We start from the raw sequence: 72,089 nt of genomic DNA, 5'->3' as shown, positions 1-72,089 counted from the left end.
AGTTGTTTCATAATTTTACTTGGAAGGTACATAATTTGCACCGACTTTATTTGCATTACATGCATTTTTATATTATTCATATGCATGCTACCTTCAAATCCAACTATTCTTATTTTCAGTTATATCTTTTAGCTGAAACATAATTTGCAAATTCAAGCCCAGTTGAATTCATGTAATTATTATTCTTCACCTTGAAACATCCCAATACACCTCCAGGCACTTTTGATAGATATATTAATAATATCATATTATAACATGGGAAGTTATTCTCCAACTGGTCAAAACCTTAAACTTCCATCCTATCAATTATTAGAATTATGAAGGTTCTTTTCCCCAAAAGATTTCCTATTCTAGGGCATTACAGTAGTATTTAGAAATGGAAATGGGCTACGTTTCATTTTTTGAATTTGGTAATGTTAGCTTTGTGTATTATAAGTTATAAGAGTGATGACTACTTTATTGACACCTATTTCCAAGACAAATGATAGAAGAAAAGTGCAAAAGAAAAACTTTTGTGCTAAGATTTGAGCCTGTATTAAGTTTAGAAACTTTGATCTGAGATAATACATTAACAACTCCTCATATGTTGTTGCTAACAATATCTGAGCGAAAAAAAGGTTAAATGATTGCCAACCACCGGAATGTTGGTAGTTGTCTTGATAACCAGTTAGTGATTTGATCAAAGTTCTTTGAGGATAAGATTGGCGCATAATCATGAAGTCTTGGCGACCATTTCTATTGAATGAATGGGAAGTCTGCCCTGGAACGACTCCTCAAAAGGTCATCCCATGGAAGTTTTTTCAGCTGCCTGCCTGGTCTGGTTTTAAAATGAAGTACTTTTAGCATTAGATCTATTATAGATATTTAACCCTCAATCTTTCTGAAGCTGGAAGTGTATATGAACCGTATTCTTCTCAATGCATATGAATTGTTTTTAATTTTATGGAGATAGAATAAAACAACTGCAGAGTGAAGCAAAGCCATAAGCTATTAACTGGCGAAGTAAAGTTGTACCTTCTACCATATAGAAGGTCTATGTAAGAATACAAATGCCATATATAGCAGCAGTAGAAGTATATGAACGTAACCGTTTAGATGCTTATTTATGTAAAAGAAACATTACAGTTGAATATGATTAAGATTCATTGGCTGAAATATGTGGTTAGGATCTGATTCAAGTGCCTCCACCATCTCTGGCCATAAGATTGCCGAGACAGTCCAAGACCCATCCGCGCCAGCACTTTGCCTTTGGTTTATGTAGCCAACTCCAAGTCCCTCTATGGTTGAACTGACTGTTCCGAGCACTGGATTACCAAAACCAAAGTCTAATTCAGCCACAGGAAATCTTCTACCTGATGATATTACAAGGGCAGGTCCACCGAGACCAAGAACATTCTTTGATATCATCAGTCCAGGTCTGTGGCACTCTACCCAATCAATCAGATTCCTGAAATGTGCTTCATTAGTTACTGTTGAGATAGCTTTGTGAATTATATCTGCTATACCTGCGATTGATCCTTTCTTTAGATCCGCCACGTTTGACTCTCCAAAAGCTAGAGATAGCACGTTGCCTATGTAGTTGGACATAGAATTCTGACACTTGGATAATCTTGATCGTCCGTCAACCAACCACCCTATCTTGCAAAACTCATGGTTTTTGTCGATAGCATTTGCCATAACCTTCCAAATATAAGCTGAAAAGGCCTCGATTTTGGTTCTTTTGTTACCGTTGGCGCTTGCAAGTCTTTGCAATCTATTGATGCTGGATTCATCTATGTAATACAGACGTTTGAGCAATATACTAATTGCGGGTATGTTGCATATTTCTTCCATGGTGCAGGAGACAAATTCTTCATCCAATGATGGATCATAAGTCGGAGGGAACCTGGCCCGAAGACTTCTACTATGGTCTGGTGAGCAAGATATTGGTTTTTTCATGGCTATCTCAGACCACGTCACTAGAAACTTGCTGAATGCAGTTGCATCACCTAGTGCATGGTCGAACGTGAATGTCATCGAAATGCCTCCACGGATGTAATTTGTGATTTGAACCTGTACAGGGAACTGGTGGTTGACAGAGATGAGCTTCCCTTGAAGAGACTTGTTGAGGTTGTAAAAGTCGAACTCGTCCAGAGAAATGCTTGCTTGTGCTTCTACCACGAGCGCTCCACTATTGTCGCAGATGATCTCAGGTTCACCTGATTTTGGGTTCTCAGAAATCCTACCTGCGAATGGGTAGAAATGGCTGAGGCACTGAGCGAGTGACTCCTTGAGGCTTCCACGTATCAAGGAGCTGCTATGTGTTCGCCTGTAAAAGTAGATGTATGTGACTGGAAATCGGCCCGACAAGAGATCAAGATTTGAAAGGGAGATAACATGACTCTCGGGCACAGGACCTGCTGCTTTAACAACTGTTTTTCTTACAACCTCCACCTCAAAAATTCCGTGAAAGGCGTCCTGGCTAGCCATTTGAAACACAAATTAGTGCAACAAGTAGAAAGTGTTTTTTCGTAATATATTCAGGTTGGAGATAAGGACGTAGCGTGCAGGGGTTATATAGCCTGCAGAAACGGACGAGATCAATGAGCTGAACTACAGAAGTGAGCCTACTGTTTTTGTCCGCTTCCCTTTCTTGATCTCTCTTCTCCTCCGTGAAATCAAGATCCCACGAGGCAAGAATCTGGGATCCGGTCAGTTCAAGTCAGATATTCCCATAATGACTTGTATGGTGGGATATGTGTGCGTGTTTGGCACTACAAAATGTTGTCCAATTACCTGGGAAAAGAGAGGGCAGGCACTACCCTCTGTCTAATATGTATGATTGCATTAGGTGTATTGTGGGATTGATGTCAGCTGGACCCTGTATTAGAATGGACGTGCTGACTGCTTGCTCACAAGAAGGCCTTTCTTTTCTTTTCCCCTTTACATGGTTCCAGTTTTCTTAATGAAAACCAACAAAAGAAAATAAAAAAGCATTTGTCTATAAAGAAAAATGTATGGGTTAAAATTTTAGACATAATAAAACACCGATTGAATAATTATAAGAAAATGTAAAGGAAACATAAACTATGTATTTATTCATGATATTTTGTATCTATGATAAATAAATATTTTATTTTGTATTAGCACCTCAAAAATATTTATACATGTTTCAAAATTGTAATATCACTATCTCAATAAACATAAATCAATTGAATACTAAAATATATGAAAGATGTGTCATGTTCAAGATAAAATCCCCCTATATTTTGAAAACTGAATCCATTCTAATTTGAAAATGGGCAAAATAGTTATCTGTGTTTTAAAAACTCAGCTCACTCTCCATTTTTTTTGACCAAAGTTATGATAGTGTTAAATTTATTATCGTTTGACCATTATACTCTTTCATTGACTGGCTTATATTATATATAAATAGTTGAAATTATTATAATTATATATAATTCAAACAAAAAAAACCCTAACTCACCCCACCCCACCCATGTTGCTCCACCCCGCCCCAACCCCTCCCTATCCCCTTCCCCACCCCTGCGACGTCGCCGTCGCTCAGAAAAAGGAAAACGGCTGTCGCCCAAAAAACAAAAAGGGTGACGGTGGAAAGAAAAGAAAAAGGGCGACGGCACAACGACCATCGCTGTTGCCCCCAGGTTTTTCTTTTAAAAAATTAATTATTAGATATTTAATTAGTTATTTAGTCTGATATACATATATATCATTAGATTTGTTTTTTGTTTTAAATAATAATTAAATCTAAATATCATTTACAAAAATTAATATAATTAATAAAATATTTAACATAAACAATAATTTCAATTAATTCATAAATTATAATTATTATAATTGCTTAAGATTTATATTCATGTACATGTCTAAATTTAAAAAATAAAATTTAGTATATTATTCTTTTTAGTGTAATTTTTTAATTATTTTGGTATTTAATATGTAATAGAAATATATTGTTCCAAAAATTAGAAATAAAAAAAGTAATAATGTATATTAATATGTATAAAAAAAATATTTTTATTTTTTGTATTGTTAAAAAAATTTGAAATAAAAAATAGTAATGTATAATTTTTATAATGTAATAAATTCAACTATAACTTATTAATATTTTTAATTATATAATATTTAAATTTGTTAATTGTATCATCTCTATAACTAAATGCATATTTGTTGAGATATTTAAATTTTTAATTAGATTAAACATTAAAAAGTTTATATAATTTTTTTGTATATTTAAACAAAATATATTATTTTTTTTAAAATTTTTATAGAGATGAAAATAAAAAAAGAAATACTCAAAATAAGTTAAAAATAATTAAAAAATACCCAAAACTATTATACAGTCATATAGGGGCATTTTAGTCATAACAACAACAAAAAAAATCATGTAAGAAGCCAAAACAGTCCCTAAGTCGCATCACTCGCACGTACTCCGTCAAAATCCTAATAGCAAGGGATTCTTTTATAAGGATTTATAAAATACGAGAGATTTTTTTTACTTATTTTCAAATTATAAGGACTCTTTTTGTTATTTTAATAAAATATAGGGGGATAAAATGAAATTTAGCCAAATATATATTGTGAGGCGCATCTAGCGTATGGGGTTATGGTGGTAATTTAAAATACTAACTAACACCGTCAACTAATCAACTAATGACACGTAATTTTAAGGAGGTGTTTGAAGATTTACACAATATAGGTGTAAATTCATTTTTATCTTATTTTTCAATAGAGTTACCTACACTTAAATTTCCTTTAAAACTGCTAAATTACATTCTCCTTTAAAAGAATTTTAAAATTGCGCTTACACTCCCTCCGAATCTAAATTTCCATCTGACCACCTTTCGCTAGGGTAGGAGGAAAATTATTGATATAAGCAAAAAAATTTATATAAATTTTTAATTTTGCCTCTCATTTAACTTTTTCATGTATACTTTTGAATTTATAAAGAGATAAATATAATATGTATATATATAGAGTGAATTTAACATCTTTACATAATTTTTTAAAAAATACAAAATTATTACATAAAAATATTAAATGAAGGAAAAATTAAAAATTTTCACAATTTATTTTCCTAATCGCAGTATTTTTTGTAATAGAGTCAGGCGAAAATAATAAATTATTGGTGGAGGTATAAGTATATTTTTAAAATTTTGGGGAGGAAATTGAATTTTTTTATTCTTAGAGAGGATTGAAGTGCAATTAATGAGACAAAATCATAAGCAAACTTGGGGCGTAGGATGGTTTGGATTGTGGTGTATCTAAACCGACAAAGAGGTGCATGAAGGACACATGGACGTAGGCGTGGCGCAGTCTCCCACTTGCACAATCTTATAAATAGTAATAATCTTTGGTTTGGGATTCATCAGATATCAAAGAGTGTTGAAGTAGCAAGATGCATTCCGCAAAGCAGAAAGTAAACGACGCGGCGGCGGTGGTGAAGGAGCACGCCGAGATCCTTGAAGCTAAAGCCCAAGAGAAGGCGGAGAAAGCTGTGGCGAGGACCAAAGAAGAGAAGGAGATAGCGCATGAGCGGAGGAAAGTGAAGGAAGCCGAAGCCAAGATGAAGATGCACGCAGCCAAAGCCCAGCACATTGAAGACAAGCTGCGGCACGGAACGCATCACCTCCACCACCAACATCAACCTGTCGGCACAGCCGTTCCTCCCACTGGTGTCGCCGCTCCTACGTATCCTCTCGGCGGATATCCTCCGGGTTGGACCGCCCCGAAGTGAATAACAGCATCAGTTTGATTGGGGGGTGTGTGTGTTGTTTTGGGTTTAGGGTAGTGATGGATGTTGATTTGGTTGTTATGTTGTAGAATGTGATGTGAGTGAAAGAATGGTGTGTTTTGTTTGTTGAGTAGTATTCTTCTTGTCTGCATAACTTGTTTTGATTTGTCGGAAACTTTGAAGAAGAGCGCATAGTTAACTTTGATTTATTTATTATTGTTTTTAATCTGAAAGTAGAGTGCACAAATTGGAAGTGTGTTGGGCAGCTGTTAATGTGCAGCAAGTAGTACTTGATAGCCGACCCATGATATCAGAATAAGTGAGATTATATAGAAGGATTTGTCTGAGCCAAACGGGTGGTTTATGTGAGGCGTTTTGGGCCTCTCACATGAAATAAAAGGTTCAAAAAATTGCACTTTTGAATAAGTATTATTGCAATTTTGATCCTACATGTTACAAAAGGTATTGCACTTTTTGTTCCAATATCCCGTTTAAACCATTAAACATTTTTGGATAGTTAAAGGTGGGTTTTTATGATTTGAAAATCACTAGACTTGGAATTCAAAATTTTCATGCATCTCATGATAAAATGATATTTCTTTTCACTAAATTTTGCCAAAAAATAAGCTGCTTAGAGTTATGCATATATCTCACTTATGTTTCTGCAAAATTTAGTGGGAAAAATTATCATTCTATAAAAATTGAATATAATCCTTCCAAAAGGCCTAGTGATTTTCGATTGTAAAAAACCACTTTTGACCGTTCAAAACTAGTTTTTCATCCCTCATTTAACGGTTTAAATGGGGTGGGAACCAAAAGTATAATTTTTTTTTTTTTTGTTTCTGTGAGATCAAAAGTACTAAGCTTCTAATGTGTGGGATTACAATTGCAATAATATAAAATCAAAAGTGCAATTTTCCCTAATTAAAGTGTTTCTTAAAATTTTTATAGTCAATTATGCAGCTATATTATAGTATTTAATGCAATTTAGCCCCATGTGATATTTCAAATGAGTAAATTATTCCTTTATGAAAAAAAGAAACAGTAGCAATTTATCTCCCTGTGTATTTCTAAAACTACATAAAGGTAAATTGCTATTTTTTATTCCATTAAAAAATAATTTACACATTTACAATATCACAGGGGCTTAAAAATTGCATTTTTTCCAGCTATATCATCGTAGAAAATTCAAGAAAAACACATTAGACCACTTGAGATAATATCATTAATGGACATTATACTGGTAACATTTATATGATGGATGACACGACAGACCCCATAACATCGTACCATAATTCCAAATTTTACCATTGAACATACATACATATATTCAGACAATAATAAGTACATATATATCTAAACATGAAGTAATAATAATTAATTACAGAAAATGTAACTATATCTATCTATCTATATATATGATCTTATTGCATTGTGGTCAGCTGCCCAGAAACAACGTGAGGAACAACAGGAATACCGAAATACGGATCCACCAACACCATCATCTCCTGCCCGCTGCCCCTGCTGTTTAACGCTTTTGCCCTTTTCCATAAGTAGCAGACAGCAGCAGAAAACCTAAGATCAAGACGAGGTTGCTTTTTGTACGTATGTCGTGTTTTCCCACGAAGCATGTAGTCGTGTTTTACTTCCTTGCTTTTTCTTTGTCTAGTAGTTAAGCACCTCATCTTCAGCCCCATGTCGTATAATTTTGCTTGTTATATAATGTATTTTGGAGGGAATTGCAAAAGCGTTAAGAGAAAAAGGAAGGATTACTTAGAATCGCTTACCTTATTAATATAAGTTTCTTCTAAAATCGTGGTTTAGTAGCGTGTGGAGGTAGTTTGCGAGAGGTGGAAGGAACCAGGGGTGAGGACTGAGGAGGGAGAGAGGGCGTGTTTGGGGTTAGTTGGTTTAGGGTTTTTATAGGACAGTGAGGACAGGATTTTGGTATGGATTAATTCCATGAAAACCCCCCATAAATTAATTCTACATTTGCACGTCATGCTGGGGACTACCATTTGTAACTCATGTCATCGTGTTGCCATTCACACACACACACACACACAATTACAATAAATTCTTTTAAAATTTATCATAATTATAAATATTTACTCATTATTTGAAAAATTATAAATATCTTTTTGTAATTAACAAGCGTCTAAAAAACGTATCCTACAATAAACCGTTACGTGTGGGCATTAGTTAGACGATTATTAATATATGCGACATATTTGTAGTTTTTTAAATAATAAAAAAATTAATTATAATTATGACAATTTAAGGAGAACCCGTTGTATTTTATCTCGAATTGAATGATTTGATCGAACTTAAATTAATATTTGGGCCAACCTAAATCCGATCCAACTAGCTAGTTCATTTACCACCCCAATACGTGGCCAATTCATATGTACAAATTAACAACAATATCATGCTATTATTGTTATTAAGTATGTAAGTATTATATTGAAAAGAATGGAAGCAAAGAAAAGGAGGGAATTAGGTGGGTTCCACATACTACAATAGTATTATATATATATATGGTATGCCCTTGAGCTTGAGGTGGAGGGAATTAAAATTAACTTTGGCCGACTTTCATTTGTTGTTCTTGGTTTCCTTTGTTGGACATGACATGACAGCCCACCTCTCCTCTTCCATTGGTTGTCCTAATTTCAAGTTAGAGGGTATCATGATGCGTCATTGTCTCTCCTAGTTGCTCTACGTATTTGTTCACACAAAATTTTGGATTTGATAAATAATTACGAGGTAAGAAAAATATCATTTAGAAAAAATTAAAACAATTTTTGATTTGAAAATAATCCCCTAATTCTTCGCTCTAAATGTGAATTCAAGGGCTTGAAGCTTATTCTTGGATGTTGACACGTAAGCTCCTTCAAATTTGTGGGGAAAAATGTGAATGATCTTTAAATTTGATATCAAGGCTTGAGGATTTGATGCCGAGCAAGATGTGGAACCTTTGCGGTTGCAATACTTTGTTGTGGCGGAAAACTTTTGGATTTGAGTCTCTTTGGATTTATTATGTTGTATGGAGTGATTTGTGTAGACATCTTATCATCCCTTGTCGTGTGGAATTTTGTATCTCTTTGACTTGAGTGGTGAATGATCATTTTTATAGGTATGAGCAGGGTTACAGTGACTTGGACTCACCAACTTGAACACCATAGACTTGGGCTTTCTGATGGGTTGTACTTGAATATGTTTTAACCCAATTAGCCAATCAAAAATAGAATAAAACTTAATATTTATTTGAGCCATGAAACTAAATAAGACCCAAATTTAATATGAACACTTGTGCGAATTTGCTTGAGTCTTGGCCCAACCCATGAACACTTGTACAATTTTTGGTTTTTGTTTTATGAGCATGATTGAGTCTTGGCCCAACCCCAAAGTGCCTTCACATGTACATTAAACCAAGTTTGGTAAGAATATTTATATGCAATTTCCTTGATACACTTGGGATTTTTGAAGATAATTAACATGATACCATGCTTCAATTGGGAGGAAAGCTGGTTTCCTTTGCTGGATCTTTGAATTGGAAATTTCTTTCAAGAAAGCCTATAAAATAAACATATTCATACTAACAACTTACAAGCCCAAACATCAACTTGTTTCGTCTTGCTCCTATGCCTTAGGGAATGGGGAACTACTTCTCGAATTGTTCATTTTCTTCACAAGCACCACCTTGCAGGTCCATATAGACATCCTTCCACTATCCCAACAGAGATGACATTGCCTCCTCTCAAGTCAAGTCCTGGTGGACAGATCTTCTCTTCATTAGCACTTTCAAGCATTGGGGCTCATGCATGGAGGATTCCAAAGTCAAAGTTCCTTGAGGTTTCTTTTCACCAAAGACGGGCCAAAGGCGTCCTCCAAGATTCCCGTAGTCGTTCACACATCTTTTCGTGCATTAACAACAAGAACTCCCTCCATAAATAAAGCACTAGAGCCATCATTCAAACATCTTTCATGAAATCAAAATTAATTTGTTCATTTATAATATCACAAGTATAAATTGCATTAAACCCTATTTCTGCATATAATTAATTATTTCAACGACTTCAATCTAATTTCAAATTTCATCCAACAAAAAGTTACGTTAAAACTTGAATCATCATATTCAAATAATCGTGTTCAGGCAAATTTTTACTATTTAATTTTAAATTTGAATAAATGATTGGTTCCTATACATACATGTCGTCCATATGGTGTGTATGACGGGAAAGAATTATAATAATATAAGTAAAATAAAAAATTATCAAAATGGCGTGGTTTCAAAACTTTTATAATAATTTTTTATTATAAAAGTATAAATATATATTGAAATTTAATTATACATAACATATATTTTTTTAATTTTTATTTATTTGAATTTAAGTCGTTGATTGAATCAGACAAAATCTATATTGTTGATTTCTTAGTTAAATTTAGACCTTAGATCGATCAAGATCTGACTATTATTAAATAAGAATATAAATATTATTTTAAATTTTAAATTAAAAAATCAAATTCAACGTGAGTAATTCACGAAATGCATCAGAAAACTTACTTTGCTATATTTTTAATAATTCAATGGAGTAAATTAATGCTTTATATTTCACAAGTAGATAAATTACTAATTTTTTTTTTAATACGGAAAATAAATTACATTTTCTCTACTGTGACAAGTCCAACCATTAGAATTGTGCAAACAAGGAGATTCTCCTTAATTTTCTTGAAATTATGTCTCATGGAACTGAGTATGTCATAGCAAACAAAAAATGGAAAATTGGAGCAATGCCTTTTTTTAAGGTAAAATTTCAATAAAAATGAACAACATTTGATGCAAACTTAGTTAATCCTATATAAATATATTCTAGGGCAGCATAGTTGGCCCAAAACTTGTCAAAATCAATGTTCAAGGATGGTTTGGCACATGTCTGAATGGGCACATGAAGTCAATTGGGACAGCCCTATCCCCCTCCCATATTCCCAATGGATGTCTTTTTTGTGATAAGAGACCTTCGGGGTGTTTGATTTTATTTTTACAAGTAAATTTTCACTCTTATATTATTTTAAATTCTCAAAGCTTGTTTGTTTAGCTAAATGGAATTTACAGCCTAATTTATTGAAAATACAGTTCTCAAGCTATTCTTTTAGATCTAATCATTGCCTAATAAAACAAAACACGATATGATATGTTGTCATGTCAAGTTGACTTTTTAAGAAATTAGCCGTTGAGTGCATAATAAATAATATTTTATATATTTCAAAATATATTATGAATAAAAAGAATTATATATATAGACCAACGCATTATATTTCTAAAAAAAGAAGAAAAGAAAGAAAGAAACAAAGAGAAAAATAACTAAGGGTATTATTGACATAATGATAAAATTGGTGTTGCGGTGTCATAACCGTCGTTTATGAGATAAAAAGGCATTTTTTTTATATAGTATAGATAAAAATAATATTATACATTAAATTCAAAGACATTTTCATATTTCTCACACTTATAAACCTAGGTTTGAAAACGCACAACCCAAATATATTTTTATTTTTCACACAAAATTTGATAAAGCATTTTCATCTCATTAAAAAAGCACAGCAAACTGGAAATAAAAATAAAATAAAACCAGATGGACCATAATTGATTCTATGCTTGTGAAAAACTATAAGCAATTCATGTGATATTGCAAATAAGGTAAATTATTTTCTATTAAAAAATTAGCAATTTACCCTCCTTGTATTTTTTAAAATGCAGCAATTTACCCTATATATTTTTTAAAATGAAGCAATTTACCTCCCTAGATAGAGGAGCACATTGCTTCATTTTAATTACACAAGGGGGCAAATTGTATTTTTTTTTTATAAAAAATAATTTGCTACATTTACAATAGGGATAATTATATTTACACTCCCTCACTTATTGTTTTTTACACAAACCACCTATGCCTTTTGAAAAATTATAGAAACCACCCCCCGACGGCCTTTTAAACCTAAAAATGCCCCTGGTAACTATGTCAACCTCTATTTAAAACAAAAAATGCCCTTAGGGGTGTTTCTGTAATTATTAAAAGATAGAAGGAGGACAAAGTAATTTTTTTTTAAATGAGTAATATGACCCCATATATTTTTTTTTATTATTTATACCAATTTTTATTTTAAATATAAATTCTTATATTAACTTTTTTTTATTGAATCTCTATATAAAATTTTACATTTTAATAATTAAAGTATTAAATTATTTAATCATATATAAATTATCCCCTTAGTAAAATTATTAAAATTAAAATATTATTTATCCTCTATTTTTATTTATAACTATTTTTTACTAAAATTTAAATTAAAAATAATTTATATACTTTATATAAACCATATTAGTATTAATAAAATAAATAATTTATTTATTAAAAAGATATTTTAAATTATTAAATTATTTATTTTAAAAAAATTATCCCTTCTTCCCCAACTACACCCTCCATACCCACTCTAACCCCCATTTTATTAATTCTAATTAGATTTATATAAAATACATAAATTATTTTCAATTTTTATTTTTTAATAATTTCAAATAATACATACAAGTGTGATAATTTTTTAAATTAAATTTATAATCTATTAATTAATTTTATTTATTTATTAATTGAATAATTGAATATTTTAATTATTAAAAAGTGTAATTTTATATAGAAATTCCAAAAAAAAAAAATTATATTTAAATTAAAAATTAATAATAATTATTAAAAAAAATATATGTGGTCCTATTACTCATCTTCATAAATATTATTTTGACACTCCTTCTATCTTTTAATAATTACAAAAACACCCTAAGGGTATTTTGTCCTTAAAAAATTATTTGAAAGGTTAACTTAATCAATAGAGATAGTTTTTTAATTTTAAAAGCTGTCAGGAGTAATTTCTGTAATTTTTCAAAAGACGAGAGTGATTTACATAAAAAGACAATAAGTGAAGAATATAAATGTAATTATCCCTTTATAATATGAGAAAAAATAAATTACATTAAGCCGTATGTTACTTGCTTTATATATATACTTAGTAATTTGTAGTATATTTTAATGTATGTAAATTTTATAAATCTATTTCAAATAAAAATATATAGTTTTAAAAATAATTATTAAAAAATAATGGAGGAGAGGGAAGTTAGATGAATAAATAAATAAAATTAAATTTAATATTAAAAAAAAGACTAAAAAGAGGAGATATGTACCAAAAAGGTAATAATTCTTAATATATAACTAGTTGGATATGACACATTCGATACATGTGCACAATTTATTTTTTTAAAAAGAGATACATGTAACAAAAAAATTACGATAATTAAATGTTATCTTATGAAAAAGTTTATTATAGGAAAAATAATAATATGAAAATAATTATGATAAAAAAATAAATAATTTTTGCAGTGAATATCTAAAATAAGAAGAAGAAAAGAAATATTAACTAAAAATAATTCGTTATTTTAAAAAATAATTTTTACCACTAGTTGTAGTGGGGAATAATAAATATATTAGTTATCTCTCTCTATATATATCAAATAAATAAATCAATCAAGTAACTCATTAAAATTAAAATTAGAAATAGAAAAGAATTTATTGATGTTAGTTTAAAAACTAAGTAGCGGTATGGAACTTTGGTTACTTTTTATTAAATAATTGGATCGAATAATTTTTCATGACTGTAAATTTTCTTTCATCGTATTGTTTCTTTTTAGTTTTCTTGTGAATATTTTCTTCCTAGTTCTTATTTAGATTTTTAAATAATATATTACAAATGGTATAATAGTGCGTATATATATATATATATATTTTTTTTTAAATCTAGATATTTAAAAAAAAAGTTGATTGAATTTGAGCTCCAGCTCGATACTAGCTTGTTCGCAAGCTCCAACTCACGAGCTCGAGCTTGACTTGTGTTATGGAGCTAGATAGCTCGTTTGTGAGCTCGAGCTCAACTCATTAACACTTCTAATGTGGGCTGAAAAGTTATATAAATAAATAATAAATAAATTAAATATTTTAAAAAAATAAATAAAAAAAGATAAATAGATAGATATTTACCAACCACACGATGCAATTTGAATAATGGACTTATACTCAGAAAAAAGATGATCTTGTTTGTATATATTCGACGGGGATGGAACAAATTGTATCGATCTAACATGAAAGATCATTGATATGTGTGTATATATACATTGAACACAAAATAATAAATACTATTAATTAAAGTTGATGACGTATATGGATTGGGTTAGTAATCGAAGTGACCCGAGTATTTTATTTTATTTTATTTTTTTTGTTATAGTAGGAACTAATCTACAAAATCCATTTTCTTTTTTTTTTCTTTCAAAATCTTATGATCCATATGATGATCTGTATTAAAGTAAAAATAAAATAAAAAATCACTACATATTATGAGCATTATTTGGAGGGGATTTACATTAGTGTTGTCACTTAATTTAGAAAAAGGGGATTTCTCTTCCTCTTTTTTTTTTTTTTATATATATATCTTAATTAACGAAGAAAAATATGAGATATAATTTGGAAAATTAAATAAATTATATTATGGATATATGGAAATATGTTGTTAAAATAAAAGATAAAATATAATAATTTAGAACTGATGCAATATATTCTTTTAAGAGTATTGAAATGCTTTTCCAATATATACATATTTTATTTAAAAAAAATCTTATCTCCTCCCCCCCCCCCAAAAAAAAAAAAACCCTTTATGACACGCGCACATGAGATAATTTTCTAGCTTTTCTACAAAAATATAATAAATAGATATGATATTTTATTACGATTAAATGTAAATAAAAAAAAAAGTGGGGAATATTAATTGACCACGCCAGCGCAACACCTATTTTGTGTTGTTTTTGTTAGTATGTCCAAAATATTTGTCATGATTAATATTTTGACCATAACTAATATCATGATAGATTTTGATTAATCGTGATAAAAATTTAAATTTTTATATTTATTTTATTTATTAATAGATATTATTTATTTACCATACTTTTTAAGTGGTACTAATTTTTAGTATAATATATCAGTTGTTATTTTTTGATATTTTTAAATCCAATATATATATAAATTTAAAGTTATAGATTGAGTTTCATCGGATGTATAGGAATATGTTTCATTTTATGTGAGTTATTGTGTTTAATTTATTAATATATTGGTTGAATCGGGAGTTATTATAATTTGCTACTTATTATTTTTAGTATATTTATGTATTGATTGAAGGGATAATTACACTCTCCTTCCTGAGGTTTGGTGTAATTACACATATACCTCTTGTAGTTTGGAAAATTACATCTAGCAGCCCTGAGGTTTGCTTCCATCTAACAAATAAATCATTTCATTAGTCAAAATTCTCCAAAATTACTGATTTATTACACGTCAAATAAATCTTTTTATGACCAAATTACCCTTGTATGTCTTCAAGCATTAACGCATGTGAGGAAATATATCTTTATCATTATAAGAGTAGTTTAGTCCCAACAAAATTATTTGGCCTGCGTAAATCAACAATCAGTCAATCGAGGTTAAGAATCAATTTCATTCAATTTTTTTTTTTTTGTTAATATTAGAAAATTCATTGAATTTTGACTAATTGAGGAATTTATTTGTTAAATCGAGGCAAACTTTATGAGTGCTAGATATAATTTTTTAAATTATAAAAGGTTTATATATAATTATACTGAATTTTAGGAGAGAAAAGTGTAATTATCCTTGATTGAAAGAGAGCATTATGAAAGAAACAACCATTACAACATTGCAAGTCGCCAATTTTGAAAGTAACACACATGATGTCTTAGTCTAAGATTTAAATGAGATTTTGAAATTATAAATATGCGGTTATAGGGTCAATTTTCATTAGTATTTATCTTATATATATGAATTTTCAATCTTATTATTTGTTATAATTTTTTTATGAATATATTAAATGAATAATTTCATGAAACATGCATTGATCAGTACTGCAATTAATATACTTTTCTTGAAAAAGAAAAATAAATAAAAGGGTGTTTAACTAATTAGCTTATTTAAAATAAGATGTTTTTAAAACTTATAAGATGTTAAATTTTATTTTAAAAATTAGTTAATAAAGTGTTTGGATAAATAAAATTATGGAACTTATAAAATATTAAAAAATAATCTATTTATAATTATTTTAAATAGATTTGTTAAGATTTTAAAAATAAGTTGATAATTTCTTTTTTTTTTTTTTAAAGAGCTTATATAAGCTCCTAACATTTTATTTTTAGAGTTTACAAGATCTTTTTCTGAAAATTTGCCGAACACAACTTGTAGCATCTCAATAAACTCTCCAAACACCCCCCCCCCCCAGTTATCTGTGTAAGATGTTTGTATTTTTTTTTTTTTTGAGGTAAGAGCGATAAACTATTATCAATTGAAATAAATCAATTACAAGTCCAATCATACATATCGACATCAATATCTAATAAAAATTATTACAATAATTATATCATTGCTCAATAACACCTACTATTACAGTAGACAACAACTCATAAAACTATTACAAGAATCATATCATTGCTCAATAACATCTACTACTACAGTAGACAACAACTCATAAAACTATTACAAGAATCATATCCTTGCTCAATAACACCTACTATTACAGCATCCAACAACTCCTACTATGCAGTAAACCAACTCTTGCTATATAACAAACAACATTCTACACACCTGGCGGGGAACCCATAACCTCTAAGATAAATATATTAATTCTCTATACTTTTAGATATTCTAATGTCAAATTTTACATTCGCTAATATTATAAATTTCTCGAGAGCAATATTGAGATTGAAAAATTAAAACTACTTTTTTATTAATAAAATATTAAAAAGTAAAGTATTTTTTTTTTAAATTATCTTTCAAGCCCTTATTTAAATTCTATGAGAATGCAAGATATGAGAAGGATGAAGGAATAATATATCATAAAAAATCAGTGTCAATAATAAGTAAAAGAAGAGATAAACTATATATATATATATGTATGTATATATATATATTTGTCATTTTCAATTAGTGGCATGTTTGGCTTCTGGAATCAACTTTGTAGTTTGTGCTTCAGCCACTTGCCTCTTTTTCTTGACAAAAGAAGAAAATATGGAAAGGTGATTGGGACCCTTTTGCTTACTTAATTTGTTTAGGTTAAACATCTTATTCTCGAAATTGATTTGATCATAGGGATAAGCTTTCTCACATATAATGCTCATCTTTCCTTTGATGTGAAATCTATATTGTCTATGATTGTTTGAGCTTTAAAAGTTCTACTCAACTTTTCCTTTTCTTTTCTTTTGTTATAAAAAAGTTTATATCTTTTTGTTCCAAATGTAAATATAAAGGTATTTTAAAGTGATTCTTTTAATTTTTAAAGATAAAAAAAGTGATTCTTTTAGGTAGATGCTGCTCTAAAAGTAGTGGTCCTCTTCTTAAATGGTTATATTATAAAACAAACACAAAATTATAATTATATTGGGATATTCCTAATGATGACTTTTTGACGTTTAAATCAGTGAATGAAAAAAGATTCTAGAGAGAGTATAGAGAAATGGGATAGTAAGAGTTGTACTTGATTGAGGGAGTAAGCCTAACTGTATGATTGCACGCATGATGTACGGGTTGTAGTGGTTAGCACATATTAGGGTTTGCATAGATCTTGATGGTCAGATCATTGAGATATTGATTTGCGTTAAACCTTTAGGCCTTTACCAATGGTCTAGTGCATTTTCGGGAATGTTTGAGAAGACCTTAATAAGATTCTCCCACATTATATATATATATATACATATATACGATTTCGATTACCACCATAGACTGAGGCGAGTGACATGAACATAGGACCATAGGCTATGACCTAGCTTATTAGTCGTCGTTTAGACTTCCAGACATCAAATAGGTTATAACTTAAAATTACAAAAAAATGGTTGGAGTTGTAGGGGTTCCTCTTTTGAGGAAGCTCTCTTACGATCGAATCCATCTGCAGATTGTTAATGACACAGTATTAAATGCATATTTAATCTGACTTTAAAAAATTAGTGTGATTCAAGCACATGACCATATAGTTATGAGATCTTAACTTGGTCAATTAAATAGATATTGTTGGTGTAAACAAAAACGAACTAATGTATTAGAGACAAATTTCTACCTGCAATGGGAGAATTTAGTATTAAAATGTCTCATTCTTACACGAAAGTGTGGACTCGTGAAAGCCCAAGTTGGTTATAATTAAGGATATAACACGAGTAAATTATAGTACGTAGGACGTCAAACCAATTAAGGATTGGAGACATTGGAATAGTGATGTTTTTTTCCCGATCTGTAAAATACTATATAAAATTAATTAATTAATACTATGATTATGATGTCTAAACTACTACTTTAGTTGATTCTTGTGTTAGAGAGACATGTCGATGGAATGAGAATCTTATGCCATCCGGGGATAAAATATAAATTAATATTACTTATTATATTATTGGGAAAATTTGAATTTTATTGATATATATGATATAATTCATACAATTTGATATTATTCCATTTTATTATATTTTAGATAAAAAAAAAGTCATAATAGTGGATTTAATTACCCAATGTGTATTTTCGTTTTATATGTTTAATTTCATAGAAATTATACTTCACGAAAAAAAAAGATGGAAGGGTATTTTTTTAATAATGTGGCTCTAATCAAATTTGAATATATAATTTAATTACGAATAAAATTATAATATGATTTTATAATTAATTATTGTATTAAAACTCTATATTAAATATATGACTATTCTTCTATGTTTTACTAATTATTATATGATGGAAATGAAATTTGATTAATTAAAATATGTGATAATTACATTCACCCTATGAAATATGGTATGTTTACACAAACTATCCCTATATTTTGGATAATTACACATACACATAAAATATATCAACGTTATTTACACAAATTATCCTTATTTTTTTAAAAATTACACATACACTTCCACAAAACATCGTCGTCATTTCATAAACTACTCATATTTTTTTGTTCTTAATGATAAATTCTATAATTATAGAGAAAATAGAAGTTATTTGTGTAAATACATCATAAATATGGGGCGTAAATATAATTATTCTTTAAAATATTTTCAAGTAATAACATATAGCTGAAATGGATCTTACTAAGATTTGAATAATATACATAGCTCCAAAATTAGGAAAATGAAAAGCGACTTTTGAAGTGCGATTCATACAAATGGGAAAGGACAGTGTGCAGCGCCCACCACAACGCCTTAAACAACCCACCGGCATCAATGCCGCGTTCATCCCATCAATCATTGCAATCATTTATTCCCATGCAAAATTGATGGTGGAGAATGCATCTATCTATCTGTTGATGCAATTCATTTCCAAGTGTAGGGTGTACATGCATTAGATTATTACACACGACTTTGAGAAATTATTGTAAATAGTTAAATTAAATGGTAATTGAGTTCCAATTATAGTATAAAACAATGTTTTCTCTCTTGAATAATTGATTAAGACCGCGTTTGGCTAAATTTATTTAAAATATTTTATGAGTTTATATATCTTATTATACGATATTTTTTAAGATTATAAGATATTCGATTTATTTTAAAAATAAGCTTTTGAAATGTTATGAAATTTATAAAAAATTACTAATATAATTATAATTTATTAATTAATACGACCAGGAATTAATTTATTAAAATGTTAAAAATAAGAGCAACTTTGGGTGTTTTAAAGGAGCTTATAAGTTTCTAACATCTTATTTTTTAATCTTTAAAAAGAAAAATTATCAAATTTTATAAGTTTTCAAATATCTTATAAAATGTATTGAAAACCCGATTGGTAATGTAATACTAAATCTCTTGATATAGTTAAGGCGTTTCGCTCTAATATTAAAATTGAATTATGCAATTAAAAAATTATGAGTTCGAATTTTAGTAATATATGCATTAATATACTTTAATTGTATTTTGTGGTTCTTGTTTATTACTTTTTAAATGTATACTTTAATTGGAATTGTTATTATATATCAAATTAGTTTGATATTTGATTAGTTTATGGGTGCGAGTTCATGAATGCGTGGATATTAATTTAATTTAATAATAATTGTTAGTATATTGTATTAATATTAATTAATAATTTATTATATATGATATTGATAATTAATATTCAAATATAATTGTAATTGGTTTTTACAAAACTGAAAAAGAAAGAAAGAATAAGATATGAATCGAGCTGGTCAATAAAATAGGAAGATAAATTATTTTATTTTCAAAAATATAAAAAGATAAATTATTATTTTTCTATAAGAGGATAATGTATTTGTTTATAATATTATATAGTGATAAATTAAATTAAACAATTAAGATAAACTATGTCGCATTCTCATTGTATTAAGTTGACGTAATAAATAATATAAAACTCACATTTATTGATTGAATCAAGTCCATGAAATCCACTTTAATTGAAAATTAGCCGTGCCGCCCTATACCTACGTCTATATAATAAATATTATCTATGTTTTGAAATTTGATATATATTAAAATAAAATATATAAATTAATGCATCAAACTAAGTGATGTAATTATATTAAAATAATGTAAAATTATTTTTTTAAAAAATTATAATTATAATTAATTTTTTAATGATCTAATTAGGGTTATAATTGTTATACTTAAGAATTAGTATGATGGTGTCATTAGTCGTCGTTTGTGAATGCAAACGTCTTTATTTTTTTTATACTAGCTGTTGCGACACATAATTCCAGCATGCATACAATAAATAATTTATCACGCTTTAAAATATATTATAAATAAGAGTAAAATATATAAACTACATTATATTGAAAAAGAAAAAGGAATTATCAATTCATGTAAAATTTGAAATTGATGTGCATAAAATTAAGTTTGGCTTAAAGAGGCCCAAGTGATCCAAAAAGAAGAAAGAAACGAGAGGCCTATAATATCCTAACAGGCCCAAGGGGACTTGGCAAACGGCCTTGGGGGGTGTTCCTTAGAGAACAGATTGACAAAGGGAGGAGGTCCAGAACATCCCCCAACTCTAACTATGATCAAACCCCACCAAAATATTCGGCCTAAAAAGCCACACACGTGACAGCCCACTCTCCCACGTGGCACCTCATCAGCTCAGAGGTCAGCAACTACCCTAGTTACACATCAACCTTAGCAAGAAAGACATCCCTAACGATTGGGACTCCTTGCGGACGAGGGAGGTTCCCCCCAGCCCTGGATTCCTTGGTGGCTATAACTCCCTAACGGTTAGGAGTCCTCACTGATGAAGGATCTCCCCCAACTCGGAGATAAACATTCAAAAGCACACCTAACAGAAGATAAAGATAGATCATAACGTATTCAAATAGCCCTTATCCATTTCTCTCCGAGAATAAAGAAAACGTGTAGAACCCCATCGCAGGAGGACACCCCCTATAAATACAGGCTAACTCTTCTATACGAAGGACACATTCTGGACACCTTTCTAAGACCTTTCTCACTCTCTAGACGACACCCTTACTCTCTTACTCTCTAAATCATCTCTCTCACTCTCTAAATATTCTCTAAGCACTCTACAAGCATATTGTCACGTGTTTTTGTACTTTTCACCAACTTTATTCACCATATCTCAATTTTCAATCACACTTATTTACTTTTTGGCTTTATTCATTCTCAAATTTAATATTAACTTGAGCATCGGAGTGCTAACGCCTTTTTTGCATGTCTCCCCTTCAGGATTTGCATTCGCTTCGATTCAAGTCTTGAACGATTGTCTAGATCATTGGACCTATGCGTTTTTCATCAGAAATAAATTAATTGTTTTATCATTTGAAGAACATTTTTTACTTCACAAAAAATTAAGGGTAGATTACATTTTGTTATCCGAACTATGTTTGGTTTTTACTCTTTGCCATCAAAACTGTTTTTTGTGATCAATTTACGATATCAACTTTGTGAAATTTGCACTTTGTCATATATGACCGTCTTTTTATTGATTTTTCTGTTGGAAAAATGTCACATGTTGTGCATATATGAAAAATATCACATCTCATAACCCTTAAATTTCACATGTTGGAAAAATGTCACATGTTGCGCATGGGATATTTTTTTGAAAAAAAAACTTGGTTAAAAATCAGTTATAAATGACAAACTAAAGAATTTTACAAAACTGAAATAATAAGTTGACAAAAAAAAATATTTAGATGTCAAAATATAAAAACGATCACAATTTGAATGACAAATTGTGACTAGCCAAAAATTTAATTCGGTAGTCTCATTAATCGTCATATGAGTGTAGTAGAGCTTCCTTTTTCGTATTAATATAGATTATCATAACTCTAGACCAAGAATTCTTGCATATGAATTTTCACGAAATTAAATAGAATAAAAGATAGTAATAAAATTTTTAAAATAAAAAATGAAATCCGACAACATAGCAAATAACCTCACTTCTTCTCAATTACTCTACTTGCCATCCGTCGTCCACCTTGCTTAATCAATGCAGAGCGCGTAGGCCGATAAGATTCGTTAATGTCATTGGCCTCCATGTTATACGGGTCGGGTCTGGGCACTCCAACCCATATAAAGAACCTATATATAAACCCAACAATGAAAACACCAATTCTTGCACAAGAATAAGTGTCGGTAGCCTCTCTTGGATTCTCTACCCATTTTTTAATATTATTACAAACCGCATTTCTTCACAAAGCTGTTATTATAGTTAAACACCCTTTTTATTGTCATTTTTATTTTGTAGTTTGGAGCTTGTTTTAAGCTCCAGATATAGAAATCTTGAACTGGGCTTTGCTTAATTAAAAGATTTTTCCATTCGAGGTACGTGTCTGAAGCATTTAGATTTAGATTTTTGTGTTCTTAAGTTATGCATTCAATGATTTTTAGAGTTATTTTTAGTACTATAATGTCAGAAGAATTAACAGTATTTGTAGTTCTTTTGTCGCATTGATTTGGCATTATAAGTTGCTGACAAAGATCTATACTGAAAGAGAATCGTGTGTAAGAAATAATAATCTTATTACATGAATTTTGTTTCCAAGAAAGGGAAAAAAGTTCCTCTTATTTATGGGTCAAAAAGTTGAAAACTTTCTTTTCGATTCTGTGTTTACAGAACAAGATTTCTAGAACTTGAATTTTGGTTTAATCTGGAGTCCTATGTTGTTTGTGAGTTGAAATGTTTTGTCCGCTTGAGTTTTTCAGTTCATATTCAAGTTGTGATTGTTGGATTTTCAAAATGGACAGAAACATGAATGGAAGATTACAGCAATGGTCTGTATTTGTGGTTTGTCTGATGATTGTGCTGAGAACTGAGAGCTTCTTTGTTGATATTACTTATGTTCAGAGCGCTGTGGCAAAGGGTGCAGGTAAAGATTATTACAGATAACCTTGTGGGATTAGTTGTTTATGTTTTGGTTTATTTATGTTTCTGTGTTGTAATTTTGCAGTTTGTTTGGATGGGAGTCCGCCCGCATATCACATTGATAAGGGATCTGGAGCAGGAATTAACAATTGGTTAGTTCATGTTGAGGTTAGTCCTGTTGTCCCGTTTCAGACCGTTTGCGAGGATAAGGAAGTAGTAATACAATTTTGATCTTAGGACCGATGAGACCTTTTGTCTTGATTTTTCTGAATGTGCAAGAAAATGATTTGGATTGAATTGTTGAAAGTTAAAATTGATGTCTTAGTTTGAGAGCCTTGATAGTGGCTGTTAATAGTTCTTGAATGGAACAATGGCTTCCTATTTTCTGAATAATCCATGAGCTGATTTCTTTCACCACTGTCGGAGAGTAGGGAGGAGGATGGTGTAATAACGTGACGACTTGCCTTGCCCGGACCAAAACCCGACTAGGTTCCTCAAAACTGATGGCTAAACAGATTGCTTTTTCTGGGATTTTTAGCAACAAGCCGCAGTTTAATCCTGGTATGCTTCAGACTTCGTACGTTCATGCCTTCACATGTAGCTGTGTACTCGTGATGATCAATTTAACTAATGACATGGTCTTAACGAGAACTTCCAGATTTCTATAACTGGAATAGGATCAAGGTCAGATACTGTGATGGGGCGTCGTTTACGGGTGACGTAGAAGTAGTTGATCCTGTAAGCCAGTTAGTTGCTTTTATTAAAAGTATAAGCTTTTCGTTGTGAAATACTATATCCATCCGATGTTGTTCTAATACACATGAATTTTTTGATTTGTCTTAGGCAACCAAACTTTACTACAGAGGCGCGAGGGTATTTGTTGCTGTTATTGAAGACTTGTTGGCAAAAGGAATGAAGAATGCTGAAAATGTACTTCTTTTTATTTTCTTGGTTTATTTCTTTGTGATTGTTCCTTCAAATAAGTGCATTAATCAACAACCTTAAGAAACAGAAATGCTTTGCTTGTTCTGGTCAATAACAGCAGTTCTTGACTTCCTATATAGGCGATTCTGTCTGGTTGTTCAGCCGGCGGACTAACATCGATCCTTCACTGTGATAACTTCAAGGCTCTTCTTCCCGTGGGCACGAAAGTAAAGTGCTTTTCAGACGCTGGTTTTTTTATTAATGCGTAAGCTTTCATCAGTCGCCTTATAATCTAAGAAGATATAACAATATACACTGCAAGAACAATCGCTCTCTCATTTTCGGCTGAGCCCAAGTCATTTATCACCGTAACAGGAAGGATGTTTCTGGAGCTCCCCACATTCAAGATTTCTATAACGATGTTGTTACAACACATGTAAGATAGTCGTATATTTTAGGTCGTTTGTCATAAAAAACAATGTTTGAAGCCGAATTTACCTCTGATTGTAACTTCTTCACTGACTTGGGTGCAGGGATCGGCAAAGAATTTACCCCAATCATGCACCTCGAGAATGAAACCGAGTCTGGTAGGAGTCATTTTCATTACACTGTTGTTTTCTGTGTGAATAAAGAACTCATCTCATGTGTATGAATTCTTACAAATTTGCAGTGCTTTTTCCCACAAAACATGGCACAAGGCATTCGAACACCTCTTTTCATTGTAAATGCCGCCTATGATTCTTGGCAGGTCAGCATACATCTATCTTAGGTTATTGCCAATATCTCCAGCTGTTCTCATATTTTATATGAAGTCATGCATATCATAGACACTGTCATGTACTCGATACATAATGTGCAGCAAATACATTGCTCTTTGGTCAGTTGGCTTAAAACAGATTGAACATGGGACAAATGTTTTCATGTTGCCCTTAGATATTCCATTATACATACGACATGATGAATTGATGTTTCTTTTGTTCAGTTTCACTGTCAGTTCTTGACTGATTTTAAAAATTCTCGTACCTCTCCCAGATTAAGAATATCTTGGCACCTGGTGTAGCTGATCCGCATGGACTCTGGCATGACTGCAAGACTGATATAGTTAAATGCTCCACCACTCAACTCCAAACCATGCAAGGTTAAGACAATGCTCACAACTGCTTCATCTCCTCATGCAAAAACCTCGTACATCAAAATTCTACATGTCGATTCTCAAGACAGAAAAAAGGAAGTTATTAGTTTCAAGGAACACTTGGTCCGAACGTTAAACTAGTCTTTGTGTTTTTCAGAATTCAGATTACAGTTTCTGAACGCGTTGAGTGGATTAGGCTCGTCCACATCAAGAGGATACTTCATCAACGGCTGCTACGCGCATTGCCAAACTGAGATGCAGGAAACATGGTTTAGGGGCGATTCTCCCCTGTTATATAACAAGGTTCTCTACTTTTCTCTTCTTCTTTCGACAATCAGAATTCCTTGTTGTGGATGCTAAAAATGTACTTTTTCTACATACAGACAATTGCTAAAGCAGTTGGAGACTGGTTTTACGACAGAAGTCCGTTTCAGAAGATTGATTGCCCATATCCTTGTGACAAAACTTGTCATAACCGCGTTTTTGATCAGCAAGAGTATCCATTGGTATAGATTACAGCAGCAAGGGGAGGGATTCTTTTGGATATATATATACTTGAAAATATATACAACAAAGAGTTCACCATTTATCAAGGTTTCTACAATAATGGAAAATGTACAACCATTGTAGAGAAACTGTGTGCTTGAGGTTATCTATTCTTACTACATTATTAATAAATGAAATCGATTTGCATAAAGGGTTTTTGTCTGAGCCTATATTTGTTAAACATTCAAGTTCTAAGAGCTTGCAAGATGATTTTGTCACCCATAAGATGTGAGATCATGTTTGAGGGGCAGCTTTTCATTCGGGTCAGTATCATAGAAAAGTTTAAATTTTATCAAGTCGGCAAAGCTAGTTTTTCCAACTTAGATTATAAGATTGAGGGATAATTACACCACCCTTCAATGAGATTTTGGCGTGATTTAACGCAACTTTTCTTTGATCTGTAGAATTACATTTGGTACTCGTGAGTTTGTTTCTATTTAACAAGTCTTACCCGTAAGTGAAAATTCAACGAATTTGCCTCTAAGTTGACTAATTCAATAAATTAGAAAAAAATTAAATGAAAATCTATATTTACTCTAAGTTGACTAATTACTTACACATTACAAAAACAATTTCTATCCAAAGTTTCCTCAAACATTTTCACACGCTAATGCATGTGACGATGTATATTATTATCCTTATAAAGGTAGTTTGGTCAAAAATATCTATTTACCTTACTATAAATCATTAATAAATCAATCCGGGTAATATAAATTTTTATTTAAATTTTTGTTAACATCAACAAATTCAGTAAATTATACATAATAGAAGGATCTATTTGTTAAATAAAAATAAACATCAGGATAATTTTCCAATCAACAAAAGATTACGTGTAATTACACGAAATCTCAAAAATTTTCAACATAATTATCCGTAAAATTAATTTTAAAACTTTAAAAAAATGAATTATGGTCTCTCTGATTGTTGAATGCTTTTAGCTCCTAAGTCCTAACTATGAATTCTCGAGTTTCTAAGCTTCCATCTTAATGTTTTTGTCATGTATTCTAAATGATTTTGTAAATTATCTTGATTCAAACTAAGTCGACCAAAAAAAGAGAGTAACGAGTCTCAATAAGTGATGAGGGGGGCATAGTTGACCGAGAAAACAAGGAAAATGATCCAAGGAATGGCGATCAGATCATACAGTCCCAAGTTTCTGATACCGAGACCATGATCCTGAGAAGACGTTGCGCACTGCTTCTGAGATAGGGAGAAAACAATTGCGCGAATAGCCACAAAGAACGCCATTAGCTCCTGTTATTTGTTTTCATGAAACGCGCAGATGAGCTAACAGCTCAACAGCCAATTCTTTTCTACGAAGTGCTTTGTTCTAGGACAATAGATCTATCTCGCTTGGATCTCATTAACTGTATCGTCCAAGAAACCTCGATCCAACAAAATCAGAAGTTTCTTCGACCTAACTGTGCTGCAAATTGATCAAGAGCCACCATTGCACGAGATGCTGATCCAATTGAGCCCTCATATCTGCAAAAGAAAAATCAATGCATGCCACGAGATTCTTGTTTGGTTTCTTTCCTTTTTTTTCTTTTTTTTTTTTTTTGGGGGGGGGGGGGGGGGCAAAACAACTGATAATGTTATAAATGCATCAAAGGTTGGTGGGCACTTTCTAATGTTTCGTTTGCTAAGAATCAGGATGCTTACAGCCCAACCAAGAGGAATGCCGATGTCTGTATCACAATAGCACCTTCACCAGCCTGCATTGAAGTGTTCAGGCACCTTGCGCAAAACCAACTCTCATGAATTGAGGAGACGAGATCTGTTAAGAAAGAATAAAGCACGGCCTTAGAGTTAGCATGCAACTGACATGTTTGAGTACTGCAACTACAATTAGAAATCTTGGTGATATCGCCGTTAATCTTTCTTCCAAGAAACCATAAGCATTTCCAGTTTGACCAACAGAAGTATTATTCCTGTGGGATGTCCCCAGAGATTTTCTCAATTACATTGCTTGCTTCAGAAATTTGATTATATCAAGTGTCTAGGACTAATAGGCAATAGCCACATGATGTCCAAGTGGAAGAAAAAGGCTCAAGGCAAAGTTCTAGAGTGCGGTGAAGCGCTCGAGATAAAAAAAAACAGTATCATTTTTTAACAGAAGATCATTCTTCACTAAAAAGAGTTGATGGTGCGACAACAAATCATCCAACAGCATACTCTCATTCATGGAAGTAATATAACTCACATTCGTTCGGCCCGATAAAGAAGGTCTCCATCTGGAGTTTGTTTCTCTTAACAAAGCTGACAAATTCACTTATTTCAATTGGATCTGCTTTTATGCTCTCTTGCTCTGCACTACATGCAAATAAAGAAGGCTTCAGAACATGTACTCTCAGCAGCAGCAGAAGACTATAGTGACACAAAGATATCGTGTGGTAGGCAATCACATCAACTATGTAAACCAGTATTCGATATTCCAAAACCAAATAAAATAAATGAAGACGAGTATTTGCACGGCAATGAGGTGGCTACTATGCACTGGCATTAAGTGCAAGCCATATACCAATCTCTCAACTTGCTCATCCTAAATCAACTGTAAGCATACTATCACTGGTTTGACTTTAGAGAAATAAAAAGAATCAAGGATTTCCATGCTGTAGTACATTACTAAGAGAACTGCAAGTCCTAGTGTACTATCACCAAACATGAAAATTTAATTCATTCCCACTAAATCCAAAACCCCATAGCAGTCAGAGAATTTTTGTTGTCATTTCATTATAGCCCTGCACCCTCTCTAAGATTCACCAATATTCTATCAATATAAGGCTCAGATTTTGTATTACAATCTTGAAACTTATACATTTTGAATTTTAACTGGTCCTGCAAGTACGGTTAGATTTCTTTTCTAGCTCATTCACTCGGATATTCAATCACAGAATTCATTGACAACGGAAAGGTGGGTATGAATTCCTCCCTTTGACGGTCAACTGGGCCCTTCTAGAAAGCTGTTTTGAAAAAAATAGTTTAACAACAGAATCAGAATCCTTGTCATGCTTCTTCCTGCCCGGAAACAAGAACTTTCTGTCTTCTCCGAAATTTCATAAAAAAATGGGCTTTCCCAACTGGACTTGAACTAGTGCAGACATATTGCCAATGAAGTCCGTCCCAGCGACATCCAGCAATCAACTTATTTCAATTATCAAGTTGCATTTAACCAATAAAAACGCCAGCATGGACATCAAGGAAAATGTTCATAGACTCACAGGAGGGGACTACCAGAAACTGATTAGTCAATCTATCAGAGCTGATGAAGCAGCCACGTGACACCCAGTTGAGATGGAATACAATTGCATCATGCTCATTAAGGAGACAATCTACTAGATCATTGTTTTGACTAATTGGATCATAGTCTCTTACCTTTAAAGTGGGTGCTAAAATGATCCTAGGATAAAATACATTCCAATCTAAACCAATGGTCACACAGTGAACATACAAGAACACGCACAGTCAGAAGCATGCACATAAACACAGAAATGTAACTCTATATATATACTTATCGCCCAAAACAAAAAAGAAAAGAAATTGTATGCTCACTTACATTGTTGATACAAGGCGAGATGGTCCAGTCGGATCATAGTTAATCAACAGAGCTGCCTTCAAAGGCTGCCCTGGAAATTTGTGTAACCGTATATTATTAGTTCATTATGGCAGCATGAAAAAATTAACTTAAAAGAAAAAAAATGCATACTTCCAGAGAAAAATGGTAAATGCAGGATAACCTGAGGAACCTACAGCGCTTGGTGCCCACTTTTCCCAAAGTCTTCGCACAACACTCCAGTCCATCGCACCTCTTCAGCGACTGAAACCACCAACACATAACATCATTTTCCCTTCTCTTCAGAAACCACAAAAATCAACAGCATCATAGTCATTTTATCAAACAGTTAACATGCAACAAACCAATCTCTTCTCTCCCCTTAACCATCGAACAAAAACCATATCTTCCCAAATCGAACGCCTATATGATCAATTCTTGTAGAATCAATACCTTTTTCCGAAAGTCCGCTGTAGCATTTCTATTTGCCTACGGGTAGAGATTTGGCGACGGCCCTACAACAAGCTTCTTGAAACAAGTGGGAGCTGAATTTACGGGTTTGAGTATTTTGGGTGAGCAAAAAAGAACTCCCAGAAGCACTATAAGAACTAATCTCCAGTAAAACAATCAAACTGACCAAATTGAACAATGTAGCATTCAAAACTTAAATTGCAGAAACAGAGGAGAAGGAGATGGGAAGAGAAGAAGAAGAAAGAAGGTTGAGAGAAAATTGGACTTAATTCATTTACCGATAATATGTTCCTTTTTCCCTTCGTTCCCTTTTACAAAGTTTTTCAAGGAAATTCGACCAAAAAGTAGAAACCAAAGTACACCTAATATAGGAGATATTGCTGTCTTCACTTCTTTCCAGCATTAAACCAGGTGCGAGATCCCCAATCTCAACCCTAATTTGATTTTGCCCCTTTCCTTAGAAAACGACGTCGCTGGCTGCTGAAATCCCTGATTCATTTCCCAATTCAATTGTGCCCTTGATTGGACGCTCCAAAACAACTGTATCGATCGAACGGTCCCTTCCTGAGGTCGCGTTTCTACTTAAATTGTAACATTCCTCCTTCCTTTTTTTTGAGCCTTGTCCCCAAGGATCAAAATCAGAAAATTTAAAAGCAACGTCGTGATAATGCTCCTAGGTTGTTTGATCTGGGAGCTATAAGATCATCGTATCAACACCTGTGGGACGCCTATTTTCTAGGTATCAACCTTCTTGCCAAGATAGCTACAGGGTACCTTGATGACTTCATCCTAAAACTCTGCTAAGTTAACAGATGAGAAATATTTAGCTCCAATCTTTTTCTTTAGCAATGATACATGGAAAATAGGTGTATTTTGCTTCCAAGGGGCAGTTTCAGCTTGTAGGCCACATTCCCTACTATTTTAATCACCTTATAGGGCCCAAAATATTTAGAAGATAACTTCAGTTTTTTTCTAAGTGCAACTGTTGTCTGCCTGTAAGGTTGCAAGTTGAGAAATACTTCATCCCCAACCTCAAACTCTCTTTCAGACCTCTTCTTGTCTTCATACAATTTCATATTTTGCAAGTAGGGCCCATATGAAAATTTGTGTTGAACCAGAATTCAGTTAAGGTCAGCTATTGAGCCGTTTTTGATGATACATACACCTTAAATAGTTCTCTAGGCACTGGTTATCTCTTTCAGTTTGACCATCACTCTTGGGATGATAGGCGGATGACATGTCTAAAGATACTCTAGACAAGGTGAATAACTCTTTCCAGAACTTGCTAGTGAATATATAATCTCTATCAGTTACTATGATCACAAGCAAGCCATGCAACTTGTAGATGTTGTCAAAGAAGATCTTAGCAACAGATGTAGCAGTGTAAGGATGTTTGAGAGCCAAAACATGTGATTCCTTGGTTAATCTATCCATCACTACTAAGATTGAGTCCTTACCTTCTGAACTAGACAATCCCTCAATGAAATCCATGGAAATGCAGGATCAAGCTTGATCAGGTATAGGTAGAGGTTGCAGTAACCCAGGGTAGCATTGTGCTCATGCTTAGACCTTTGACACACTTCACACTTCTTCACCCAAGTATGTACATCCTCCTTCATTGTAGGCTAATAAAATAGAGGTTTGATCCTCTGATAAGTTCCATTGATTCCTGTCCCCTAAGGGTTGAATCATGCAAGGATTTTATGATTTTCTCCCTGGCTCCCCCATGATTCCCAACACATATCCTGCATCCCCTTCTCAACACACCTAACTCATAGTTATAGTCAGGATATGATTGCTTGTCTACTGTCTTTGCTTGCATAATTGTTTGAGACAAGGTGTTGCCTTCAAAGCTAGCTTGTATTTCTTGCATCCATAAGGGTACCTGTGTAGTGATAGCATAAACTTGAGGCTTTATGTTTTCATGCTCCATTCTAGATAATGCATTTGCAGCTCAGTTGTCATTCCCCTTCTTGTATTGAACCTCGTAGCTGAGACCTAATAATTTGGTAACCCACTTTGGTTGCAACATAGTTCCAATCCTCTGATCTAATATATGCTTCAAACTCTTTTGGTCAATCCTTATGATGAAATGATTTCCCTGCAGATAATGTTTCCACTTGGTGACTGCCAAGAGCAGAGCCAGAAACTCTTTTCCATAGGTCGACAGTCCCAAATTTTTGGGGGCTAGAGCTTTACTTAGGTAAGCAATTGGTCTTTCTCCTTGCATCAACACAACTCCCATTCCTGTCCCACAAGCATCTGTCTCAACTACCAAAGGTTGAGAAAAGTTTGGCAGTGCTAGTATGGGTGCATTTGTCATAACTTCCTTCAGTTGCTTGAGGGCTGACTCAGCTTCAGGGTTCCATAGGAAAGCATCTTTCTTAAGCAGAGAAGTCAGGGATTTACTAATGGTTGCATACCCCTTGATCAATTTTCTACAATATCCAATAAGTCCCAAAAACCCTCTCAAAGCTTTGCTAGAAGCAAAATCTTGTTCAGTTCCTCATATACTCTATCTTTTAAGTATCAGTTGCTACTTCTCTAATAGAAATTATATGACCAAGATATTCCACCTGTAGCTTGGCAAATGAACATGTACAAACTTTCTGAGATAAAGTTCAAAGACTTTTCATCAATGCCTGAAATGAGGACAATGCATTGCATAACCCAAAGGGCATTACTAGGAATTCATAATGCCCACTATGTATTATAAAGCTAATCCTAGGGATGTCTTCCTTTTTTATTCTTATTTGAAAATACCCTGATATCAAATCTATCTTTGAAAAATACTCAGCACCATGTAATTCATCTAACAGTACATCATCATAGAAATGGGAAAATTATGCTTGATAGTTAACTTGTTCAAGTAACTGTAATCCACACATAGCCTCCAACCTCCATCCTTCTTCTTCACCAACAGAACAGGAGAGGCAAATGAACTCTGACTGCTTCTGATTATCCCACTTGCCAATATTTCCTTAACAATGTTCTCTATTTCTGTTTTTTGCCCATAGGCATACTTAGTTGTTGTTTCTTGGGAATTGAGTCAGGTATGAGTTCAATACTGTGTTTAATTACCCTCTCAGGGGGTAAAGTATTGGGCTCTTGAAAGATATCCTTAAATTGGTGAAGCAGCTCCAGTAACCTTGGATCGTCATGTCCTGGATGAGCTTCATTGACCATTGTATGGATGAGACCGTTAATGCCACATGTTCCTCTCCTCAGCAGCCTGCTTAAGGATTGGACTAAGAGAGTTTTCAAGTCCCCTCTATCATTCAAGGCTGTTAGAACCATCCTTTTCCCTGACGGATTAATGGTTACTCCTACAACTAATGAAAATCTAATTCTATGGGATTGTTGGCACTTAGCCAATCACAACCTAGCACAAAGTCATATCCCCCAAGCTTAAGGACCCTAGCTGGATGTGTAAACTGATAACCACCTCCCAGCAGAAAACAAAGCAATAGAGCTTACTCTACCTTCCCTCCATTAGCCACTCTCACCACCATTTGTGTAGTCTGTTCCACATTACACCCTAAGACTTGTACAACCTTTTCATCTACAAACAGCAGGTGTTGCCACTGTCAATGAGAATGTGGATATCCTTGCCATTAACTTTCCCATTAACCCTCAATTTTGCTACTGATACTTCCAATATTGCATGAAAAGAGACAGTTGCATCCTCTTCTTCAACTGACCCCTCTCCCTGCTCTATTCCTCATACTCCTTGGTTTCTCTTCACTCATTAGCATGTAAACATGTCTAATAATACATCTGTGTCCAGGAGTATAAAGTTCATCACACTAGTAGCAGAGGTTCTTCTCCTTGCTAACTCTCACTTTAGCTTCGGTTAGAAATCTTCTAGATTGGGAATTCTCCTCTCTATTCTTGAAGGAAGGCTTAAATGCAAGTCTGTAGGAAGAATTTTTGTTTGGGGGTTTGTACGTAGCCTTGTTCTGTATGTTTCTTAAGTATTGCATCAACCATGGTTTCTTGTTTTCTTGCCAGAACAACGGCTTGATTCAAGGTTGTGGGTCTCATGGTAGCAACATACCCCTTAATCCCATCCTTTAAACCACTTATAAACTTCATCATGAAAAAGACTTCATCCAGATTTTTGTTGAATATGAGCATGTGAGCCTCCAATTCTTCAAACTTCTCTAAATATGCATTCATAGTGGTTTTCTATATCAACATATTAAATTCAGATACCACTCTCTCATAGTCTAGATCTTCAAACCTTTCCAACACTGCTAAGGTTAAATCTATCCAAGAAGGTACCCCCCCTTTTTCCACATGCCCTCGGTACCAAAGCTTAGCTTCACCTTGCATATAGTTACGGGCTAATGGTACTTTTGGATCCTTTGGAATGGTGTATCATTTGAAAATATCTATCACGTCTTCTCACCCAGATCCTTGCTTCTTCTCTATTGAAGAGAGAAAACTCTATTTTATGGATAGCATTGTAACTTGTTGGGCTGGTTTGAGTAGGATTTTTTCCTTACCAGGAGAGTGAAGGGCAGTGACTCTTGAAGAAGAGCTCCTCTCCACAGAAGCAGTAAGTCCTTCATCAAGTATGGACTTGTTCCTATTGTAATGCTGTAGTTATTTAGCAATACTCTTAAGCTATTGTTGCATCACTGCAGCTTGTAATCCTTCTTGTGTCTCATTTATCTAATCTAACCTTTTGTGTAATTGTTCTTCACTTGCTTGCCTTCTTGTTTTTCCATCTATCATTATTGACTCAGTTTTCTTCTGAAATTCTTGCAGCTCTTTTAGTCTAGTTCCGTCGGCCATTACTCCCGCAGGTCTAAGGATTGGTTCGCTCTGAGGCCAAATGTAGCATTCAACACTTAAATTGCAGAAACAAAGGAGAAGGAGATGGGAAGAGAAGAAGAAGAAAGAAGGTTGAGAGAAAATTGAGACTTAATTCATTTACCAATAATTTGTTCCTTTAACCCTTCGTCCCCTTTTACAAAGTTTTTCAAGGAAATTCGACAAAAAAATAGAAACTAAATTACATCTAAAATAGGAAATACTGTTATCCTCTTTCTTCTTCCCAGTCACAGTTGTCTGCAAATTTCCCTCAACAAAAGGTCTTCAGGCAGCAACTTTAGTCCAGCCAGCTACGCCCCATCCTCTCGCTCCGCGTGTCTAACTATTACCTTCTTTCCAACATTAAACCCAGGTGCGAAATCCCCAATCTCAGCCTTAATTTGATTTTGCCCCATTCCTTCAAAAACGTCATCACTCGCTGCTGAAATCCCTAATTCTTTCCCCAATTCAATTGTGCCCTCGATTGGATGCTCCAGATCAATTGCGTCGATCGAACAGTCCCCTCCTAAAGTCGCATTTCTACCTGAAACCCTGACAAACAACTCGAGATGCAACCTATAATAATTTAATAATAAATTAATTGAAAATAAAAAAAATTCTCATTTATTTATTTTTTAACAAATTCCATGAATTTTGATGAATGAGAATTTATTAGTTGACTAAAAATAAACGTCAAAAGAACTGAAAGTAATCTATTAAACCATGTAAAGTCTTGCATAAAATTACTAAACTTAGCAATGTAATTATTATTGTTATGTTTTTATGAGAATGATTTTAGTTTCATTGGCAAAAAGTAATTGAATCAATTCAGGTGTCCATGCGCACACAGTTCAGCAAAGCCAATTATCTTGGGCTTAAATTGAAGCGGAGTTTTGGTGGTTTCTTCTCAAGGGAAGAAGGAGACTACCTTGCACTCACTACACGTTCCCACCCACCGGCTACAAGAATTCTCATTTCTCTTTACATATAGTCCCCGGACCCCAATAATCTGTCAATGGAATTGGTTACCAAACTCCCTCACAGTACAGTATATTATACAGTAGTAGAAGTTGCCCTCACAAGACAAAATGCAATTAACTTTAGAAAGCATGATGAGTCGAGACAGCTTCAGCTTGCACCTCCAGCCTTCTGTTTGGTGTTATCTTGGGTATTCTGGATTGCCAGAGACCAAAAACTGCGTGAGTCGATACACCATGAAGGAAACATCAAGATCAAGATCAAGTGTACCAAGGCAAACTGATGTATATATTAAATAACAAATCTAACTTATGGAGAATATTTATGCTTACCATGACGTTGTACACCACACATTGCATGTGATTCGAGCGATGCTCCTTTACCATCACTTTCCATATAAGTCAAACGACAATGTACATTGCGCACCAATTAGCAAACTCTTCACTTGTCTTGCTTGTTCTTGGTAGAGCAATTTTCTATATCAGAAACCAAATGTGGACCACTTACCTTCATGAAATCATTTATTAGTCCCCTGTGTGCAGTGCAGAAGATAGAAAGGAAGTTTCAAGTTTGGAAGGGATCAAGAGACGGAGAGCGTAAATGAGATTCCACCAACTAAAAGAATATAATGTTGCCACCAAATCGAATTTGCACAAATAACAAATGCGAGGAATGTGAAATGTCACTGAGGACTTTGACATGGTTGACGTTTAATTCACATGCCAACAAATGACCCTCATCACATGAGCCTAAATCCCAGTGAACAGACTGAATTACATGTATCTTTCGCTACTGAAACAGTAAAACAGATGTAAGTAGACAAAATGAAGCATCCAGGCATACTACCTATTCACACAACAACAAGAAAAATTGAGAGAACTCTAAGCCTTAGAGACACAAGACATAATATATTATATGAGCACATAAAACCTGAAACCAGATGCACTGGCTTCATCTGCCCAATCCAAGTATGAAAAATCTAGGAGATAAGTGATGCAAAAAAACTCAGCTAAAGCACGCATATATAAATACACTGCACAAAATATGTATGCTTGTCAGATGTCATTATATTATAGCAATCTGTTTAAACTAACTAATAGAAAATACCCCTCACAATGAAGGAAATATCTAACTGAAAGAAGGATAACTGGTTTGTAGAATATACCATATCTAAGAGAGTATACTATACCGGTAGCATTCTTGTTCAGTACCACATTACACTACAACCAAAATTATGCATTAAGAGAATGATCAAAATCCTTTTTTTTATGAATATGATCAATATCAACTTATGAGTGCATCGGTATACACCACATGGAGCAAGTTCATAAGGGAAAGTAGACTTGTGTCCTACTTATTCTGCCTTTGACAGTCTGCATGATCCATTAAGTAGAGCTCTTCTGGCTTTAAGTGAAAAATGCTTATTATGCATCGACAAGCATGCTTAACGCCTTAACCATTACTTGAGGTTGCAAAAATGACCAATAGATTATGTATTCAGATGGAGCATTAAAATGATAATTAATCTCTATTCAACTTCTAAAGTAGAACTCAAAGTAAGATTCTCAGTCATTTAGTTCTACAAACACAATAACAAGAAGATGCTAAACTAAAAGGCTTATACTACAGGTTTCAACTTTAATTTATTCAGAAATGCCACCTGAAAACTTGTCTTCATTCTATAAGACAAGTACCGAGTGGACAGAGCATCAAAACTCAGAATGTTCCCACATGTATACCTACAATTGTATAGCATAAATGAACAATGGAAAACACAGGATTCTCTGTAGATCATGCTGACTTATCCCCTCAGACCACAAGCAGACAAACAAAAATACCTCATCTAACAACAATCCAAAACCTCACTCATGAAGAAGGATACAAATTTCTATAAATTCACATGGCATTTAAACATATAAAAAACAAACCAAAACTAATCCAATGAAACACAAATGACAAGATGCTGTAGGCAATGACAGGCATTTTATTGAAGAAACCAAGCTCATATCTCAAACCAGTTTCCATTTGAATCATGTGCATTGGTGGATACTGGATGCAGAAAATGATGCAATGATCAGAAATCAGGCTTATCTGAATCATTCTCTCTCTAACTAACAAAAATAAGAGGCAAAACAATATATTCAAAAACCAAGATTCGACAAATCAATTCAGAGAGAGCAAGATCTTCAACTCATATTATAAGTGGAAAAATCAATTACCAAGGTGAATTTTAAGTGGACAGGAAGACGCATAACATAAAAAGATAATTCACGAAAGAGCTAAAGCGGGGAAAGAGGGGGAAAAAGAAAAAAACAAAGCACCTCCAAATTCTTGAAGCCACAAGTTACAACTCAGCATCAAGTTCTCCCAATAACTCTGTTACTCGCTACGACATCTAGAACCTGCCTAAAAGCACATCAAAAGAAATAACAATCTCGGATCTTTCACGAAGGTAAACACGATTACAGCACCATAGGTAAATAAAAGTAACTTCCATCGAAAATTAACCCGCATATTAAAGTTGAATCCGAACCTACGCCGATTTCTCTTTCCGACACTGGCAATAGTCCTTGTTTACCTATAGGAGAATCTAAAAAAACCCACCGATTGTTTCAGAAAAGGAAACTGTTCCATGTGATGCAACAACAACTGAATAATCAAGCCTCTTCCACTGAAAAAAGAAAACAAGATCTGTCAATCAGATTACGCGCTTAAGAAAAAAAAAATAACTCAGATCCAGGTGACACTCCATCGAACAATATCAAACAAAACGCAAATTTACACCACAGCTAACTCAATATTGGATCCATCTGAGTCCGACACAATACAGCGCCGTACTTATCGCATTCACCGCGGTCTCCGATTCAGTTGATGCAAGGCGGGAACCTGATCTTTCACCAGAAAGAACGATATCAAATTTTTCAACCGCATCGTACTACGTATACTCGTAAGCAGTCTTACTGCTTCGGAGCATACTTTCATTAATCCAACGTGCAGACCACGCCGGCGGCGGAGAAAGTTCCCGACCTGCACCAAGCGAATCAGAACCCGCCGCAACAGATACAAATCTCCACAAACTAATATACATATATGGAAAATATAAGTTAATAGATCTGAGAGAGGAGGAAGTCTACAACTCCTCCGTATAGGTGTGAGCGTGTAACGAGCGTCTGCGTGCTATAGGGTAGGGGGTCGGGGGAGGTTGTTTTATAGCTAGAACCTACGCAGGAGATCTTGCCACGTGTCTGCTACCCAGGTGGCCGGTGCAAATGCTACCGAAATAGGGAGCGGAGATAAAGGCCGTAGGGTTGAGATTTGGTCCTGACTTTGGAATTAATTACCGGAGCGCCCCTGGGTTGTTGCTGCGTGGAGCTACAGTGGGAGCACGTGCGCGTGGTCTGAGGATACACAGACTTATTCCTCCCTGCCCCTTTTCTCTTCCAATTTTTTTAAAAAAATTAAGATTATTATTTTAATTTTTTTAAAAAAATTAAGATTATTATTTTAATTTTTTAATAAATAATCATTATATTAAAAAAACGATTATTTTATAAATTTACATATCCTTATTTTTGGGGAGGGTTAGTGACAAGAACCCGAGACTTGCCTCAGATATGATAGTGTCTATACAATTAAAAACTTCATTCCCGTAATCAGTAATTTAGGCTCGAGTTTATGTGTTTTAAAATGATTCAGGTCAATTCTAACACACTCGTGTCATTTGTCATTCCTAACAATTATTATATTAAAAATAGTATTTTATCTTTGGCACATCAAAAAATATGAGTCATGTTTTCATTAATTGGTTATCCCATAGTATAATCTTTAGATACTTAAATAAAATAAAGTTAAAATAAGAGAAATAGATACAAAATAGTATGCGCTACCTGAAAACGTGAAGGGTTTAAGGGCAATTTATGGTTGCTTTTATGTGGCAGAAATCTACACCATTAAAACCTCTTCTTGATTAAAGACCCTCGTTCGAATCATTGATCAAATACTTATTTTTAGGGATTATTACATTCTCATTCCATAAGATTTTATATAATTACAGGTAGATTTCATGTAGTTTGATAAATTATATTTAATACCCTTGAGGTTTGCTTCCGTCTAGCAAATTAGTCCCTCCGTTAGTCATAAAAAAGTTCATCGAATTTTGCTGAGATTAATAATAAATAAATAAAAAAACTATATTTACTCCTAATCAACTTATTAGTGACTTATTTCAGGTCAAATAATTTTTTTTATGACTAAATTACCCTCATACGTCTTCACGCATTAATGCATATGAGGAGGTATATCTTCACCGTTATAAGGATAGCTTAGTTCGAAAAAAAAATTATTTGACCTACAATAAAATCAATAATAAGTCAAATAGTGGTATATATCAATTTTCATTCAGTTTTTTGCTAACATCAGCAAATTTAGTGAATTTTGACTAACGAAAAGATTAATTTGTTAAATAGAAGCAAACCTCATGGGTGCTAAATGTAATTTTTTAAACTATATTGGATGTAAGTGTAATTACACTAAACCTCAAGAGAGGGGAGTGTAATTATCCCTTATTTTTATTATTATAAAAAAGAAAAAAAAAACTCTATTGTCGTACCAACTTTTAAATAATTAAATTCACTCTTTAACTTATTTGTTCCCTTCAATAATATTTGATTATAATAATAATTTCAATATTTAATGAATTTATTAAAATACCCTTGAAACTTACACGCATCTTAATTTTTGATACATTTTATGTTCTGAAGCCACCAATCAGTGACGGTAAATAACCCATCAATTAAAAAATTTAATTCTTTATTAATTTTAAATAATTTTACACATGCAGCGAGTGTGTCGAGTAACGCTAATTATCTGAATAAAAAAATATATAAATTTTGTGGCGATTTAACTAATTTTTTAACTGACTTATGGGGGGTATTCTTGTCCTTTCTATATTGGGAATAAAAATCCTATTTAGTGGTGTAGAGTTGCTAAAAAGAGAATATTGGATTACTTGTTATTTTTGTGGCTTAGACACCTTTTCCAAAATTGAGTGGTTCTGTTCATCAGGAAAGGAATCTCTCAGTTTTGTGCTTTCATTCTCCTCTTGGAATTCTGCAACATTCTTTTGCTTAAAATAGTGATGATATTAGAATGAGAAGTAGTTTGACAAACACATGTTTGCTTTCTATTTAAGCATTATTACATCTATGCCCCTAATTTATATTCTATTTATACAAATCACCCATATTTTTTTCTTAAAAAAGATTACACGTACTTTCAGCTAAAAACTTCAATATCATTTACACAAACCTGGATATTATACCTTTTAGAAACATCAACGTTATTATGCAAATTACCCCTATTTTTTTTTCATGGATGGTTTCTATAATTACACAAAAAATATGGATGGTTTGTATAAATATAAAGGGGTGTAAATATAATTTGATGTATTGAATGATATGATTCAACACTTCTATAACATAAAAATGCAAATGTGTTAATCAAAATATTTTTTTTTTTTTCATTTCATGCATCCGTGAGAGAACCCTTTTTTTTTTAATATTTTTTTAAAACTATTTGATCCGAGTTGAGGCTGTTGGTGATATGGTGATTCTAGTTGACATGGAGCCTATCCACGTCAGGTTGTCAAATGCACGAGTTGGGATCCATGATAACTCCTCAATTCTGGAATATGAGTTGACTTGCGACACAATTTATTTGGAGCGGTCCCCATTTAAAACCCTGTAATGCATAAGTAGCCAACGTTGACGTAAGGTAATTAACAAGGTTGAAGAGCGCACGAATAGTAAAGACATCAACGGTTGTTATTTCGAGTTATTAGGTTGTTTGGGTTGTCTAAGCCCCGACTCAATAAAATTGACACGAATCCTTATCGTGTTCTATTATTTTTTGTTTTCTGAAAGGCAAAATAATTCTTTGAGGGCTTTAGCCCTTTTCAACCCCGTCACCATCACCAAAAGTAAATTGAAATTAAACAAAACTTATGATAGAAAAGGGAACAAAACTAATTGAAAGGTAATTACAACGAGTTCTTCTAAAATTTAGTATAATTATAAATATCCCTCTGCTATTTGAAAAATCACCAATATCCTCTAATTTTAATAATTCCCTAACAATTATAGTCCAATTCATTAATATTCACTAGATTTTCATTCATTTTTTTTTATGATACATCAAACTTATCGAACACTCATAGATCTGTAGACGAGTACACTCAGTCATTCATTCTCACTAATGTTGACAATAATTCTGAGAAAAAAACAAAAAAAAGAAAAGCAGCTTTTAGTGTGTGGTGAATTATTTATGGCATGATATTGATAGTTTGATTGGATTTGGTAGGTAAATCACTTCCATCAACATCAACACACATTATTCTATCTAATAATTATTGCTTTTATTCTCACACATTAACATCTAACCTAATTTATTACTTTATCAAAGCCATTACCACACTTCTAGCTTAAGTAGAAATCAAATTGATTATGAATTATATATTTACAAAAATATTAAAATAGATACGACACTTTGTCAGGACTAATTACCATGATCAAAGTAAAAAGCTGCAGCGAATTTTTCAGTGCCCATTAGTTGTTGTTTTAATAAGCAACGTAAAATTATTAGTCATGTGGTAAAAAACCATTGCAAATACTTTGGTCATAGTCGAGAATCGTGATAAATATTTTGGTCATAGTTAAGACCATGATAAATATTAATTAACCACGATCAAAATTTTGAATTTCTATATTAATTTATTTGCCTGTGATTTATCATTTTTCTTGTACTAGTAGTTGAAATATTTACACGTCTATTTATGTTTTATATTGAACAATTTGTACATGTAGTTTTTTCTTTTTTTTTAAATATTATGGGTTATTAATTAATCTTATATCCAATGATTATACGATATTAAAAGTCATGATATATTAGTTGAATAAATCAATTTGAATTGAATGATTTACAAATGTGCAAATCATGCGACACTCAAATTAAAAATGCACAATTTTATTTTATTTCAATTAATTTTTTTTATGCTTATTTAAATTTAAAGCTTATGTTCAGGAACTGCATGCAACGATGACTAATATATATGAATGCAAAGTCTCTTCCTATCCTATCAAAAGGCATTGAAATGCACAACTGCCCAACCTTTTGTCTACTTTTAGTTGATGTACCTATCTCTCAAGGGGACATCTGATTATTTGTTATACGTCGGTGTTGTTGGCGTATTCTATTTGTGTATTTAAATTTTAAATTCATATAATTAAGGGTAAATTATAACTAATTTTATTGAAATTTGACATAATTATGAATATTTTTTTGTTATTTAAAAAAGTATAAATATTTTTTTTAAATAGAAAATAATTATGTAGCCCTAAACGGTGAAATGGACATTATTATTTTATACTTGTTGATTTTTTTTAAAAAAATAAAATTTTTTTAAAAAATATAAATTTTTTTAAGGGGGGTAAAATAAATAATTATTAGTTCATAAAAATATTTTAAAAAATTATAAAAAATATATAAAATTATAATTTATAATTCAAAAGGATATTTTGGTCAGTTCACTATAAAAATTAGATGGAAACCAAATGGAATGGGCTCGTGGTTAGATGGATGTTAAATCAGAGGGTATTTGTAAATTTTTGAACAACGAAAAGGTATTTATAATTATGCGCTCTTTATAAATGAGCAAATTACTCTCATATGAAAAAATAATAGCATTTACTCTCTTTGTATTTTTTAAAATCAAGCAATTTATCCCCCTGTCTAAGGGGATAAATTGCTTGATTTTAAAAATTACAAGGGAGTAAAGCATTTTAAAAAATACATGGGGCTAAATTTATAATTTTTTCATAGAAAATACTTTGCACATTTATAATATCACAGGGGCTAAATACCATTTTTCCTTCCTAGACTATAACCATCGAATAAAGTTCATGGATTCCACAAAAAAAAAAAAGGAAAAAATACATTTTGCAATCTAATATCTCATTTTTACATTGTGCATTTGAAACTTTTTTTTTTTTTTTCCTGTCAAGTTACCATTTTGACTTTGTGAAATTTGCACTTTTTCATATACGATAATTTTTTTCTTGATTTTTCTACTGGAAAAACTTCAAATGTTGTATATATGCGAAAAATATCAAACCACATAGGTCTTATATATCGCATTTGCACTGCATGTAATATTTTTTCGATAAAAAACTTGATTGAAAAATAATGATAAATGACAAACTGTAAAATTTCATAAAGTTGAGATGGTAAATTGACACAAAAAAAGGTTTAGATGCCAAAGTATAAAAACACTCATAGTTCAGATGATAAAATATAATTAACCCAAAAAAAATATAAAAAATAGCATGTCTCGGCTATTAGTATATTTCTAATTTATTTATTTGAGTGAATCGATTATGATGCATATTGAAATCTAATAGCATTATAATAGTCAAATGACCTTAAAAACATCCTGAAAATCAAAAGATGACATAAGTAACAATCGGAATATCAAGAAGGAAATTGAGAGAATATGAAAATAACATAGAATAATGGTGTAATAATTGGTGTGAAAGTGATAAAAATTTTGAAATATAATCTAAAGTAGGCTTGTGGAGCGTAAATTCGTGTTGTTTACCGAGAGAAAAGGTATGTAAAATATAAGTGACTTGTGCTACCATGTTGATTGCATTATGACCTCAATTTATAAAAAGGTTGATAGTAGTTAGGGCAATCTGCATACCATTAGAAATCCAGGAATATCGGCTATCCAATAGAAGAGTCAAATCATGATTCGTATTTATTTGAACGAAACTATGACCGTTAGACGAATCTTGCCCAATCAATTCAAAATCAAAGAATTAATTATTTGTTGATTGATCGAGTTGATTCTACAAATATAGGCAGAATTAGAGATTTTTTAATATGACATAACATGAAATGTTGGGAGTGTGGTTGTCATGGCATCGCTATTATTTGATGAGTCATGCTGTTGAATCAAACATAATTTCAACCCCTGTCAGAATCAGTACAGATACAAAATACATAATCTCAATATCTTGATAATGAGCCAGCAGAATCAAACCTCTGTCATTGGGTTGACTGATGAAAACCCACTTTCCAGTTTTATTCTTCGAAAGAAATAATTAAAGGAGATATCACATTATATTGTGTTATGATATTCAATGTGATTAATGTGGGCATGCTGGCGTTTTTTCTCCACTTTCTTGGGATTTGGACCTGAAATCATTATAAAGTTCTTATAAATTTTACTTATGCTGATGTTATACTGACAGGGTCGTCATTTCAACTGATGTTCGAATGTCTGATACATTAAAACCACTGAAGGGAGGGCCAAACAAAAGAGTTATTACATTATGAAAATTTACAGATCATCTACTCCCACAAAAAAACCAGTTAACTGCTGTTGAACTGTGACAAATCGAAATTGTCTGTTAGAGGAAACGTCCACCGCCATCTTTCTATATTACAAATGTTCTAGGCCAAGTGGTAAACCCTGGAACATAGTCCAAACCACTCAAGTGTTTGTCCCAGAAAACTCCAACCCAAGCGAGCTAAGACACGGCCTATTCTTGGTAGCATCGGACATGCTAATGTCCCAAGTAGAAACCAGTTGAAGCTCAGTAGCACAACAGCCTCGGACGTAGGTTTCTCAACAGGGTTCAATAATGGGACAACGCTCATCAACGATATGGTAACTACACCAAAAAGAGCTACTACCAGAGGCGTGCAGGGATCTTGTGCTTCCCACACGACGATCCCAACCACAAGTGATAATGCCCCGCTGAATAGGCTTCGAGATATAGCAACCACCCTCTGTTGTGTCAGAGTTTCACTCTCGTTTGAGATCGTGTAACGAACAAACGGCTGGGAGAGCCTGTAAACTTTTGATCCAGCTTTTAAGACATCCTGCATTTCATCGTTGCAAAGTATGTTTTCATTGCAATCAGGTTTCCAGGATATTGTACCGACATTGTCGGTGCTTCTAATGTTAAAGTCATTGCATACATCATCACCTCGACCCTCGTAGCTCCAAAGTGTTCTGCTATGAACCTCCTTCAACTGTTGTATTTCATCTTTTAAATCCTGAACCTACAGGGATAGACACGAAAAGTTATAAATGGACAACAACGATAAGTGAAAGTGCTTGTTTCTCCTTAGAGAAACTAGATCGTGGGCGGGCAAAGATTGAAACTACTTTTTTTTTATATGGATTTAGAGGATTAATTCTTCACCTCGCTGTCTAGCAGTTTGATTCTTGAGATGGCCTCATCATGCTCTTCTTCAAGTTCCATTAGCATTGTCTCCATCATTCCACGTTCTTTGACGGCCACATAGAGTTGCACTTCTTGTTCTTTTCGGTCCCAGAGATCATTTTCCAGTGCATATCTCAATCTATGCAGTTGAATCTCCAGCTACATATTGGCTGTTCTAAAATTAGTAATCATGAATATGGCATCAAACATATAAACGACTTTCTTTCTACCTAAAGAATATGAAAAAGTAGGATCCCACAAAAGAAGAGATAAAAATATTCAACGATGGATGACCCCTTAAACACACATCTCGTTAAAATTTGAAAGTGTTCCCTATAAATCTTGTTCTTCTAATGACGATGCTTTATATTGGAGCGTGGAACCTGAGCTAACGTTACACTTTGGCCCGGCTATCATGAACCCAACATTAATTTTTTTTCCATACACTATTATCAGGAACAAATCGTAATTATATAATGTTTGCATGGACCCTGGGGATATTTAGATGGATAGTTAACAAAAACTATATACTAATAAGAGAAACTTAAAGTAACTGCGGACATAAGGACCATTTAACTCCGACCACGTAAAACTTGTTTGTTCTTTTGTTTAATTTTCTTTCTTGTTTCTATGCACGCATTTCACACTGCTTCTCAATCGCCTGACACTCCAACTAGAGCCTTAGAGCAGAACAAAAGTACACCTAGAGATGCGACGAACTTGCAAAATCATTTAGAGAGTGTTTGACAAAGCAACCTAAAATACTCCAATACTTGATCTAGACTGTACTTCTATACATACAAACATGCACACATGTGCTTAACAACTTATAAAATCAACGGTGGAATGTACTAATTAGATGACAACCACAAGAAGTATTATGCTAAGAAAATCAAAGTCCTCTCGACAAAGACAAGGTAGAAGTAAATTACCAGCCTTTCTCTATACAATGCAGCAAGCGCTCGTACAGGTAGAAATAATATTGCAATAGCCAACATCACGACCCGCCAGAGTATAACTAAATGCAGGCACAGAGCAAGTCTCAGCAGCTCTACCCAGCTCTCAACGATAATAGAAACGCTACGGAGACCAATTTGACAAGATAGCTTAGCTAGCAAGAGAGGCTTCAACACCAACCTGACTGCTGAAGTAACCAATTCGAACAACAGAGCCATGATAGCCACAACTATGCAATTTCCACAACTTTCATTATCATTACTTATAGAAAACCATCTGCATCGAGCCCAAATTCAAACGATGGGATGTAAGTAAGGCACTGTTTGACAAATTAGAATAATTGTATAGTGTTCAGAGTCATGATCACTATACTTGAAAAATTCAAGTATCCCGATAATGCTCTACAAGATAATCACTTAAAAAATACAAAGCTTTAGTCGCATTTCACCCTCCTATGAGAACACAAACATGCACCAGAAATTCCATGAACCAAAAGAAATAGCAACGTAGCCAATGAACTTTTAGAAGAAAAAAAGCTCATTGCCACCCGTGGCAGAGGGTCACCATTTTCCTTTTTCAGAGCAATTTTTTTGCTTACTAGTACTTTCATACATGTCTGTTGCATTTAATAAAAAATATAGTAAATATATTTAGTGTCGACACAATGATTAATATATATATTATCGTAAGGAATTATTCGAAATATTTTTGGAGAACAAGCCCAAGACTTGCTGTATATTTGAGGGAAATTCTAACCTAGACTGGGTCTGATTGAACCGGAGGCACTTACATGGCAAGTGTAACGCACTCGCTATGTAGTCGGCGTATAGTTTAGAAAAATGATCAATATATGATAAGTGTACCACACTTCTCTATGAATAGTTTGGTTTGATGGACCTGATTTGGGTAAGATGTTTGGTATCATTCATGGAAATAAAAAAGTTTCCCCATAAATAAAATCGAACATTGCCTATATAGTCATAAAAATAATGATGTTTTTCTGTACTTGCATCATATCATATCATATCCAGGTACTCAAAATGAACAACCTTTGTTCCAAAACCTCAATCTTTCACATTCTTGCATGCCAACCAAGAAATTGAAATTCGAAAGCACACGCCCTATACAGTCATCTTCAACAGTCCGACAACAAGAAACCCAAGAATCAACAAACATGCATCATCAATTTCGCCGAACAACAAACATAAATCAATCAAGAAATATTAATCATCAGCAGTCATAAATTGCACAGGTAAAATCACACAAAGCTACATAAATGGACTCCCCGAATCCCGACTCACCTCTGCAGGAGATACTTGTGAATTACCGAAGGAAGTGGCGATTGGAGTTCGTGGTTTGTAATGTTTTAGCAAGCTTGTAATATAGATACAGAAAAAGAGAGAAGGAAGAAAGAAGTGAAGAATCGTGGGGCAGCAGAGAAGTGGCGACGCGTGGGGGTTGAAAGACAGCGACACGTTTGGATGCAAACGTATCAACCTGAACCAACCCTGTTGCTTTGTTATCGTCCTTTTTCTTTCTTGTATCAAACTCATCCTTAATTTTGTAGATAAATTAAAACCAGATCGGTGATATTTACTATAATTATAAATATTTATTATTTAAAAAATTATAAAGAATTTTTTAAGATTATGGCGGACTAGCAAATATTTCTTCATAATAATCTAGGGATATTGATTAGACATTTTTCATATGGTTAGACCTTTCGATGGGTGGGTATCACCCCTGAAGGGAGTGGATCAGCCCGAGCAGCATGGTGGAAGCATAGAAATCCGAAAAAAATGATTCAACATACAGTTAAATCCCCGATTAAGTTAAGTCTACATCTAATGGACTTTAATTAAATCTAATTTAATTACAAGCCCAATATTGAACCATCCTTTAATCCGATTAAAACATTCAAGCCTTTTATCATCTTTCTTTCAATTTATATATAAATCCAATTTATAAATCGGACCAAGCTCAATAAAATTAATTCAATTAATTTTAATGGCTAACTAAAATTCTAATGAATCCAATTAATTAAATTTCAACTCATCCATCCAATAAATTGGTCTAAATAAATAATCGAATTATTTATGCTCTTCAAGAATTATTTAATCCAATTAATCTGACTCTTCTGATTCCAAATTAATTCCATCCCATTATAGTGGTGCAATGTAACTCTTTAGGTTCATCCTCAGTTACTTGGACGTGTATGACCCACAATTAATTAAATCTAATTTAATTAATTATTTCTGATTATCTCATAACCGAAAATAGCATGTTACCATGGATGGCCATCTAACAACAGTCCATAACACTAGAGACTAAGTGAATAGTAGCTTGAACGTTTAGGCTCCGAATCCATACGAGTACGGTCCTACTGGCAACCGTCTCCCAACTTTAGTCTAGGCATAGAACTAAGCAACTATGCTTAATACTCGAAACACGTTTACTTTACCGATCTGATCTAGGAAACTTATCCCTAATTGATGAATCGCTTTGGCCAAAGACTTTAAAGTCTAAACCATTTCAGAGCGCATAGGAGAACTTTGTCGTATACTGACATGGGATAGATCCTCTTTTGGAATCCACCATGCTCGCTACATACTCCGACTGCACTGGATAAGGCTTATGATGACCTGCCTCATGATACAGCCACCACCCACAATATCCAAGATATAATGTTCGTATGCACGTGATTGCCATGATTCGTTAAGTCCGAGAACTAATCTAGTATGATAGAAATCGGGAATCCGAATCATACCAACCAAGTCTTAAGAAACTTTCATATGACAATTCCCGCGAATCAGTTCAATCAGTCAACTACCTTGCCAACTAACCCACTAAAACTACATAGACGACCTACATCTCCTGCCGATGAAACGCAAATGCAGTACTTAGTGCAAGTCTCTATAAGACCCTCGATGCCCTGTCTCGAGGTTCTCGACTTGAAATGTTTCAGACCGACTCTCAGGAGTTGGTTTCAAGCTGCCAAACCTATGCGCAATCATACTCCACGGATTTCACCTTTCAGTTTGTGGCATTTCGTTGTGACATTAAAACCCCGTTTAATATAAGTGGTAAGCATAATGAAACACGCTACCAACTTGACGAATTCTCTATATTCATCAATTTAATATTATTCGATAAAGATTCATGAATGGCAAACAGTCAATCAAGACTTTTTATCACCCGTTCCAACAATCTACCTAAACTCGAAATTCCATTAAATATCCATAGTTATTGCTTATATATTTTACTCGGATCCACCCGTAAAATATCCGTTGGGTCTTACCTATTTTATTCTCAAAATAATTGGGTTTGACATTGCATCTTACACATATTAAAATGAATTAACAATTATACATGTTTCTTTATAATAATATCACTAAAATATATTACTAAATTAATTTATTAAAAATATTTTATGAAGTTGCGATCGATAAAATAAATTAATAGCTATTTAAATTTTTAACGAATAGAAATTGCATATCGTTTAAATGTATGTAATGATTTTGCCTTTATTCAAATAATGGATCATTACTAATCAATTTAATAATAGGCTTAAATTCGTGATAGGAATGAAAATTAAAGAACCTATAGGAAAAAAAATATGAAAATCATATTTTAACTTTAAAATAAATTTTTTATCTATTTGAAACAGCGTTGAACTTTCATTCCGTGAGGCTTTTATAATTCAAATTCAAATAAATTTTACTATTAGTCAAGCTTGACGTATCACTTTAGGATCAAATTAATTTTATCAGAAATTTAATTCAAAGTTGTCATTATGAAAATAAAGACGAAACAGTAATGATATTTTTTTGTCAAAATATCAATACATAACAAAATTTTAATAAGATACAAATTTTAAGAATTTTAGATGACAAGTAAATCCAGTTGATATTTATAAAAAAATTACAAATTTAATGATTTTAAGTTAATAGATATTTATGAATTTTTAGAGAATTAGATTTTACCTATCCACACATTGGTATTTCAGGATTTAGACCTGGACCCGTACCCATTGAGATAAGTATCTTGGGTATGGGTCTGGGTCTATTATAAAGCTAATGGGTCCGGATTTAGGTATTGACTAATATAATAGATCTGGTTTTGGGTCATTCTCGCCCGTTAATAGGTATATTTATAGGAGATGTTTTTAATTTTTAAAATTAAAAAAAGATACTTTAATTTTATTTATTTAATTGCATATTTTTAAATTAGCATTTTATACTTGAGTTATCTCAAGAGATTGTATTTGAATTCGAGAAAGTAATTTTAAATTATTTTATATTAAAAAAAATTTAAATTTAAAATTATTTAAATATATTTAAAAAATTTATTATGAATAATTTAAAATTCATAATTTTAAATCTTTCAATCCAAATGCACCGGTAAGTTAAATGTTAATCAATTTAGCAGCGAATGGGTAGATTATGATGCACTCTTTGGGCTGAAATGAAGGCCGGAATAAATTGTAGACCCAATAGCATCCCTCCTGGTCCTGGGTGGGCTTGACTAAAGCCACTGACTGGCCCACAATAGTCACCGCTGTGGGCTAAGAGATCGGCCCATACATTTGTGGCCCAATTTGCAATATAACCTTTCACTCTACCTTTTTTATCAGTTTGTGAACCTTTGCACATCTATATTATATAAAAAGAAAAGGTATTTTTATCTTACAAACGGCGGTTATGACACTGTAACACTAATTTTATTATTATATCAATAATACCCCTTGGTTGATTTTTTTTTTCTCTTTGTTGCTTTCTTTCTTTTTTTAGATATATGATGTGTTGGTTTACATATAATTATTCTTATTCATAATATGTTTTAAAATATAAAATATTTTTATTATATACATATAGGGACAACATGCCACGACGGCTAGTAGAAAAGTTTAGATTATATAAAGTACAGATACTCCAATAAATTGTGCGGTACAGTGCTGGGTACGTGTCGTATATGAATACAACTCGAACACACTTAGAACACGTCGACATCCGCATATTCGAGTGTTAGACACCCAATACGTTCCGATACGTTTATTTTTATATATATATAATTTTACAAATTTTGGGCTTTTTTTTTTTTTTAAAGAGTTGAACTTGATAAAAAAAATTAATAATAATTCACTCCTCTCAAACTAAAGATTTTGGGATGAAATTACTAAAATATTGAGATATTATCATAATGGTTTAACTAATTTGGGTTATTAAAATTTTTGATTGCGTACTTTTTAAAAATATTTTAAGACACACTTAGTTAAGAATTTAAATATAAGACATGGTTATTTTATATTTTATTTTAATATTTTTTATATTGCATATTTTAATTTTTTGAGAAATTAAGAACATATATATAATAAATAATATACTATATATTTAGTCATATCGGCCTCGTGTTGTGTTCTAAATTATTTAAATTTTTTGTCGTTGTGTTCCTATCGTATTGTGCTTGTGTCGCTATGTCCGTATCCATGCATTATAGATTAGATTTCTTTTAAAATTCAAAATATTTTTCTCTATCACCTGCATATATGTGTCTTCTCTTGCTAACTTCTCATAACCTCTTTTCCTTTTTTTTTATTTATAAATAATGTAATTAAAATATATTATTTGAAATATTAACAAATAAATAAAATAAATTTTAAAAATAAACAATTAGTTCTTTTAAAGTAGAGATAGGTACACTCCGTTCCTCTGAGATTTAGTGTAATTACATATAGATTTCTTGTGGTTTAGAAAATTACATCTAATACCTTTGATATTTGCTTTCGCCTAACAAATAAATTTATCCTTCAGTTAAAGTTCACCGAATTTATTGATATTAACAAAAAAAAATCAAAAAAATTCTATATTTACCCCCAATTGACTTATTACTGACTTATATAGATCAAATAAATCTTTTTATGATCAAATTACCATCATACATCTTCACGCGTAATGCATGTGAGGAGGTATCTTCACCATTATAAGGGTACTTTAGTTCGAAAAAAATTATTTGACCAGCAATAAGTCAATAATAAGTCAATCGTGGGTAAATATCAATCTTCATTCAGTTTTTTTTTTGCTAGTATCAGCAAACTGAGTGAATTTTGACTAATGAATGGACTTATCTGTTAAATGAAAGCAAATTTCAGGGGTACTAGGTGTAATTTTCCAAACTATAGAGGATTTACGTGTAATTACATCAAATTTTAGGAGATGGTAGTGTAATTACCCCTTTAAAATATTAATCAATTATGCACACGTACTTAATGTTAATTATTATACTCTCTCGAGTCATAATGCACATGCTCCACTCCTCCGCTATTAGTACTAAATATTTCAGCTTTTTTAAAAAGACAGTACTGTCAAAAATTATAAAAAAAATGTACATGAGATTATAATAAAAGAGAAAAAGCTGCTCTAGAATCTAAATTTTTTATACACAATTCTTTTCTTTATTATTATTAATTTTTTCCTTTTAATAAGGTACTTTTGGTTTCTCCTATGTCATAAATATATATATACAAGTTGTCAAGTTGTTTACAAGGTACACAAATTGGCAAGTTGATGATTGTGTTTATGAAAAACAGCGGAAAGCAGTTCCACATACCTCGGATGCAGACACAAGTTTCTGACCAATCACAGATAAATTACTGGCAGCAGTTACGACAACCTTTTTCATGCCTAAACTACACCGCCTACGAAAACTTATCTCAAATATAAAAATTAATTCCAATTTTTAAGCCATCGAGGAACCAACCACTAGCAATAAAATGATAGTGGGGTCCATTACATGGAATTCGGTTTTGATATTGAGGCATGTTGGTAAAAAATATTAATTTGAAAGCGGAGAAAAATAATTTAATATATATGAGATACATATTAAACAAATGCAATCTACCACATCATATAACTTCAACACTACTATTTAATATCAAAAATATTATTTTTTAATAAAACTACTATTCATTGATAGTGACACTCTTACTAAAAATTTTCTCGAAAATCGTGTTCTGACCTATTGAGTTATCGTGTTGCGGGTAAAATTCGTAAAAATCTCGACCACATCAGATATTCTGTAAATTTATCTGTTTTTAATATTTTGTAAGTATCTCTGTGAAGTGTCTTATAGTTTTGAAGACATAATATTATCCTTTTGCTGGTGATATGAGTTGAAGTCACTCAAATTTTTCTATAAGGATTAATTGTATTGTCTTTTTTAATTAAAGTTGGGTGTAATTACACGCAAATTCTCAATAGTTTTAAAAACTACACCTAGTATCATTGATATTGTTTCCGTCGACAAATAGATCTCTATGATAGTAAAACATTACAAAATTTATAGACATAAACAAAAAAAGTTGAACGCAGATTTATATTTATTCCCAATTGATTTACAGATTTATTGTAGGTTAAACAAATCTTTTCTGCCCAAACCACCCTCATAAAGGTGAAGATGTACTTATTCGCATACATTAGCATGTGAAGATGTATAAGAGTAGTTTGGTCCGAAAATATTTATTTGACCGACAATAAGTCAATAATAAGTCAATCGAGGGTAAACTTGAATTTTCATTCTATGTTTTTGCTGATATCAATAAATTTTGTGAACTACTACCAGATGGATGTAGTATTAGATCTAAATTTTTTCAACTATGTAGGGTATACGTATAAGTACGCCAAACCTCAAGACAAGACTGCGTAACTATCCCCTTTTACAATGATAAATATATTTTTCGAAAGCATTGGGTTGTTTAAGCTAATTCAAAGTCATTAGGGACTAAAGAGCAAATATTAAAAAGCTCGATATACATAATTAATTAGGATCAACTTGAGGGTTTTCTTTAGTCTTAGTGGTAGACAATTGAGATGAAGAATAAATTAAATTATTCGATACTCGATTAAAATTAATTAATAAAAGTTCGTCTGAATTTGATTTGTTAAATTTAACCGATCAAATTTGATTAATATTAAATTTTATTTATAAAAAATAATAAAATATATACATAAAAATATTAAATTATTAAAACTCGATTTATATTTAATTTGAATTGAAATGGAATGATTTAATTAGGGTGGTAGTGAAAGAAAGAAAATGATGATGTCGAAAGCATTAAATCCATGTGCGCCTGCGCTGCCCACTGTAACACGAAAGACGAAGCAGTCTTCGTCGTTTTCGCTCAACTTGCCTTTACTATAACCTCACCTTCCCCTTTTATGTTTTTCTCCTTTTTGTTTTTAATTTTTTGTTAAGGGAATATTAAAGAAATTGTTTCGATAGTTACTTATAAAATAATTTACAATGGTACTTGATTCGATCTCTCGAAAAGTGGTGGTCCCTGTTTATATATACGTGAGTATTCTAAATGTTTGATAGTTTTTAAGTGGAGGAAAGTACGTTAAGTTAGTTGAAATGGTCCCCAACAATGACCATTCGATTCCTGAATCAATTCAAATTTGAGATGGTAAATAGCGATCTCTCAAGCAGTAGATGAGGTAGCGAATAATAAATATGTCTTATCATAAATACAGTAGCATTGGGTATTTAAAAGACCATCACTATGTTTGTTTTCATTTACAACTTATTTTCGAAACAAGTCAAAATATACTCAATGTTTGTCATCATTCAAAAACACCTTATTTAGGTGTTTTTAACTGTTTTAGCATAAAAACATATATATATATACACATATATACATAAATATATATAAAAAGGGCATGATTTGACAATGAATAGTAATTTTTGTCTTCCAAAATACAACATTAAACATATAATACATTTTAAATTATCTCCAAAGACATGATTTGACAATGAATAGTAATTTTTGTCTCTCAAAATACAACATTAAATATATAATACTTATTTTAAATTATCTCCAAAAATAAATCCAAACATACATACTATCTCTAACACACACTTGTTTATCTTTGTTTTTCTCTCTCTATTTCCACAAAACACAACAAAACACTCAAAAAATGAATCCAAACATTATGCATATGTCCGTACATGCTTGGTTCACATAACATTATTTTAAGCCTTAAGTTGTAGACACTATGTGATCAGAATCTCCAGTTAAGCGAACCAACCTGGAGAAAGGGACGCGGATTCTGGGGTCTAGGTACTATTTTGGATTAGTCGGGAAGTTATTTAGTTTTTTTTTTTTTTTTCTTTCAATAGGTGTGATATTACCCTATTAATACTAAAAGCATCCATCTTTCGAAATATTATTTTTTTTTACTTTTTAATTTTTGAAAATTTATATTTGTTTTAATAAATATTACTTATTTAGTAAGATTTATTTTAGATTCATGGCCTCGTTAATTATGTTACATTAATTTATTGAATACATAATACGTTTTTCTTTTATCTATAATTTTATCTTAATAAAAGTTTATCTTAAAAAAATCATGATCAATTGTTAACTTTAGGGGTCTCACAATGCGGTTTTGGTTTTTTAAAATCTATTTTCAAATTAAATTGTTATTGACGGTTTTATTAAATAATTTTTTAAATTGTCATTTCAAAAATCAAAATTAACGGTGCAGTTTTGTGTGGTTTCGAGCGGTTTGGCAATTTTAATACTTATAACAAAAATAAGACATTGAGACTAACAAAAATCAAGAAATGAAACAAGTGTTTGTATGCAGCAAGCAAGAAAAAAACCAAAATTATGCACCATTGACCACCAATACTCTCCACAATTTTAAGTAGATTAAAAAGTAAGAGTATATATATATTAATCCAATAAGGAAACACTTAATACAACAAAGACCAATGGTCGATTGTAAAGAGAACAAAGATAAAAAGCAGAAAGACAAAAAAGAAAGCGGTAAGAGAGAAGAGAGAACAACGGGTAGAAAAAAAAAAGAACAGCGGAAGAAAAAAAATGAAAAATTGAGATAATCATCAAATGGACTTAAAGTTGAATGAGTTGAAAGAATTAAACACGCACACAGGGACACATATATATATATATATATATTACTTATCAATAGTGAATATACATAAATACTAATTAATAGCTATTATCAGACCAACAATCACTACAGGAAATATAATATTTAATTATAGTTAATTGCCATGATTAATAATAAATAGCCGTAACAAATAGTTGTTAATCACGATCACGCAATGGGTTGTTGGCCATGATTATTCACGAGGGTGGCTAAAACATTGATAAATATTTTTACAATAGCTTTTAATTGTGGTAAATAATTTTTTCATAATGGAAAAATAAATTTTTTACACCGATTTTATTTAATTATGATTAATAATAATTAGAGTAAATACTTATTTGGTCCCTAAAATTTCATGTAAAATTATTTTAATTCCTTTAATTCATTATTTTTAAAATTTAATTTTTATATGAGTTTGATAGATGATTTGAGTGAAGCTGAGTGGGAAGATTCGGACAAATTATAATTGTAAATCAAACACAAACACACGTGCATATATCAGTAGTTGCCACTACCAAATGTTAATACACATAAACTACACACTTTTAACAGTGGGCGTGGAGAAAAGGAAATACTGATCTGCGACCTCATCTTTTTTAAACCATAAAACACGACTTTTACAAAGTATGTTCTTTTACTATTCACACCATGCGCTTTACTCTTTTTATTTCATCATACTGCACTAAAATTGGGTATTTATTTTAATAGGTATGAGTTGGGGTTTGACTCTAATTTCAAAATATTGAGTAATAATAATTATTAGGGGTAATTATATATATATATATATAGATATTGCATTTATCTTGGTAAAAAGTACAAAATATGTATATATATATATATATGAGAATGGTAAATAATGGGTAAAGAATTTATGTAACTTTTGTTGCTGATGTCAGCAATTCTGGAACAAATACTAACGAAGGGGGTTAGATGTGAATAGAGAAATTTTTTGATAGAGTGTAAGTGTAATTTCAAATTCTTTTTAGAGGAAAGTGAAATTTTGTATTCTTAAATGGGGTATAAATGTGTAATTATGAATTCCCAATATTTCTACTTATATTTATGAGACGCCACCCACTTAAATATTATTTAGTTAATTAAAATATTTTAGTATTTCACTTCCCAACATTATCGTATTCGAAAGTCACGGATCTACTACGTATACAACGTTATTCGTACCCAACATATAGATTGCGTATATTATAATTAATTGTCTGTACACAAATCTTTATGGTTCATCTACGGCTTTAAATCACCAAACATATTAAAAAAAAATACAATTTCAGCCCTGTAAATTATCGAATGGAATTTTTAGTCTACATGAATTTTGAGTTTTACAATTACTCATATAATTTTAAAGTTTTGATCATTTTAGTTTTTTTTTTTTACTAAATTAATTTTTGGAAAATTACATATGAATTATACACGATTTAATTAAATTGAAAATTTCAGAAATTATGATGAGGTGACGGCTGTCCATTTAATTTAGCCTTTTACATATGTACATCTCCATTTATCCAAATCCACACAAAATCATCTGCGATGGGTTAAAATTTGTTTTTATCTAATAAATAGATTCTTCAATGGGTCAAAATTTATTTAATTTACTGATATTAACAAAAAAATTGGATAAAAGTTCACGTTCACCCCTGATCAACTTATTATCGATTTATTACAGATCAAATAAGTATTTCTGTCATCATATTCTCCTTTTATATCTTTACACATTAATGTATATGAGGATGTATATTTTACCATTATAAGGGTAGTTTATTCAGAAAAAAAATTACCAGATCTGCAATAATCAGTAATAAGTTAATCGAGGGTAAGTATAAATATTTAATTAGGGTTCTTTTTTTTTTTTTGGTTAACATCAATTTACTGAATTTTGACTAACGGACAAACTTGTTTGTTAGAGAAATGCAACTTCCACTACAAGAAAGTAGCTCAATAGTTACGAAAAATTTGATGCTAAAGTTAGCGTCGAGCTAATTAAAAAGTAAAATTCTCGCTGTTAATCTACACTATTTAATACATATGATAAATAGTTTATTGTAAAATTCTTTAGTGAGTAAATTTTCGTTGCTAAATATTAGTAAGTAAATTTTGTATTAAATAATGTAATTTGGCAACAAAAATTTTACTCGCTAATTATCTCGATCCTAATTTTTTTCGTTGCTATCAAGCTTTTTCTTATAGTGTTCAGAGGTACTAAATATAATTTTTCAAACCATAAAGAGTTTATATGTAGTTATAATATACCTCATGGGGAGGAAAATATAATTATTCCTATTAAAAATCTTATAAACTTTTCATAAAAAAAATTATCAAATAATTTTATAAAATTTATGAATTTTTAGACATTTTATAAGACGTATTGAAAAAATTAATAATCTTCAATCCATCTTTTGGTCTTTTAATTGAACTTTTGTCATAATCGGACAAATTAGGTACGCATCATATATATATATATGTATATGTTATTATGCACAATATTATAAACTATAAAATTGATTGAAAACGAATAAAGTTATATAGGAATCGACAAGTTGAATAATTAATTTTCTTACACATAATTAAGAATTGTATGCCTCGGAGATAAATAGGATTTCAGTTTTAGATACTTGGCAAGATATTAAACTATGAGTCACGTACCCTACAAATCCTAGTGGGGCTTTTGTTCATCATTTGAAAAGCTTGAAAATCAAAAGCACGACTTTAAAATAGAACAAAAAAGAAAGGGGGGAGGATACCCTAATCGCATCTCTTCTACGTACGACACCAATCCTTTTTTTTAAAAAAAATTCTTGGAGGGATAAATCCCAAATGACACAATATATATAGTACTAAAATGTAGTGTTTCTTACCTGGGATTGGCTACTTATGGAAAAAGGAATATGTACAATATTCCTCTACGCCCCAAGAACTCTAGCTTTGTCAGGATTTCCTTAAACGAAAAAGCGTTTTGATTTTGACTCAAATTGTACTAATACCAACTTTACTTACTGTCCGAGACAGACAGAAGTACATCAAAGAAAGGAAAAAGGAATATGAATATATGTGGAGACTCTCTCTCTCTCTCTCTCTCTCTCTCTCTCTCATATATATATATATATGAAAAATGTGTTGTCTTTTGTTTGGTATTTCGGATGAGTAGAATATAAAAAATAACATACTAATAGCTAGCTAGTTTAATGTATATATACGCTTAGGTAGATGCTCGTTATAGTTAAATTATCTGTAACGATCTTCTCACGAATATTCTTTTATCGAAGTTTTATATAAGATAATATTTGAAAAAAAAAATGGATAATGCTCGTGTCTGTATTTGAAAAAGACAGTAAAAATAGTATTTTCCTACGGCGTAGGAGGCGAGTCCAAGGCATCTTTGATCAATACTTGTTAATTTGGTAGTGTAAGGAATTCAAAAAGTGTTGCTGCACAAAAATCACCTGAAAAATATTGAAAAAATCTTACCCAGATCAGATTTGATCGAATCAAATTAATGACGTAACAAGCGTAATACACTTGCTATGTGATTGGTCATATTCCATTAACTGTACACTAATCACATACAAATATAATACATTTGACATATAATTAATTCAAATTCAATCAACTCGATATTGGTTAGAATTTCTCGAAAAATGTATATCAAATCGCCAAGAAGCTTAGTGGGAGAAGCATTTTCCTCTAGAAAAACCCAGAAAAAGAAAAAAAAAAAAATCCTTCCTTCACTCACATAATTAATAAACAATTGCTGCAAGCTAATTAACTTCCAATCCTCTTCTTGACAGCAAAAACTTCAGTCCTTGTCAAGCTACAAAACAATTCCGACAGTGTAGTATTAAGTAATATAAACTTGCTGTTTGTGCTGTCTAATCACAATGTTCCCCCTTAATTTAATAACAATTAAGAATGTAATTAAAACACTTTATTTTTAGGCTTCTCAAATAAATGAGTGGCCTAGGAAACCCCTTTGAGTCAAGAAAATGTTATCATCTCCAAATCCAGAAATATTCCCACCCTCACTTCTTTCATTACATTATTTTTTGCCAAAAACGGCAACATTTGCATCAACACTCTAACCACATTAATGTCCTTAAATACCACTCCCCACATCCACACAATCACAATACCTCAAAACCCCATTTTCAATCGTCATGGCCTTAAACAAACCTAACTATCTTCTTGTTCTCTACATGCTTTTCTTGCTCTTGCAGCAGCATTTGGGCCTAATTACGTCCGCCTATCGTCCACCGCCACCCGTCTCAGCTTCAGTCAAGCTGCCTCATCAACGGGCCACGGTCAGTTTTCAGTTCAACCGGTACAAGAAAATACAGGCAGATGCTTTCCGGCCAACCGCTCCCGGACATAGCCCTGGCATGGGGCATAATGACCCTCCCGGCAGGGCTGTCGTCAATAAACACTGACGACTACGAATCGTACGTCATAAAATTGAGATTGATTAGTCGTTTGTTAATTTGATTTGTGTTTTTTCTTTGGTTTTTGATGAAGAAATAAGACATCTCATGAAGAAGTCTTTTCTTTTTTTTTTTTTCTGAGTCAGGAGATGAACTAATTGATTAATTGATATTACGGATGTATAGAGGTTATTAGTACTCGTTTTGCATGCATGCAATATTGGTTTGCTAATTGTGCTTCCTTGTATTATAAATATATATATATATGTTGTAATATTGGATAATTTGTTTAATTATAATTAGCTTATTTGATTTCTTGTAATTAATTAAGGGCTGATGATTAATTAGATCTTGCTGATCATGATATTCCTGCAACCTTGGACTGACTGACGAGTTTTGATGATATTAGGACCACTTCCCCACTTCTGAACTCGATCGCATAGGTTTTTGGCCAATCAGAAATCTTAATTTAAGAATTGGTAATAAAAATAATAAAATCGAATCTAGCTATAAGTCTCTGTTTCCTATTTTTCTTTCACTAATTTCCAATTTGGGACATAAGCATATGCTGTGAAACAAGTGGGGTTTTGAAATTCTAACAATATATATCTACCTTTCATTCTCATTGGCTCATTTTCATTTGGTATATACAATTAAGTGTTTATTTTATATATATATATATATATATATATATATATAGTTTGGAATTTGAGTTGCAGCAATATAAAATATGATATTGAAGGCTCTATTCTAAATATGACCTAAATCTCTAAACCAATAAAAATTAGGACATTCAATTGAAAGTTGAAGCAGATAGATAGGCAGTCATAGTATTGGAACTCACAACCTCGCCGTTCGCCCAAAGGACCATTAATTAAATGAAGTCTTAAGCACCAAAAATATTTTGTATATTGGTGTTTGGATGAAATGAGGCAAGGAAAAGATATAAATTTATATATAATCTTTTCAAGAATGTGGAATTTATGTTTTGTACAAAACAATGAGGGTTTAATGTAATTTACTTATGATATTGCAAATAAACAAATTACTTTTTTAAGTAATTTAACTTTATGTTTAGGGAGGTAAATTGCTTCATTTTAAAAATATAAGGGGGTGAAATTGCTATATTTTAAAAAATATAAGAGGATAAACTGCTAAAAAAATTTCCTCAAAGGTAATTTGCTCATTTATAATATGACAAGATTGCTTGTATTTTTTTCCACAAAAATGATATGTCAAAGGCTTAGTACTTGCATGTACACCTGTCAAGCAACTGGCAAACGAGCGCCGTATGTTTGCGCCATGCACATGGTTGCAACAAGTCAGCAACCTTTTTTATGTTAACAAAAAAAATTTCATAAATAATAAAAGTTACGTTGTATGACCTGTCTGGACAAGTGTTGTTTGAGCTAGCTTGGGTTTGTTTTTCCTTAAAAAAATTTATTTTTATACCACATTGTTTTTATTAGGATTGCTCACGGTGCGATTTTGATTGTTTTTTAAATTATTTTTAAATCAAATTGTCATTGACGTTTTTATAAAATAATTTTTTAGATTGTCACTTTTAAAACCAAAATCAAAGGTGCGATTTGTGCAGTTTCGGGGGATTGGCAGTTTTAATACTTATAACAAAAATAAAACGTTGAAACTAATAAAAATAAAAAAATGAAACAAGTATTTGAATGTAGCAAGCACGAAAGAACACACCATACACCATCAAAACTCTCCACAACTTTAAGTAAATTAAAATATAAGAATATATTATATTAATCCAACAAGAAAACCCTTTCTCCACTAGTATTCCGTTGTTTCTTACTTTCAATCAACTCCTTGTACCAATTTGGTATTCCGTAGAGCTTAAAGCATGTGCTCTTGTCATGTATTTGCTTGTTGCAGTTATCATAACTTAGATTTTGTTTGTCCACAAATGGTTTCTTTTTAAAACCAGATCTGTTATGTCCCTTCTTCTTTCCACCAGAGGCTCCAATAAAGAATGTTGCTCCTTCTACTTCATTGGATATGTTCAAGTTGACATGTCTTTGCTTTGCCACATGGAGGATCGTCAAATATGCTTAATTTATTTCACCCTCTGTCGTAAACACTACACGATCGAAATTAAGCTTTATGAAGTCCATGGGGGGGGGGGGGGGGGCTATCCAAGACGCAAGTGAACAAGAAACCAACTGTAGTGGTAAGGCTACCACTTGTGTGAGGTAGGAATCCAGATAATGAAATGCAAATATAGAGCCATTGATTCCTAAACCACCAGATGGTTCAACACACGTAGAGAAAAAAGCCAAATGTCTTGGTTTCTACCTAAGAGGATACCGCTTCCATCCAAGATAGAAGATCCTGCTTAACACTGCGATTATGATCAGCCCCCAACAACACCAAACCCCATATTTATCGTGCAAATGAGCAGCCAATCAAAGTATATAAGACATCTTCAATGGGGTCTTGGCAGAAAGGACACATGGCCTAGAGCCCCACCATTCGTTTGTTAAGATTGGGATCATTAGAAAGGTATTCAAGTGCGCTCACCACTCAAACACCTTCACTTTATTCAGGACTTTAGTCTGTCAAACCTTACACCACTACATGGATTTCTTCTTAGCACAAGTACTAGAACACGGACCATCTTCGAGCTTCATAGCGAGGTGATAAGTGCTACGAATAAAAAATGAACCATTTCTAGAATAGTGCCACACAAGCAGGTCCTCCTCCCCATAGCAACTAAGAGGGATAATGAGAATAATCGTGTTGTTTTGAGGCAAGAATAGCAGTTGCACCAACTCCACATTCCAATTCAAGCAGTTTGGTTCAATCAAATACACAACAAGAATGTGAGGCAAGGCAGGAGGGGCTCGAGTTATAGGATGAAAAGAATGTGGTCTGGGGGGCCAAGGGTCTATCCAAACTTATATCTGAGAACTCGAACCAACCCTCCACTAGCGAACAACTCGAAGGAGATACTGAACCTCCATCATACTCCTCCACGTTAAGGAAGGATGGGATCCTATCGAAGCAGTAAAGTATCCCCCGAGGGGAAATAACAAGCACGTAGGACCTGATTAAGAAGTCTTTTTGAGAATCGCCAAATCCACCACAACTGCTTAGTTAACATCATGAGGTTAAACAAGTGGAGCTGCCGAAATTCCATCCCTCCCAATACTTTACTCTCACACAAGTGCTGCTAAGCAACCCAATGTATTTTGTTCTGGCCCCCATTGTTCCACAAAAAATTAGAGATCATGCTATGAATCGCAATAAGGTGAACAGAAGCCAAAAACATCCCATAGCATAGGTGGGGTTAGTTTACAAAACAACTTTAATATCACCTTTATTCTAGCTTGGGAGAGTAGCTTCGCATTACACCCCGAGATCTTCTTCCAAATCTTGTTCCCGATGGTGCAAAATAGTTTTTTTTTTTTCAACCGGGCTGCTTTAGAGGGGAGACCCAAATATAGTTCCATTTTGTTTTTCCTTCGGATGATGAGCTCTGTCACAATACGAGAGCAAAGATCCTCCCTCGTGTTTTTACTAAAAGCAATCGAAGACTTGAAAAAAATTATTTCGGCCCCAATGCATGATGGTACACCTCAAGAACATTCAAAACAGCCCGCGTGCTCTGGGGAGATGCTTGATAGAAAATCAATGTGTTGTCTCCAAACAGGAGATGGGAGGTAGAGGGGGCTACTCGACAAATGGACACTCCATGAAACTGACCTTCACGCTCAGCTAATTGTAAAAGTGAACTGAATGACTCTATACAGAGCAAAAACAAAGGGAGAGAGGATCCCCCTGATAGCAGTCCACTCTCCAGGAGAACAGAACCAAATTGTTTTCCACCAAGCATGAAAGAAAAGGAAACAGGCAAAATACAAAATAGTACTAAACGAATGAGGGGGGGGGGTGGGAAACAAGTTTTAACATCACCTACTACAGAAATGACCATTCAATTTTATCATAAGCCTTGCTAACATTAAGTTTGAGAGGCATCCAACGTTGACCGCCCTTCGCTTTAGAGTTTAGAAAATGGTTAAGCTTAAAAGTAAGAAGAATTTTATCAATTATGAATTCGATCGGGAACAAAAGTCAACTGAACCAATGAGATAATTTTATCTAAGAAGACTTTAAGGCGATTAGCAATGGTTTTCGATGTAATCTTATACACTATATTGCATAAACTAATAGGCCCAGACCCAGAGAGGTTTTTTGGGCTTACACTTAGGGATTATCACTAAATGGATGAAATCCATCCCTAAGGTCATAACAAAAGAATTTAAGAGATTAAGAACGCAAGCAACGACATCCCAACTAACAATGTGCCAAATTCTTTTAAAGAAAATAGCAGATATACTGTCAGGTTCGGAGATTTAACTAAAGCCATTTGGAACAAAGCTTTGGAGACTTCTTCTGCCTTCCATGGTTGCAATAGTTCCTCAACTATACCAGTACCCACTACCCGTTACAAACAATTAGTCCCCTTGGCTATGTCGTCACTTTTGATTCGACAAGAAGCATACATTTTCTAAAGATGAGAGGTTATACACAGACGAATATCTTCCTCGGAATCCACCTACTCACCGTCCTCATTTCGATATTTCTGAATCGGATTAGTTTGCAACTGTCCGGTGGAAAAAAGCTCATATTTCGGTTACCCTCCTTAAGCTATAAGTCCTTGCCACTTTATCTCCATATGGTCTTCTCAGGTGTAGCCAAGTTTTCCACCTCCTTCCACTGATCACCCGCTATATTTTCCAGTGAATCTCCAGTAGGGCTGGTCCATCTCTAACTGAATTGAGATATCAATACGATTATGTGAATAAGTTTGAAGTTGGACACCACTGACTTTTCCTAAAGCACTGCCAAACCACTATTGTTACCAACAAATGGAACATAGACACCATTCAAGTCGAACTTATGGTTTAAGGACTTAACTAGGCGAGTAGCACACTTAGTTTAGGCCAAGAAAATCAAGGAAGGGTTATTGGCCTGATAAGATCTCTAAGAGTTTGAATGGTCCAGGGGGGCCCTAACCCTTGGCAATTCCATGCAAGCAGACTCATCTCAGCTTGTTGAATAGATAAGTAGACCAGCTTACTCTATTCTTCCTTACAGTCAGAATAGTGCTGGTTGGGGACAGATCAGTATAGCCTTACTGCATGCCTTGGCTCGTTGCCCTTCAAAATACTCGGTTCGGTTAGCTCCCCCCTCTCTCTCGTGCCTTCCAACTAGGAAGTGAACTCAAACCAGAAATTTGATGGGGGATGAAATAGAAGAGTCATAGCCTAACGAAGCATCCAGAAATGGAAGGGCGCGAGGGTTGAACACGGCTAATACAATGAACGCTAAACCATACTGAAGGACCGAAGACTCTGCACTCGGATAAACGGAGTAATTCAAGAAAGAGGAGTATCCTATAGTTATAGTAAATTAATACATCATCTATACAAGAAACAATTGTTTAGCTATATCAAATAGGAATTGTCTTTATATGATTTCCAACGAAATCAGAAAAGAAGTAGATTTGAAAGAATACACCAGAATAATTTAAATGGTGATTGGAGTGACTGGCTGCAGGCTCCGCCAAATTATTGGTTAGATCAGCGAGTGGGACCATTAACTTACTTGCCTTCCACGGCCTTGGGATACCAAGTCATCCTCTGAACACTTATCAATTAGATGTCTCTTATGGGAAGAGTCCGTTTAAGTTGTGGTCGTGTGGTCTTGACTACGAGATTTGGTTAAAGGCATGAAGGAGGGACATAGCAAGCCTAAAATGTGTGCTGTGGGGATACTAAAGAAAGATTGAGGACATTGGGAGGGAGGGACGTAGCAGATAGGGGGAAGGGGAAGGCTGCCCAGATTTTAACAACTTTTTGGCAAGGTAGTGATAGTAGTATCAGGGAGGCTGGTCAGGGGTAAAGTAGTTGGAGAAATAGGGGAAAAAAGAGCCTTCATTTTAATAAGAGGGAGATTGAGGATATGAATGTGGCTAGTTCATTGAAGGAGAGAGGAGTACCTCCGGAAGGGGATCGATAGATGAAGAAGAAAGGGTAGGATGTGTAGGAGAAGATGTAGGTGGCACCAGATTAGGAAACTGACCGAAGATACCAGCTCCTCGAACAACAGGGAGTTCGGAGATCTGGATTAAAGGGAGCTATGGGAAACAAAAGTGGGACGTTTATGCTAGTAAGGTGTTCCTTGTTGGAATATTGAAAGACTGTGCCGTGGAAAAACCACTACTTTGAAAGCGAAATTTCGGTACTATTGTGGTGCAGATAGTATAAACCAATCGCTCCCCAAGGTTAACACAGCTATTACTTTCTTACACACGCACTCGTGGAAGAAAGCTTGAAACAACGAACAAAATTAACACTCAGAAGTGAAAGAAGAGGAAAGGCTCTCGATTGTTTTGTGTGTAAATGAAATGAACTCAAGACCTATTTATAGAGACATGACTAAGTAGATAAAATCAATTGGACTTATTCAATCCTTAATTGACTAAGTAGATAAGATCAATTGGACTTATCCAATCCTTAATCCAACGGATATAATAGAATAAAAGAGGATTTGTTGGTTAATAGCTAAAAATGGGGCAAGAGACTTGGTTTTCTTATTAGTCATTCCTAACAATCCCCCACAAATGACTAATATAGAAGAAGAATATGATTTCTGAGTGAAGGAATAAATATACTTAAGCATTAATATCTTTCGATTGAATTAATGTGTAGTGAAGTGAGGCAATCAATTTGGCTAACGAGAGTGATATAAATCTTGAACTTTCGATAGCTCAAATTGAGACCCCCCACAATCACGTATGAATTCCTTAATGTTCGTTGTTCCGCGATAAAGTTCCGAGCGCTATTAAAGGCCGTGCGCTTGTACCTTGGATTCTAATGAGTGCTCTAGAAAAAACTTTAATTTTTTCTTTCATAGAAGGCGGCCCACCTCCACACTTATCTAGATAGCTTCATCAAGTCTTATAGACCACTCAACAACTGAGCTATGAAGCTATCTTCCTGAACAAAGTCAGGGTTATCCATCAAGTCCTTATTAGGACCACCCAAACATAGGGCTATGGATTTATATGGTCATTACCATATTCCATTCTTTGCAAAGTTCTGTTGGCAAAAGTATACGATGACCAACAAGAAAAACCGACAGTGCATCTTAGAAAATTCACATGCACATTAAAACACAAGTAGAGAGGGTGACATAGACAAACTCAGCAGATTCCAACGTGCCAGCATTACTCTCGCTCCGCCTCTCCACTAAAACATTCAAATCATAGGTCATCCATGATTGTTGTTGCCACAGTTTCAAACAGAGTGCATCTCTTGAAAAAAAAAACAACACTCCTTGATCTTCTCAAGCCTTCTCACAGAGTGCATTTCTTAAGCCGGGCAACACTAGTTGGTCTTGATTAATACATTCTGCAATCAAAAAGCCCAAGTCTCCAGAAATAATAGAATGATCATAATTCCCGAAACCTAACAAGAAACGTTACCAAATAGCCTGGCACTCATCACCATTACTTGTTGCAATTAATCACAGTACTGCAGGCATATCTTAAGATAGACAAGAACGATTAACCGTGGTGCAAATGCAGTAGTCCATCAAATCTGTGTTCATCTTCTGTCCATGGCCTGCCCTTTTTCCGTTCAACTTCGGAGTGCCGACTGTGGTTCCCACCGCTTAATGAGATTTGACCCGGCACCCTCGGCCTGGCCTCGTCCCACCCAAGCGGCGCGGACTCATCCGAATAACCTGGCAGCTCAACGCGACCCGAGTCTATCTCGACGATGTCATGCAAGAGAGCCTCGTAATGCAGTCTGACCTCGTCTGGCGATTTACTCGGAAGAAATTCAGCTATTCTCCGCCACCAGTGGTCGATTCCTTCCGGGAATTCCACCAGAGCCTGCTCAAGAATCTTGTCCTCTTGCCGACTCCATACTGCGGCGGCGGAATCCACCGATTGCTGTTGGCATCAATTCCGTACATATTTCATAAAGAAGATTTGGTACAGTGGGTTTTGGATTAATTCTTTCTTTTTCTTCTATGATTTGGGGGGTTTTAACCCAATGGTTTGGACCATCCAAATTGAACATTTCTCATTTAATTGAGAATATGATAGATCATTGGGTTCCCTAAACAAGAGCCACACAAGGATTAGCATATCTATATTGCATTTTCGGATGAAAAAGAAAACCAAATCAGTCGAGAACCAAACGCCTAAACATGATCTCAAACAAAACCACAAAACAATAAAATGTCTTTCAATTCTTTGGCAATCTAATGTTGATGTATTTGATACTATAATTTCGCTTTCAACTTGTTGGAATATTGAAAGACTGTGCCGTGGAAAAACCACTGCCTTGAAAGCGAAATTTCGGTACTACCGTGGTGCAGATAGTATAAACCGATCGCTCCCCAAGGTTAACACAGCTATTACTTTCTTACACACGCACTCGTGGAAGAAAGCTTGAAACAACGAACAAAATTAACACTCAGAAGTGAAAGAAGAGGAAAGGCTCTCGATTGTTTTGTGTGTAAATGAAATGAACTCAAGGCCTATTTATAGAGACATGACTAAGTAGATAAAATCAATTGGACTTATCCAATCCTTAATTGACTAAGTAGATAAGATCAATTGGACTTATCCAATCTTTAATCCAACGGATATAATAGAATAAAAGAGGATTTGTTGGTTAATAGCTAAAAATAGGGCAAGAGACTTGGTCTTCTTATTAGTCATTCCTAACATTCCTCAGTAGAGCGGCACCACTCCGACCAAAAAAAAGCATGGGTGTAGCCACCATAGTCAGCTACCGAAGGGGGGATTTAAGGCCAAGGTGATTGAAATCTGCTTGAAATTGTAGATCAAATTGTCAAGAGAGATGCCCCAAACATCCGCACAAATAACAAAAATTCGATAACTTTTCATATGTGAAGGTAGTTAGATGCTCATCCCCCCAATACTGTAAAGATCTTCAAAGCCCAATATTGTAGATAATTTCTTGACTTGTAATACTTTTGAAGTTGTTGCTTTAATGACAGAAAAGAGTTGTCCATATCCAAATTCAAGTATGATGATATAGTGCCCTGTCTTAGAGGAAAACAAAAATCGGTATCAATGTATTCTTTATGTCTTTTTCTTGTTATATTGTAAGTTATGTATTATGGGATATTTATGTAATTGAGTACTATCATGTCAAGCATGATACTAAATATACAAAACACCTTACACTATGGGACTAAACTTTCAATTAACTCCCTCAAAAGTATAATATTAAATTAATCAAATTAATGTTTGTGCTTCTCCATCTGCTCATGTCTGCCAATTTGTGCATGGCATGCGCACACCATCGCCCCAATGTCGACCAAGTAATTTGCCCGTGCACATAACATATATTATTCCGAACAGTACTCCTACCCCTTCATCCTCTTTCCCAAAATTAATTAGAACAATTGTTCTTATAGTACTGCAGATAAGCTAATATATGTACCATACGGTACACGGAATCGACAAATTTTAAATTGAATATACATAAAATAGTCGAGTTTGTAGTACCATGATGAATCAGTACTTGCCATTGAAATTATGTTCGGTTATAAAATTGTGCACACAAAAATAAAAAGTGAAATCTTTTTTCTGAAGATTTTATTTATTTATTATATATAAATACAGGACGTGTAAAATTTTTTTTATATAATTAGCCGCCACAACCACTTCTAAAGGTTTAAAATGATTGGTTTAGAGAACATTTTCCTCCATTCACGTTAGAGTTCGTTCAAAAAAATATGGGTGTGGAAAATAACGAATAGTCTGTAAGATTACAATAATTTTTCTCTCTAACAACTTAAACTTTTAGTCGTTTAATACACAATACGTATGTTTCATTGAAAAAACAATCATCAATACAAGATTGAGAAAAATGCAAGCAATTGCAAATGAACAAATTATTTCCCCTATAAAAAAGTTAGTGATTTATTCCTCTATATTTTTTAAAATATAATAATATACCATCTTGTATTTTTTAAAATGAAACAATTTACCTCCCTAAACAGGTTGGTAAATTGCTTTATTTTAATTAATATAAGAGAATAAATTACTATTTTTAAATAAAAAAATAATATGCTCATTTGCAATATCATAAAAAAATAAATTGCATTCAACTCATATAAGATTAATCATACATATATATATATAGATAGATAGATAGATACGTTGTTGTAAAGGGAAGATGAAAGAGAGATACGAGTTGTAGATATATATTTGGCGGGATACTAAAGCAAGGCCTATAAATCCTATTGGGGTTTCTCTTTTCTTTTTAAATTTTAATATATTATCGAAAAAAATCCATGGAAAATAGAGTAAGAAAATGAGTTTAAAAGGGCAGATATATATGTGATTAGATCCTTAAGGAATCAGAATGTATTGTACTGTGGGTTTGGGCAGTGTTCCGACAGCACCCTAATAAATAAACCTAAGTTTGATAGGAAGGATTGAGGGGCCACGATTTTCTTAAACCAAAAAGTACGGAATGCTGACACAAATAAAATGCATTCACTCATATTAATCTTAATTTGTATTTCAGAGCAGACGAAAGTACATCAAAGTCAGGAATATGGTCGAACCCCTTTTCACTTATTTATTCATTCATTACTCTCTCTCTCTCTCTCTCTCTCTATATATATATATATATATATATACATACATATATATATAGTATTCAATAGTTGAAATGACCTACCGGGCATCATGTGCTTCAGCCCAGATAACGCCTGTGTACGAGGGAGAGCCCACCACAATTATGTTTGTAACTTTTTGATTCGTTCACTCTTAGTTAAAATCAAGAAACA

The 72,089-nt window shown here is 32.8% G+C and overlaps 6 protein-coding genes and 1 long non-coding RNA gene across 33 annotated transcripts in view; 3 read left to right on the top strand and 4 right to left on the bottom strand.

Moving 5' to 3' along the window:
- LOC105158401 (Tetratricopeptide repeat (TPR)-like superfamily protein) overlaps positions 1–2,925 on the top strand; it is an 8,149-nt gene extending 5,224 nt beyond the window's left edge. For 6 of the 14 annotated variants that reach the window (XM_088881400.1, XM_088881380.1, XM_088881391.1 and 3 more), the window contains 4 exons: positions 1–26; positions 1,167–1,415; positions 1,841–1,913; positions 2,061–2,925. The exon at positions 1–26 is cut by the window's left edge. The gene's annotated coding sequence lies outside the window, so the exon portion shown is untranslated. The remainder of the gene's footprint in view (positions 27–1,166; positions 1,416–1,840; positions 1,914–2,060) is intronic. The other 8 variants (XM_088881417.1, XM_088881396.1, XM_088881394.1 and 5 more) reach the window with 3 other exon arrangements.
- LOC105155917 (HXXXD-type acyl-transferase family protein) lies at positions 919–2,469 on the bottom strand. The gene has a single exon (XM_011071901.3). The coding sequence runs from the start codon at positions 2,467–2,469 to the stop codon at positions 1,120–1,122; it is 1,350 nt and encodes a 449-aa protein (XP_011070203.1). The 3' UTR covers positions 919–1,119.
- A 2,429-nt stretch (positions 2,926–5,354) lies between the features above and the next one.
- On the top strand, positions 5,355–5,943 carry LOC105158316 (uncharacterized). Its single transcript, XM_011075071.3, has one exon. It carries the CDS (start codon positions 5,399–5,401, stop codon positions 5,735–5,737), a length of 339 nt encoding a protein of 112 aa, XP_011073373.1. The 5' UTR covers positions 5,355–5,398; the 3' UTR covers positions 5,738–5,943.
- Positions 5,944–22,419: 16,476 nt separating this feature from the next.
- LOC105158177 (pectin acetylesterase 8) lies at positions 22,420–25,928 on the top strand. 2 transcript variants are annotated; one of them, XM_011074950.3, is made up of 13 exons: positions 22,420–22,634; positions 23,058–23,179; positions 23,261–23,343; positions 23,607–23,736; positions 23,834–23,913; positions 24,019–24,105; positions 24,240–24,364; positions 24,475–24,535; positions 24,633–24,686; positions 24,770–24,847; positions 25,132–25,237; positions 25,389–25,534; positions 25,615–25,928. In XM_011074950.3, exons 2-13 carry the CDS (start codon positions 23,062–23,064, stop codon positions 25,741–25,743), a joined length of 1,197 nt encoding a protein of 398 aa, XP_011073252.1. In that variant the 5' UTR covers positions 22,420–22,634; positions 23,058–23,061; the 3' UTR covers positions 25,744–25,928. The 2 variants fall into 2 exon arrangements, with proteins under 2 accessions (XP_011073252.1, XP_088733833.1); XM_088877707.1 differs by lacking the exon at positions 22,420–22,634 and having other exon boundaries at positions 23,035–23,179.
- An 816-nt stretch (positions 25,929–26,744) lies between these two features.
- Positions 26,745–30,630, bottom strand: LOC105157982 (Profilin family protein). 5 transcript variants are annotated; one of them, XM_011074683.3, is made up of 7 exons: positions 30,080–30,617; positions 29,784–29,875; positions 29,515–29,594; positions 29,334–29,403; positions 27,981–28,090; positions 27,440–27,554; positions 26,745–27,262 (listed from the first exon to the last, which is right to left on the bottom strand). In XM_011074683.3, exons 3-7 carry the CDS (start codon positions 29,576–29,578, stop codon positions 27,178–27,180), a joined length of 444 nt encoding a protein of 147 aa, XP_011072985.2. In that variant the 5' UTR covers positions 29,579–29,594; positions 29,784–29,875; positions 30,080–30,617; the 3' UTR covers positions 26,745–27,177. The 5 variants fall into 5 exon arrangements, with proteins under 5 accessions (XP_011072985.2, XP_088733851.1, XP_020551659.2 ...); XM_088877725.1 differs by lacking the exon at positions 29,784–29,875 and having other exon boundaries at positions 29,334–29,398; positions 29,528–29,594; positions 30,080–30,630; XM_020696000.2 differs by having other exon boundaries at positions 29,334–29,398; positions 29,528–29,594; positions 29,784–30,628.
- A 4,082-nt stretch (positions 30,631–34,712) lies between these two features.
- On the bottom strand, positions 34,713–38,830 carry LOC110011576 (uncharacterized). Of its 7 annotated transcripts, none has more exons than XR_002286598.2 (3): positions 38,131–38,790; positions 35,930–38,003; positions 34,713–35,792 (listed from the first exon to the last, which is right to left on the bottom strand). It is a non-coding gene; the product is annotated as an uncharacterized LOC110011576 (long non-coding RNA). The 7 variants fall into 7 exon arrangements; XR_002286599.2 differs by having other exon boundaries at positions 35,930–36,129; positions 37,919–38,787; XR_016064037.1 differs by having other exon boundaries at positions 34,713–35,195; positions 35,548–35,792; positions 35,930–38,785.
- Positions 38,831–44,893: 6,063 nt separating this feature from the next.
- Positions 44,894–48,332, bottom strand: LOC105157862 (uncharacterized). Of its 3 annotated transcripts, XM_011074477.3 has the most exons (5): positions 48,145–48,332; positions 46,819–47,119; positions 45,866–46,045; positions 45,639–45,722; positions 44,894–45,539 (listed from the first exon to the last, which is right to left on the bottom strand). In XM_011074477.3, the coding sequence occupies exons 2-5, from the start codon at positions 47,059–47,061 to the stop codon at positions 45,108–45,110; spliced, it is 939 nt and encodes a 312-aa protein (XP_011072779.1). In that variant the 5' UTR covers positions 47,062–47,119; positions 48,145–48,332; the 3' UTR covers positions 44,894–45,107. The 3 variants fall into 3 exon arrangements, with proteins under 3 accessions (XP_011072779.1, XP_011072696.1, XP_088733587.1); XM_011074394.3 differs by having other exon boundaries at positions 44,894–45,722; positions 48,145–48,328; XM_088877461.1 differs by lacking the exon at positions 48,145–48,332 and having other exon boundaries at positions 44,894–45,722; positions 46,819–46,904; positions 47,024–47,125.
- Between the last annotated feature and the right edge of the window lie 23,757 nt (positions 48,333–72,089).

Source organism: Sesamum indicum, linkage group LG1 (assembly GCF_026168435.1).
Source record: "Sesamum indicum cultivar Baizhima isolate 11 linkage group LG1, ASM2616843v1, whole genome shotgun sequence".
Taxonomy (NCBI): domain Eukaryota; kingdom Viridiplantae; phylum Streptophyta; class Magnoliopsida; order Lamiales; family Pedaliaceae; genus Sesamum; species Sesamum indicum.
Note: the sequence above shows the minus strand (reverse complement) of the source record. Positions and strands in the feature narration are given on the sequence as shown.

Bases quoted from the DNA above. Each gene is read 5' to 3' on its own strand.
- LOC105158177 (XM_088877707.1), top strand. From the start codon at position 23,050: ATGGACAGAAACATGAATGGAAGATTACAGCAATGGTCTGTATTTGTG. The intron at 24,687-24,769 runs GTAGGAGTCATT...ACAAATTTGCAG, and splicing joins CGAGAATGAAACCGAGTCTG to TGCTTTTTCCCACAAAACAT. The intron at 24,848-25,131 runs GTCAGCATACAT...TACCTCTCCCAG, and splicing joins CCGCCTATGATTCTTGGCAG to ATTAAGAATATCTTGGCACC.
- LOC105158316 (XM_011075071.3), top strand. From the start codon at position 5,399: ATGCATTCCGCAAAGCAGAAAGTAAACGACGCGGCGGCGGTGGTGAAG.
- LOC105155917 (XM_011071901.3), bottom strand. From the start codon at position 2,469: ATGGCTAGCCAGGACGCCTTTCACGGAATTTTTGAGGTGGAGGTTGTA.
- LOC105157862 (XM_011074394.3), bottom strand. From the start codon at position 47,061: ATGGCTCTGTTGTTCGAATTGGTTACTTCAGCAGTCAGGTTGGTGTTG. The intron at 46,046-46,818 runs GTAATTTACTTC...GCCAATATGTAG, and splicing joins CATTGTATAGAGAAAGGCTG to CTGGAGATTCAACTGCATAG. The intron at 45,723-45,865 runs GTGAAGAATTAA...CTATCCCTGTAG, and splicing joins TCAAACTGCTAGACAGCGAG to GTTCAGGATTTAAAAGATGA.
- LOC105157982 (XM_011074755.3), bottom strand. From the start codon at position 29,578: ATGGACTGGAGTGTTGTGCGAAGACTTTGGGAAAAGTGGGCACCAAGC. The intron at 29,404-29,514 runs GTTATCCTGCAT...ACAAATTTCCAG, and splicing joins AAGCGCTGTAGGTTCCTCAG to GGCAGCCTTTGAAGGCAGCT. The intron at 27,555-27,980 runs GTGAGTTATATT...CTTTCTTAACAG, and splicing joins CTTTATCGGGCCGAACGAAT to ATCTCGTCTCCTCAATTCAT.